This window comes from Heterocephalus glaber, unplaced genomic scaffold, assembly GCF_053883595.1.
Source record: "Heterocephalus glaber isolate CG9 unplaced genomic scaffold, H.glaber_assembly_v1.0 deba00001072, whole genome shotgun sequence".
In the NCBI taxonomy this organism is placed as follows: Eukaryota; Metazoa; Chordata; class Mammalia; order Rodentia; family Bathyergidae; genus Heterocephalus; species Heterocephalus glaber.
The window spans coordinates 2175079-2247167 of record NW_028258189.1 but is presented as its reverse complement, the minus strand read 5'-3'; the positions used below and the strand labels follow the sequence as shown (position 1 = coordinate 2247167).

Here is a 72089-nt window from a genome sequence, read left to right as displayed (position 1 = left end):
ATAGACATCATTAAGGCACAAGAAAGACATATTGAGTTGCTTTAGAAATTTTGCATCCACCTACACTGGAACCAGCAGAGAATTATAATGACTGCATAACCCATATGTATTTTAACTTGTACAGTGGACTTACTGAAAATTTTAGATTATACTTTTTAACCAACTTTGCCCCTTCAAGTTTGTGGTACAAGGACTGATAGTTTAAGTACTAAATTGATTTTCCCATTTCTAGAAGAAAATATAGTCTTGACTGGAAATTACCTCAAATAAGAGCTATGATTGCTCATGTATAATTGGTATACATGTATAACTATGGTTGCTCATGTATAATTGGTATAATTGGTGAAAATACCTGGTAAATCACACAAAATTTAAATGATAAATTTAGGTAGGGAGTTCTCAGTGAGTTATAGCTGTCAGTGCAGAACTGGGGAGTCTATGATTCCTGGTGATCTTTTAAATTGCCTTAGAATAGTTGAGATCACTCAAGGGGAGTGTTTGTGTAGAACAGGGCTAGAAGGAGATAAAATAAAACTTGGGTGGATTGCACCTATCCATTAAGAATTTGAACATGAAAATAAGTATTTGTCACATTCTCAAAAGGATAAAAATAGAAGTGAGATTTAAAATGAGGCAGGCTTAGAAAGGCTAAGGCTAAAAGTTGGATTGCTGTGAGACATTGGCAGGAAAATGCAGCCAAATACCAGCCATATTCACTCCAATGAAAACTTTGCAAACTCCATGCTGCAACACACCAACATTAAACCAATTATGCTTTAAAAACGTAGCGTCTGGGCTGGGGATTTAGCTCAGTGGTGCCACCACTTGCCTCGCAACTGTAAGGTCCTGAGTTCAATCCCTGGTACCAAAAAAAAAAAAGCATCTTTACCAATGAGAATAGAAAATGTTAAAAAATTAAAATGTCGATTGTTGGTAGGAATGAAAGCAACTTTTCCACATAACTGATGGGAATGTATGCTGAAAAAAAATGTTGGATATTATAGATTCGAACTGAAAACATGTCTAGTGTATAAGACAAATTCTATTCCCAGGTACATATCTCAGAGAATGTAATTCATATTCTCACAGAAAGACATAGACAAGAATTCTTATAGGAATTTGTTCACCATAGTCTTAACCTGAGAAGTACGCAAAAGGCTATCATTAAGTAATGGAATTGTTCTATATCTTTAAAATGGAAAGAGATGCCAATCCTAGCACTCAGCAGGCTGAGGCAGGTAGATCATGAGATTGCTGTCAACCAGGGCTATTTAATGTATTCAAGAAAAGCTTGAACTACATGGTGAGACCCTATTTTAAATTTAAAAAGAAAGATTCATAAGTAAAAAGTGAATGAACATTTTATGAAAGTGTATGGGTGCTTGTTACAGATACGATGTTGAGCAAAAGAATGTAGACATAAGAGTGCATGTTTTAGGATTCCATGAACATAAATTTCACCATATGAAGAATAGACAGTAGGAAATTGGATAGTGTTGAACTTTGAAGGAATGTGGCTTGGAAAGGAAAATGTGGTTGGTTAGAGAAAAGTTTTCTATCATGTGTGTGTGTGTGTGTGTGTGTGTGTGTGTGTGTGTGTGTGTGCGTGTGTTTACAGGGTGTTCCAGTTACTCCAGATCACCAATGTGACTGACTGGATTGAGATTCCTGGAGAAGTGACTGGATGGTGAGAGCGGTAGAGTAGTCTACATGGCTGGCCCAGCCACGAGTTTATACCTGAATGAGCTATTAGGAAGGGTGGCCAAGCTGGAGGAAGTGGGTCACGGGGCATCATGACCTTGGGGACTACAATATGACCTTGGGGTCATGAGCCTCAGGCTCCCTTAGTGCACTCTGCTTCATGGATGCCAGGAGTTGAGCAGGTTTCCTCTACTGTGTCTGTTCACCATGTTTCCTCCTTAGAGCCAGCTGACCATGGACTGAAACCTGTGAAACCATGAGCCAAAATCAAACTTGTCTTCCATTCAATTGTTGGCGTCAGGTGCTTTATCCAAGCATTGAGAAAGCTGACCAGTACACATAGGCAAATAAATATATCAAGTCAAGTCAAGCCACACTTTTACAGCTTTAATATAAACTGTCATACCAGTAAATGTTCTTTACTATATCTATTATTTTCAGTTGAGTGTTTTTTTACAAAAATATCATTTCTCTGTTTCCAAGTTGTGTATCTTACCATCACAACTTCTCACATTTTATTCATATATAAAGATGAAGAGTCAGAGTTAAAATATGTGGATTTTATATGAGAAAAGCAATCCTTTGGATATTTCACTTCCTTATTTGGTTTTCACTGACAAGTGTATGATTAAAAGTGGAGCAACATGTTTGCTTGCCTATGGCCCCATTATGTTTCCCAAATGCCAGCCAAGAGGTGGATAATAATGAAATTGCTGCTTAGTGTTTGTAAAGAGCCCTCCTTGTCCATTAACGACAGCGTGTCATGTTCTTCCATTTATGGGTGGTCTCCAGTGGGGTAGCTGAAAGGAACATGCTGAATCAGGGGCAGTTAGTTATAGGATTTCCCCAGAGTTTCTTTTTCCTAATGAACACACTTCTTCATTGTAATGAACTGACCTTTGAACACTAATGCAAATCTTATGGCTGGCTGTTTTATTAATTGCTAGAATCTTGCTCAGTGGGGTTGTTATTTCACCCTAAGCAAGGACCACCTGCAATTAATCTTTTTCTAATTCTTGACACTGTGGTTTACAATTATTGATTCCTTTTTTAGAAAACCAATTGGATATTTTAGTCCTTTTATAAACTGACACCCTTGAATGATTTCCATGTCAGAAGAAAGGATCCCTTAGCAAACTTTCAGTTTGGGTCTATCACGCTTAATTTCGTTAGCATACAAGAGTGGTATTATGTATTTCAGCCAAGAGTATCCTTCGCAAAGAAAATGTGAATCCAAAGATCACCTTTAGCCATCTCCTTGTGTACTCATTGTGTGGCTGACAAGGACAATTCAGATCTGCCTGGTACCTTATAAATTAGGACTGACAGGTACAGACTCAGCTAGACAACCCTACCACTGTCTCTTATCATACTGCTGTTCAGGACCAGGAACAGGAGGGGAAAATGCTCACCACCCTTTCTACAAGTGTTAGTGAAATTCTGGCACCACTTTCCAGAAAGAAATGTTATGTGCTTAGGGTACAAGCCAATTAAAATCGGAGACTTTGTTTCATGAGTGAGGGGTGCGTCTATTTTACTTTTCACATTTCTCCATTCACTTCTTTCTCATGTGAAATGAACTTTTTGAAACCTAGTAACTTCAAGTTGGTGAGAGTGGTAAAAGCTCGAGTGTTTTCCAGATCCATGCTGAAATACCTCATGAGCTATCAACTCCTGGCTGTCTCTGCTTTTCTTTCCATTTGTCTCTCAGCCCTCCCATGCACTCCATCTTGACTCCTGATGTACTGCTGTACTTCTCTGCCCCATGGCATGGCATCTGAGGAGACTGCTTGTCCCTTTTACCTGCAGTGGTGGTTCAATACTTCAAAGGTTTTGGAGCTCAAGTCTTCTGGCAGGCTGCCAAGCCCCTCCCATCAAGCAGGAATATTCATCAGAACTTTTTTTCTTGTTAGCATTACTGTCAGAGGACCGACTCCTGAAAAGTGGTAGACAAGTATTTTGTCTTTGAATATGCCTTTTCTGTGACCTGTCCTAGGTCGGGTCACATACCTCTGTTGTGCCGGCCTTTTTCCTGAGATTAGAAAGATATCCCAGTTATTCCAATGACTACTTCTTTGGGCTCCTAGAAAACATGGTGTGGCCAGATGGAAACTGTAGAGCATTAACATTTACATAACTGTAAAGAATACATATTTGCTTTTGAATCTGTTCTATTAGAATTGTTGTTGCCACCCTTCCAACAAAATTTCTCTGGTCTAAATCACCAATGACCTTCACATTCTTAAATGTAATTTCCAACTCTTAATCTCCACTTTGTCTGGTCTATTGATATTATTCGATGCTATGGGTGTCCCTTTTACCTGAGATAATCCTTCTTCCCTTATGTTCTGAGGAAACATCTTTTGCCCATTTTCTTTCTGCTGCTATGGTCGAGTTTTCCCATATGTCTTCTCTGCTTTCTTCTGTCTCCCCATTCTAAATCTTGGGCAGTCTGCAGATTGTTTTTTTTACAAAGTGGTAGTTTCTTCTACATTCACGGCCTTGATGAGTCTTAACTCACATCACATCTAAATGTTAAGTAGATGATGATGACTATTAAATTACACCTCCAGCTCTGATATCTATACCAGAAATACAACTTTCAGGTCAACACTTTCTTCGAACTCTCCAATAGGTCATTCTCAAGTGCAGGAAGCCTAGTGCACTTGTTTGTAAGATGTTCTAGAGGAGCTCATTCCTTTCCATTTTCATGTGAATTCACAATTGTCTTGATAATTCCTACAAAAAATAGCTCCCTGTGGTTTATGTTTGAATAACAGTGGCTGTATAGGTCATTTCGTGGTGAGTTAATGTCATAAAAATATTAGGTCTTAAAATCTATGAAAACAGTAGTGTCTCCATCGATTTATGTCTATGCTAATTTTGCTCAGCAATGTTTTGCCTTTTCAGTGTGGAAGTCTTGTTCAACTTTGGTTGACTTACACTGATTTTTTTGATTGATGACGATGCTATAAATGGCTTCGATTTTACAGTTTCATTTGCTGGTTGCTTGCTGCTGGTGTATATAAATAGGAAGGGTTTTTGTATGTTGACATTAAGTCCCAATATCTTGCTGAAATGAGTGTTGTGCTGTTACTTTTATAGATTCTTTAGGAGTCTTCATTGAAAAACATTATCTTCAAATACAGACCGTTTGATATTTGCCTTCTCATTCCTACACCTTTTATTTGTTTTTCTTGCCTTAGTTCCTCCAACATGATGTTGCTCAGAAGTGATGAGAGCTGATAGCTTTATTTTATTCATAGTCTTTGCAAAACACTATAATAATTTGTGATTAAATTATATTTTATAGATATTCAATTTTAGTCAAATGTTTCCATAGATGTTCTTTATCAGATTGAGAATTCTCCTTTCCTGGGTAGTTTTATAATGAATCATTTTTATGTGTACCATCACAGGGGTTTTAATATACATACCTGGGGACTTGGTTTAAAACAAGTGTGTGTTAGAAAATTGTTGTTAGCCCCATGTGTCCAACATTGTTATGGAAAAATAATACAAAGATACGTTTTACAGTAGGAATTTGTTCTTTTACCTGTTTTTTCCTTGAGACAGGAGCAATGCATGTAGCTGATTTTAATCTCATAAGACCAAAAAAAATTCTATGTTCTTTGTTTAAATATTGTTGTCTCTCCTGTTTCTGTGAGCTTCTGCAGATTAATGCATTCAGTATTCAATAAATGTCTAATAACAGCAAATAAAAATTCAAAATATATTTTCTATTGTCAGAGAGATGGAGGAAGGCATCTGATTCACAGCCTCTATGGCTTGCAGTCCATGATTCAAGGAAAATAACAAAATATCCTTTGTCTCATCCATAAAAGCCTGCAGAGTAGGTTGCAGATGTAGAAGAAATGTGGTTCCTTCAGCTTGCTTATGTCTCTCCAAACTGTGTCCATTCACAAGACAATGAAACGACTTCTCTCTTGTCCTTCTAATCATCGGGAATGGCAGTCAGTTTCTACTGCACTTGACCAACATGCAAGGTGAAGCATTCTAACCAAAGGAAAAAATGATTTCAAGAGGATTGTGAAAAATTAAAATGCTGCAAACGGTGCAAGATACATCCATGTTCTGTCTCATATCCCCAGATATACAAAGAGTGATCAAAATATATGGTGAATATATACATTTTTTTAAAATAAATTTTATAATAAAAGAGGCATTGCCACGAATCCCCCTCAAAGTCTTCCTCCTTGCTTTGAACAGACTAGCCTCCTATTCTTGCCACTTTCTGCAGCGGGTCTGTACATCCTCTTTCCTGAGTGTCTTTATGAGGTATAATAAAAGATGCGGTAAATGTTGCTGCCAAGTGGTATGGAATGAAATGCAGCCTCATAGAAAACATTACAGTGTGACCTCATTCACCTTGTTCATTGCATCTGGCACCATGAAATTTCTGATGTTTTCTCCAAGTCAAAGTGACCACAAAAGGCACAGGGATGTAGCTCAGCAACACAGTGCCTGCCTGTCAGGTCCGAGGCCCTGAGTTTGATTCCCAGTACAAGAAATAAAAAATGACCATGAAGCCAAGTGTGGTGGCATGCACTTGTAATCCTAGCACTCAGAAGGTTGCTGCAGGAGGATTGCTGTGAGTTTCAGGCCAGCCTGGGCTACACACTGGATGCACGGCCAACCTGAAGTACATAGTGAGAACCTGTTTCCAAAAAAAATGAAAGAAAGAAAGAGAGAAAGAGAGAAAGAAAGAAAGAAAGGAAGGAAGGAAGGAAGAAAGAAAGAAAGAAAGAAAGAAAGAAAGAAAGAAAGAAAGAAAGAAAGAAAGAAAGAGATCAAGAAATGTCAACTCTTTAAATTGATTCAGGACACTGAAGCAGCCAAGATAACTTAACTAAAGAGGCTCATGGTCGATGACTCCAGAGCTGCTTCAGAAAGTGGCCAGAATAATGGACATATTTGTTTGAAGCAAGGGCAGTATTTTGAAGGAGATTCATGGCAATTACTCCTTTACTGTAATGAATTTTTAAAATTCAGTCATTCACTGTAGTTTTTTTTTTTAATCACACTGCATATACTACCATTTCATGGCAAAATGAATATGGTATGCAGGTGAGGAGCAGAGTGTGCTTGTAGTGAAAACTTGACTCTGATTCACGCTAATCATTAACAAAGGGAGCCGGGAATTTAGTTCAGTGGTTCCGCCACCTCCCTTGCAAGCGCAAGGTCCCATGTTCGATCCCTGGGACCAAACACAAAACAAAACAAAACCAAAAAAAAGGGAATAAGAGCAAGTTAAATGTCCACATAATCTGAAATGCAATTTTATTCAATAGTCTTGGTCCCTTTCCATCTCAATACCTGCATATGTATCCTAATTAGGCAACTAGCTGTGCTCACTAGATTCCACTGGGCAGAATTCATTACTCCATCTATCTGACAAGCAGTCTTGTAGGTAATTCACAAAATGGACCTCAAAGAGACAGGCATCGGGATGCTGACTTGCACTATCCACTAATGGGTGTTTGTGGATAGACTGCACAAGGGTTTTCAATGAGGTTTAAGATATAGGCAAGAACAAGCTTGCAAAATTATCAGATGTGTCAGTCTGAAATGGGAAGAGGAAGAATGGAAGCACATTAGGTAATTAATCACACTTACATCCATTTGGTAATACAACTTCAGCTGAGAAAATTATTCATCTGGCACACAAAAAATTGTAAGACTTTTCTGCATAAGTTTACCAGCCTCCCAATCCCTTCCTCTATTTTTTCATTTCTCAACATGAAAACCAGACTCCAAGCTTTCTTTCATCATTTTATGCCTATTTCCTTGAATAAAATAGGGCTGCATTCAGGCAAAGCAATCTGGATCCAACTGCAGGTATGATTTGGCAGTCTAGGACTCTGTAGTGTCTCCGTGTGATTTCTTAGAATAGGTGTGTATCAGGCTAGTGCTGAAGGGCTCACAGCATTGGAAACACTTTAATTACCAGCGAAGCTACTCTCCTTTCATGTGGCCAGCTCTGTTGTTGTTTTTGGCTAATGCTATCCCATTGTCCCAACTGTCATGCTCTTGCTCCTATTATTTCCTTTCCTGGAACACATTTTGCCACTTCAAGGTGTTTGCTTATGTAGTTCCACTGTACGTGGTGCAGATTTCACCTTCTGAGAGCAGTCATTCCTGCCTCCACACTTCTAAGACACATGAGCCACTCTAAATTTGTGTTCCCACGGGGCTTAATTCACCATTTCTATAACAGCCATAAGCAGAAATTCATCCTCTGCTTCAATCATTTTGAATCTGCAGTGGTAGTGAAACACTGAAGAATACTCATGTGAAATGAGAAATTTTGAACTGGAAGCTCAGTGGGGTAGTCAGGGTAAAGGGACTCTCTCAAATTCATGTGCTGAACTAACAAAATTAAGATATCAAGTGCGAAAGGAAGTCATTATTTTTAAACTTTAAGGTATATGTAAATCAAGAAAAGTTAGTGGAAACATTGATTTCTAAGCATTAATATCTTCAGCACTTTGTTATCAAACAAGACTTTGGTCATGTCAAGGAATCTCATCAAAAAACCCCACAAAAGTAGTTATGACATAAGGTACTAAATACACACTTGTAGGATCACCAACATGAAAAAACAGCCCATTTTAAGTTGTTCCAACATTAGAGGAATATCTATAAGAATAATGTTCTATGTTAAAGTTTGTATCGTAGAGTTCTAAAGAGATGCTTGCAAAAACACAGAAAACACAATGTAATAAATTTGCTTTCCGTATCGCCAAGCTCTGGTTTGAATGGGATTTCACATTTTGATAACACTTTTTCCCTGCAGCCAAGAGTCTTACAGTAGCTATTAAATTCAGAACCTCGGTCAGCTCCCTCACTACTTAACTATTCCAAGAGAGCTGGGTGGCTTGTTCACTATTATAAAGGGATACATGGATCACACGTTGATTTCTCCTCTCTTCACTCAATGACAATAAAAATACAATGAGGATAAAGAGGATAGTCAAAGATATATTCGAATGAATACACATCAGACATTCTAAAGTCAGAAGCCATGTGAAGAGGAGGTAGTAGCTGGACCCTTGTTTTGAGTGTTTGTGGAGCATGGTAGAAATACTCCAACCCTGAGTAGCTTGTGATTCAACTAAACAAGGTACATGATACGGTGTGTGAGAGAGTGAAAACAGGAGGACACATTTTAAAAATGTGTACTGAATTATAGAGCCACATCCTCTTTTTCCTATCTGGGACAGTGTGCTCATTTAGGTCCTAGGAGAGACATGCAGAGGTTTTCTTTCCTAAAAATTATAAATGGAACTGCATCAAAATTAAAACCATCTCCAGTTAAAAAGAAATTAGCGCATAATCCAGTGAAGAACAAACCACAGACTGAGGATACATGTTTGGAACATTTATGAGTGACTAAAGGTTTGTACTTAGAATATATAAAGATTCTCTGTAAAGTTGATACAAAAACAAACAATCCAATTTAAAAGTGGCCAGAGGATACAGACAATTTTGTGGGAAAGTATGAGCCTGAATTTTACTTATGAAATTGTCATTTGAAATAATAATGCATAAAACGTCTGAAGCTAAGCAGAAAATAAAGGAAGAAGGGAGGGAGGCAGGAAGAAACTCCTGGGTAAATATGAGATTATTCCTAAGTCTTCAATCTTCATGCTGTATTGTTCTGCCTCTTCATACATAAGCCACTTGAAAGTAAAATAATATGTTTATTATGGTTATTTTTGATTTATGTAACAATTGGGTGTGTTTACCAGATACCCTGTCATTTGAATCTACCTTTGAATGCCAAATTTTAAATATAAATATAGCCCTGGAGATGACTATCTTCAAGCCTACTTGTACTATTTCCATAAAAGTTAACATTATCTATGTAGTGATAGAATAAGTTTCATGATATTCCAGGGGGCTTTCCTTTGGAAAAAGAACTATGTAATACGGATCACATTGCACCATGCAAAGTGTATAAATGAGCCAAGAAGTATTACTTTCAAATCTTGCTGCAATTCTTTTTGTCAGAGGTGTTAGTGTAAAATTTTTCATTGTCTGTGGGCCATGATTGTTTGGAAGAAGAGGCATGGGATGAGCTAAGTTATGTTTATCAACAAGCTACATGGACAGTTATTTGTTTTGCTTTGATTGTTTCTCGTATCCAGGCTAATGTTCTATACACAAAGAATTTCAGCCAAGCCCCACTGCACTGACCTAAGTGCCATATAGGGGATTTTAAACTTTGGGGGATGATAATTCCTAAAAAGAGAGAGAAGAAATGAAAACATGAAGTAGAGAAAGAAGGAAAGGGTAAGGAAAGAGGAAGGAGGAAAGAAGAAAGAATGGCATGAAGAAGGGAGGAAGAAGGAGGGAGGGAGGAGGGAAGGAAATGGTTTTAATGAACAGTTTGGAAAATATCCACCATTGTTAGCAAAAATATACTTGAAGTGACACAAAAAAGATTGTTCCCCAAATTATGGAGTCTTCTTTTAAATATCCAACCATACTGTGGTTCCTCTTTTATGAGCATTGTTCTTAATTATCCACCCAGGGAAACAAACCAATTTTCCCAAATAAGGGACAAAATAGTATTGTTTTAAGAAAAGCTGTTTAATCTATCTTAGAGGTAATGTAGACGAAGGAAATTCATTCGCCCCAACACCACCCAATGACTTCGTGTTTCACTTGGCTGACCATGGGCATTGTACTGCTGGAGAGCTACGGCTGGCAATGAAGTGATTACTTCAGAGTGTACCCCTGTGGAGTGCCCACACTGTGGCTACGACTTATGCTTATTTATGAGTCTGACTTGGAAAGGGATTTGAGAAGTCTGAGGCGGCATGGAGGGGCCCCTGTGCTGGTAATTAGGAGCATTCCTGAGTTCCAGGTTCACCAGCTGCGCTGTGCACTCTGGGTATAGGTTAGGTAGGCAGCAAATACATTCTAATCCACGTTAAATGGATCCTCAGCCCCCTTTTTGTGTGGCTAGGGAGTAAGTTCCGGGTCTTTACATTGAGCTACATCCACAGAACTTTTTGTTTTTTATTTCAAGACAGGTTAGTGCTATCAACAATGGGGATTGGGAGATACTTCCAGATAGGGAGAGGAAAGATATCATCTCCACTTTCTGGTTGGCTTGCTATTAGTGGCAAGGGTACCTGACCAAGGGTACCTGACGTGACAGCAAGGGTTGATTCCAGTGCTCGAGTTCTAAAGTTATATACGGAGAGATCTTCCTTGGGCTGGTTCGGTTTCCAGCCCCAAGATTTTTTTTTTTCTTAAATTCTTTTATTGGTACATTTTAGGTATATAATACATTTACATTTATCTTTGGGTGCTGGTACCTGTACATACATGATGTATCTTGGTTCTCATTTTTTCCCCATTACCTGTGCACCCTTCACCCCTAAACCTTTCCCTATTTACATACTTCATTTCCATTTTTTTCTTTTCTCATAATTTTTCCTTTCCATTCTTTCCTTTCCCCTTCCCCTCCCACCACCCCTACCCCTTTGGACCTCTCCTATTTGAAAGTATCAATTATTAGCTAATTATTATTAGTTAATTAATCAATTATTAATCCTTTTAGTCCTTATTTACACTCTCAGTTTCTCACACTAGAGAAACTATTCGGTATTTACACATGTGTGTCTTATTTATTTCACTTAAGAGTATGGCATCAATATGCGCCTGTTCAGCTATAAATGACTCTAGTTTCTTGTTCTTTATGGGTGAGTAGTACTCCATTTTGTAAAAAAACCACATCTTCTTTATCCAGTTTCCAGTTGATGGGCATTTGGGCTGTTTCCAAGCTTTAGCTATTATATTACAAACTGTACCTCAATAAACATGGGTACACATATATCTCTGTGGTATGATTCTTTTAATTCTTTTGGGAAAACACCCAGCAGGGGAACAGCTGGGTCAAATAGGACCTCAAGCCCTAGTTCTTTGAGGTATCTCCACACTGATTTCCATAGTGGTTGCACCAGTCTGCACTCCCACCAGCAGTGGAGTAGGGTTCCTTTCTCTCCACACCCCCAGCACCATTTATTATTGGTTGATTTCTTGATAGCAGCCATTCTTTGTGGGGTGAGGTGGAATCTCAGTGTTGTTTTCATCTGCATCTCTCGAATGACCAGTGATGTTGAACATTATTTCATACATTTATTTGCTGCTTTTATTCCTTTGTCTGAGAAATGTCTGTTCATTTCAGATGCCCATTTTTGAATTGGGTCTTTGAATTTGGGAGGTCTGATTTTTTTCAGTTCTTTATATATTCTAGATAGTAACCCTTTGTCTGAGATACAGCTGCTAAAATTTTTTTCCCACATTGTAGGTCGTCTCTTAGCTCTGTTGGTGGTTTCCCTTGCAGTGCAGAAGCTTTTTGGTAAGATGAAATCCCAGTTGTTGATTCTTTCTGCTAGTTCCCATGCTACTGAGGTTTTGTTCATAAAGTCTTTTCCTATGCCAATATCTTCAAGTGTTCTACCTAACTTACCTTCCAGCAAGTTTAGTGCTTCTGTCTTAATATTTAGATCTTTAATCCACTTAGATCTCAGTTGAGTGCATGGTGATAGATATGGGTCTAGTTTTAACCTCTGGCAGGTTGAAATCCAGTTCTTCCAAGACCACTTATTAAATAGGCTATCTTTCCTCCAATGAGGGTAGTTGGCTCCTTTGTCAAACATGAGGTGGCTGAGTATGTCTGAAGTTGTTTTTGCATCTTCTAATCTATTCCACTGATCCTGGAGTCTGTTTCTTTGCCAGTACCATGCTGTTTTTAATCACAGTAGCTTTGTAGTATAGCTTCAAGTTGGGTATTGTGATAGCCCCAGCCATGTCTCTGTTGCCCAGAATTGCTTTTGCTGTTCTAGATCTCTTCTGGTTCCAAATGAATTTTTGGATTGTTTTCTCTAGCTCTGTGAAGGATATTGTTGGAATTTCAACCGGCATTGCCTTAAATCTATATAGCAGTTTTGAAAGTATGACCATTTTCACTATATTGATTCTTCCTACCCAGGAACAAGGGATGTCTTTCCATTTTCTTATGTCCTCCTCGATCTCCTTTTTCAGGGTGCTGTAGTTTTCAGCATAGAGATCTTTTGCTTCCTTTGTTAGATTGATTCCTAGATATTTCATTTTTTTGGATGCTATCGTAAAAGGAATTGTTTCCCTAATTTCTCTCTCAATGAGTCTGCTATTTGTGTATAAGAAGGCTATTGTTTTTTGAGTGTTGACCTTATATCCAGCTACTCTAGTGAATCTGTCAGTTAAGTCCAGAAGTCTTTTGGTAGAGATTTTTGGGTCTTCTATGTAAAGTATCATATCATCAGCAAATAATGACAGCTTAACTTCTTCCTTTCCTATCTTTATTCCTTTTATGTCTTTCTCTTTTCTAATTGCTGTGGCTAATGTTTCTAGAACTATATTGAACAGGAGTGGTGATAGTGGGCATCCTTATCTTGTTCCTAATTCTAGCGTGAAAGTTTTCAGTTTTTGACCATTTAGTATGATGTTGGCTGTTGGTTTTTCATAGATAGCCTTAATCAGATTGAGATAAAGACCTTCTATTCCAATTTTCTGTAGGGTTTTTATCATGAATGAGTGTTGGATTTTGTCGAATGCTTTTTCTGCATCTACTGAGATGATCATATGGTTTTTGTCCTTGACTCTGTTAATATAGTGTATTACATTTATTAATTTACGGATGTTGAACCATCCTTGCATCCCTGGGATAAATCCGACTTGGTCAGGGTGTGTGATCTTCTTGATGACCCTCTGTATTCTGTTTGCCAGTATCTTGTTGAGGATTTTTGCAACTATGTTCATTAGGGAGATTGGTCTGTAGTTCTCTTTTTGGGTTGGGTCTTTCTCTGGTTTTTGAATCAAAGCCACACTTGCTTCCAGGAATGAGTTTGGAAGCCTTGCTTCCCTTTCAATTTCCTTGATGAGTTTAAAGAGTAATGGCATTAGTTCTTTAAATGTCTTGTAGAATTCAGCAGTGAAGCCATCAGGACCTGGGCTTTTCTTTGTTGGTAAATATTTTATTACATTTTCAATTTCACTCATTGTAATTGGGGTGTTAAGAATTTTATATCTTCTTCATTTAACTTTGGCAATTCATATGTATTGAGGAATCTGTCCATTTCATCTGTGTTTTCCATTTCATTAGAGTACAGGTTCTTGAAGTAGGTATTGATGATCCTCTGGATTTCTGCTGGTTCTGCTGTGACTTCCCCTTTTTCGTTCTTAATTGCATGGATTTGAGTCTTTTCTTTCCCTTTTTTGATAAGGTTGGCTAAAGGTTTCTTGATTTTATTTATTCTTTCAAAAAACCATCTCTTTGATTCACTAAGTTTTTGTGTCATTCTCTTAGTCTCCATTGCATTGATTTTTGCTCTGATCTTTATAATTTCCTCTCTTGTGCATCCAGCCCCAAGATTCTTGACAGCAGCCCATATTCTAGTCACCTGGACCACTCCATTCATGTCTTCCTGAACCTGCATCCTACAAAAGGGTTGCTGGGTTGTATACCATGATGTTGATGTTTTCTGCTGTGACTTTTCCATGTCACAAGACACAACCATAGGAAATTTTTCATAATACCAAGGCTAGTTTTGTATTGATGCCAGCACCAGGAACAGGGTATCTTTCTCTTGGAGATCCTCAGGACATGTAAAAGTGCTTGATGAATCATCGTAGGCAGTGCTAAACAATGATGGGTTACAATGCTGTGTTAATAATGTTAGCATTCCCCAGTAAAATGTTGGCTCAAGACTCCCATAGATAACACGTGCTTCAAATCCTTGCTCCATGCCATCTGTTTCTATCCTTAGTTAAAACATCTCAAGAAGACAGACCTTAAGGTGAGGCTTAGTTGTAGGCTTGTTGGCTAAAAACGAGGTTTACAATTGTCACTTTGGCCTCTTGCAGCTAAGCAGAGACAAAGTCTGGAGCTTGGTGCTCAGAAAGAGGACTGACAGTGTCCCCTACAGGCCTGTCACCAGGACTGCTGACATGTTTCTCTGGCTGAGAAACTTTTCAGAAAAATAAGGCAATGGCTTGAACTGTCCAATTACTAAGTTTGATGAAAACACTGCAATTTGCGCTTTCAGACAATTGCATGAGACATTTTATATATGGCTTGGAAGGTTTTGTTTTTAAATCAAAAGAGAACAGAAAAGAGTGAGTCCTTTGTTATTCAATATCTTCTTTCAAATTTTAAGAAATTCACTGCAGTAAAGACCTATATAATATGATATAATTGCCATCTTAATTGCTTTTAAGTGTGCATTGTTATTCAATGTTCGTAACTTTTTCACAATACAAAAAAATTCCGTATCCACAAGCAACTTTCTGTTACTCTCTCAGACCATTCTATTTTCTGCTTCTACAAATGTGAATAATATAGGTACCTCATAAGAAAATGGAATCATGCAGAATTTGTGGGTTTGTGCCTGATTTGTATCATGCATAATGTCCTCACGATTCATCCACTAGCGTGTGTTCTAATTCCCTTCCTTTTAAGGTGGGTAACATACCAGTGTATATATGTACCACATTTTTTTTGTGTATCCATCTGTCTGTTGATGGATATACTTGAAATGTTTCTGTTTCTTGGCTTTGGTGAATAATGCTGCTATGAACATAGAGTGGAAATATCTCTTCACAAATCGGCTTTGAATGACTTCACACAATAGAATTGCTGTATCATATAAAAATTCTCCTGATTATTATTGGACTCTCCATAATGTTTTTCACAGTGACTGGACCATTTTACATTCTTGTCAACTGTGGAGCAGAGTCTCATTTGTCAGTACTTGCTGTTTTGTTTTGTTGGTGGCCATCCTAACAGGTGGGAGGTTATGTCTCCTTGTTGTTTTAACTTGCATTTTCTCAAATGATCATTAGTGTTGAACATTTATTCTTATGCTCCATTGGCACTTGAAGTCATTTTTGAAGAAATGTCTATTTAGTGACTTGGTGTATTGTTGAACGAGTTATTTTTGCTGTGAGTGCTTAGTAGTAAAAGTTCTTTCTCTTACCTGAATATCACCTCTTATGAGATATATGACTTGCAATTATTTTTCCCACTTCATGGGTTGTCTTTCACTCTGCTGCTTTTATCCTGACATGGATAGATGTTTTTACTATTGGTGTTAGCCAGTTTATCTATGTTTACTTGTGTTGCCTGTGAGAAACTCTTTTTAGGAAAATAGAAAACATTTCAATATGCAGTCCTTAGGCCAAGTTGGGTAATGGCGCAAAGATGCGTCACCGATTTGATTCCATGAAGGGACATCTTTCTTCCCCCTACTGGGTTCGTATGGGAATACCCGATGGTCCGAAGTGGTCAAACTAAGTCACAAATCACCAATACATCCAGTTCTGTTATCTCAGCCAAATGCTAGCTTTGTGTGAGCTAGTTCCCTTCATGAAATTTCTATTGTGAAATCTGATTCAACACGTATAGGAAACAAAACCTTCAACTTTCGTACCCTCCCCTTTCATTCTCTCATCTATGAGTTCCATTTTGAAATCAAAGCAATTTAACCATGAGTGAAATTCATACAGTGAACAGGAAAACAAAATCAGCTCCCCCCTCAGACTCGATCCCAGCAGCAAGGATGATTAAGGTAATGATTTTTAGACTGAATATCACTCTATCACTGTATCTAACCATGCCCATGGATCCATTTGGAAGGGGCCCAGAAGAATTATGCAATAAAGCCAGAAATGATAATTTAAAGGACCTAAATGAGAATGCTCGAGTTTCATTTAAGCAAGTGGCTTTGGGTGCACAGTTGGAATACAAACGGCTGCCTCCAACATTCTACCTCAAGCCCAGGTTTGTTTCTACTGTGGCTGGCGTGGCCTTTGGAAAGCCCTGTGTCAGGATAGCTCTGATGGGTCCTCCGGACTAACTTCTAAAAGGGTGTGATGTGAGGCAGTGTGTTTACCCTCCTTTTCTCAGGGCACTGGAAATAATGAGCTGTTGTCAACAAAACCTTGACTTTCGGAGAGTTGTCTGTGACGTCTCCCTCTGCGGAGGGCTTGAAATTATGTGTTGTCACAGGAAGAGTCTATGGACATGGCAGAGCTGCCTCTCTCTCTGAGGCATGTTTGCTTCACATGGAGAACACTCATGTGTGCTCAGTCAGCCCGAGACTTCACATTGTCAGTGGCTCCTGGACAAAGACGACACCAAGCTCATGTGACAGGGGCTGAGAGTATTGTGATCAGTGGTGCTGTGTTTGTAATTACTCTTTCTCGCTAGATTCTATTTAAGCACACGACAGAAATTCTCAGTCATCGTGGAGCCACATGCCTGTAATACCAGCTCTGTGGGAGGCTGAGGCGAGGGGGTTTAAGAAGAGTTGAAGGCTAGCCTGGGAAACTTAGAGAGAACTTGTCTCAAAATAAAACAAAAGGAAGAAAGAAAAATAGAGAAAGGAAAGAAGGAAGGAAGGAAGAAAGAAAGACATGAAGGAAGGAAATGAGGGAGGGAAGGAGGGAGGGAAAGAGAGACAGAGTTGAAACAAAGGAGGAAAAGAAGGAAGGAAGAAAGAGAAGAAAGAAAGAGAGAAAGAAAGAAAAGAAAAGAAAAGAAAGAAAGAAAAAAGACAGGAAGACAGACAGGAAGGAAGGTGGGCCTCAGGTTGTAGCTGAGTGGTAGAGCATCCCAGGTACCACAAGAAAAATCTCCTTTGAGATACAAGTTAAACTTATTTCTATACTATTTATGCCTAAATAATACCCCAGCCTTTGCTAATATTTTATTCATGATATAAAATGGAAATAAATGGTTGCAATCATTCAAAGAAGGTGACCCTGAAGTGTACATGGGAATCTTCAAGTGCTGCTCCTTTGGATCTTTGCTTTTTCCTCTGGAGATCTTTGGGAATGACAGTATCCTGTCGCTTGCGGTCCAGGTTAGGCTGTCAGTCTGGGGAGGGAGCGAGGACTAGGTATAAGGTTAATCTCACCATAAGGGTTATAAAGAGTTTCCTGTGAGTGATTACAAGACGTATGACTGGAGGGCTGGGGGTTTAGCTCAGTGGTTCCGGTGTCTGCCTTGCAAGCACAAGGTCCCAAGTTCGATCCCCAGGACCAAAAAAAGAAAACAAAAATATTTGATTGGAAAGGTGTCTGTTCATGGATTTGCCACAGTTTTTTAATTGGTAAATCACAAGCAGCATGTGATTGCATAGTCTTATAAACAAAATGTCTACTCAAACCAGAGCAGTAAGTATTTAATAATTCATCTATTTATTGATGAGACATTCTTCAGTTGTTATCAAGAGGCTTTGAATTTATGCAAGACATTCCTTTAAAATTTCCCCTTCCACCAGTGTCCATTTTGTCTCTCCTCCCGACGGATGTGGTCAGGAATCCTGAAGAGCTGATTTCTCAAAGTTTACCACTCTTTTGAGAAACTGTGTTGCATAATGTCCAACCATCATACCTATTAATTTTTACTCAGTTTAGCACAATTAAAGCAACTTGCAGTTTGGAAGTGGGATTGGTTCCCAAGGCTAAGGGCCCTCTTCCAAATGAAACCATTCCTAGAAAAGATGAAGAGGGCTGAGTTTGCACACAAAGAAAATCACATTAGCCAGAACCAGCTAGAAGGCAAGAGTTTTGACTTTTTAAAAAGTAACTGAATTTAATCTGCAAGCATCCAGGGATTCTAATCCATGACTCCCTTGTTATTTATGTCCCTGTTCTTGGAAGCAGAATGTCTCCTATTCTTTCTGAAATAGCCCACACTATATCTTATGCAAGAGGGTCTATTTCATGCTTGGAAGAGACTTTAAAAGTGAGGTCATTTCGGAATTTCAGTGGATGGCTCAATCTTACTTAGATTTAGTAGTTTACCAGAGCTTCTTCATGTTGCTCAGGATCTATGATGGGCTCCTCTCCATGGGCGATTCCATATAAACAGCACTTTGGCTGAGACAAAATAAATCCACTGGGACTAATACCATGGAGCTAAGCGATGGACACCTGCAAAACTGCAGAGCAGCAGCGGTCGGGTACACAGTGGCCCGGTTATAAAGATTCTAAATCTAGACATACTGCTCTAATTGGAAGTCATTCATTTCTGGCCCATCATTTTTTAGCCTCTTTAAATGTTGGCACATTATTTTAGCTGGCTTAATGGAAATGTCTTGCCTGGATTTTTCGAGCCCTCGCTGGAAGTTATTTATGTGTGCGGTATGCATCTGGCACACCAGGTTAAGATTTCTGCCAATTGGGCTGTGGCTACCTGCTCTGTTTTATTGACTGATCCTTTCTCTCTTTGTCCTAAATTTGCCTCTTGCGAGACAGAGGGGAAATACTGCCATCATGGTAAACTGGGATTTGGCGAACAAGTCTGTGTTCATCCCAGTCATACCTTTTATGAGTTTTATAGACTTCAGTCATATCCCCTGTCAGCTTTGGTCCTTGCTGATGGAGTCAGACTAATCCTTTAAAGCTGCCTGTGTACATCTGCAGCCCTGGATCTTTAATCATTCTGACTTCCATTCTCCGAGCCTTTATTCTGCTGTCTTACATGGCTGTATTGAAATGCAGGGACCCAATCAAATGAAAAGAATGCAATAGCCTTATTGAAAATTTAAAATGTAAATGCACTTGTTTTATATAGATACATGCATATGTGTGCAGATATGCATTCATTTCCCATAAACTTTATGGGGACTTTTCTCAGAATGTTCAATATTTTCCCAGTGTTACTAAAGTCTGATGTACGTAAGTGCTCAAAAATCAACATGACCCCTTCAGACAAAATGTCTGTTATTAATTTACTGTGAATCAGGGACCTAAGATTCAGAAAAACCTGATGTATTTACAAAGATCTATACTTTACCAAGACTAGGTTTGGAACTCTACCTGTGTATTTTGCGAGCCAGACACTGTTACCCTCAATATATTCCACATAGAAGTAGAAGATATTTCAGAGTGAAGAGCCCTCCCGGTAGCTGAAGTCTTCTAGATTCCTCCTGTTGAACCAGGAATGTTCTCATAGCTAGAAATGCTCAGTTAGATTCAGTATGTCAGAGTACAGTGTCCAACAATGAGCAGTAATTCTAGTCTAGAAGGAAGTCGTCTTGTTTCGTTTCATTTTGTGTTTTCCTGTGGAAGTGGGGAATGAACTCAGGTTCTTTGCACTGAGCTACAACCCCAGTCCTTTGTAAAAACTTTAACAAGATTTTCTGAAACAGTTAAGTTGCCCAGCTGGGCTTCTTTTATTTTGTTTTTGGTACCAGGGATCCAACTCAAGACCTTGCGCTTTCGAGGCAGTCGACAGCACCACTGAGCTACATCCCCAGTCCCGAAGCTGGGCTTGAAGTTACAATCTTCCCACCTCAGCCCCAGAGGGCTGTGTTTACAGGCGTGCACCACCACACCAGGCTAGAAGCTGTCTTCTTGCTAGCAATCCAGGATGGCTGCATCCAGTTAGCAAACTCAAATGGAAAAGAGTTCTCCGAACCCAGCAATCTTTTAGGGATCCAACTTCCATGCTTGACATCCAAGGCTTTTCTAAGGTAGGGGGAATCCTTTCGGTCCTTGGCAACAGAAGGGGGAAGAGACAAAAAGGAAGCACATGGGAGAGAGTTTGATCCAGGCTTGGAGGCAGCACACATCACTTCCACTTATTGGCTAGAATAACAGCAAGCCTCGGCATCTAACCAAAGGGGAGGCTACGAAGCACCACCTAGCCACTTGCCAATAAAGAAGAGGAGGTTGATTTGGGGAACAAGTAGTGGAGAGGGAACTCAGAAACTCTAATGTGCGCTATCTTGAGATGCAAAGCTGTGTGAGAGGTGTAGGCAAAACTCTGTCCAAGAACAGCAGCTTGAGACCTTCCCTGGGGTTGTGGAGAAGAACGACTTTTCATATGTTGCGTAGTGTAAGGAAGGTCAGTAGCTGAGAGGCGTCATAGTTGCATTCTAGTGACAGGCTTTTATTTTTATGCTTTTATCAATGTAAGACATTTAATTTAGCTGTATGAAGGGAAAGGACAATATGGTTAGAAAATATAGTCACAAATTAAGATGGTGTTTAAAAATCAATAAATGGTAACATCAGTTGTATTTTATTTATTTTTTCTCTTTTTTATGTATCTTGGTTCTTACTTTTTCCCCATTCCCTGCCCTCCCTTCACCCCCTCCACCCTTCCCTATTTACAAAGACTTTGCTTCCATTTTTTCCTTTTCTCATAATTTTCCCTTTGCCCTCTTTCCTTTCCCCTTCCCGTCCCACTTCCCCTACCCTTTTGGACCTTGTCTTCCTATTTCAAATTATCAATTATTCATTTTAATGATTTCAATCCTTATTTACACTTTCAGTTTCTCACACCAGAGAAACTATTTGGTATTTACACACGTGTGTCCTATTTATTTCACTTAAGAGTATCGGCTCAATGTGCATCCATTTAGCTATAAATATCTCTAGTTTCTCATTCTTTATGGCTGAGTAGTACTCCATTTTATAAAAAAAAAAACAACCCACATCTTCTTTATCCAGTTTCCAGTTGATGGACAACTGGGTTGTTTCCAAGTTTTAGCTATTACAAACTGTGTCTCCGTGAACATGGGTGCACATATATCGCTGTGGTATGATTCTTTTAATTCTTTTTTTTGGTACCAGGGATCGAACTCAGGTCCTCAGCTTGCGAAGCAGGTGCCAGAACCACTGAGCTAAATCCCCGGCCCTCTTTTAATTCTTTTCAGAAGATCTCCAGCAGGGGAATAGGTGGGACAAGTGGGACTTCCAGTCCTAGTTCTTTGAGGTATCTCCATACTGATTTCCACAGTGGTTGCACCAGTCTGCACTCCCACCAGCAGTGGAGAAGGGTTCCTTTCTCCCCACACCCCCGCCAGCATTTGTTATTGGTTGATTTCTTGATAGCAGCCATTCTTTCTGGGGTGAGGTGGAATCTCAGGGTTGTTTTCCCTTGCATCTGTTGAATGACCAGTGATATTGAACATTTTTTCATATATTTATCTGCTCTTTTACTTCTTTGTCTGAGAAATGTCCATTTCAGATGCCCATTTTTAATTGGGTCTTTAAATTTGGGAGGTCTGATTTTTTTGAAGTTCTTTACATATTCTAGATGGTAGTCCTATGTCTGAGGTATAGCTGCTAAAATTTTTTTCCCACATTGTATGTTGGCTCTTAGCTCTGTTGGTGGTTTCTTTTGCAGTGCAGAAGCTTTTTAATAAGATGAGATCCCACTTGTTGGTTCTTTGTGCTAGTTCCCGTGCTACTGAGGTTTTGTTCATAAAGTCTTTTCCTATGCCAGTGTCTTTGAGAGTTCTACCTAACTTATCTTCCAGCAAGTTTAGTGTTTCTGTTTCAATATTTAGATCTTAAATCCATTTCGATCTTAGTTTAGTGCATGATGAAAGACATGGGTCTAGTTTTAATCTTTGACAGGTGAAATCCAGTTTTTCCAAGACCATTTATTAAAGAGGCTATCTTTCCTCCAATGAGTGTGGTTGGCTCCTTTGTCAAAGATGAGGTGGCTTAGTATGTCTGGAGTTGTTTCTTCTAATCTATTCCACTGATCGTTGGGTCTGTTTCTTTGCCAGTACCATGCTGTTTTTAATCACAGTGGCTTTGTAGTATAGTTTCAAGTTGGGTATTGTGATACCCCCTGCCATGTCTCTGTTGCCTAGAATTGCTTTTGCTATTCTAGGTCTCTTCTGGTTCCAAGGGAATTTTTGGATTGTTTTATGTAGTTCTGTGAAATAGACTGTTGGGATTTCAATTGGGATTGCACTGAATCTGTATAGCAGTTTTGAAGTATGGCCATTTTCACTATATTGGTTGTTCCTACCCAGGAACAAGGAATGTGTTTCCATTTTTGTTTTTTAATCTTATTACAAATTAAATGGTCTGTGAGTTCTTGGTGTAAAGTCCCTATTTTTATGTTCTCGTACCATGGTCCTCTGGTATCAAGTGCAGAAAGTTCCTTTGGATCCTTTGTGCAGAAAGATCTCAATGTACTTATGCTTGCTTAATTTTTAGTTTTTAATTTTTCATAATTTCACCTTGAAATCCCACTGGCATCTCATGATTTTCCTTCAGAACAAGCATAGACAGTAATAAAAAGAAAGGAATGGCATGATCTCAAATGCATTACTGAGAGTCATTCAGAATCTTAAGAACCCATATGATCAAAGAAATATTATTATCTATAGTTTACAGAAACAAAACTAAACTTTAGATGTTGTGGTTTAAATGTAAAACGTCCTGCCAGATTCCCATGAGCCCAAACAACCTTTTCCTACTTTGAGTTGTGTGTGTTGAGTATTTTTTCCCAGCAATGAGAAAGTGACTAAGGGATTCATTTTGACTCTTAAGAATATATAGGAAGTACAAAATAGTTTTATATCTTATTTTAAAGAAACAAAACCAAGGGTGAGAAGTTAGACAACTTTGCCTATGTCACTGTCAGAAAAAGAGGGAGACCCCAAACCCAAGTTTCCTGAATGAAAATAGTTCTAATTTATTTCAGTTGTGGAAAACACTACTCATCCATTTGTACCAGACCAGCCTGGAGGCTTTTTCCTAAATTACCTGAATTGATCATTCCTAACCCTCAGGATGGCTTGACTCTCAACAGCTGTGTATCTATTGCCTGTTTGTTACATTGTATCTTGCTATATGCATTAGCCAACGTGATGCTGGTTTGCTTTTGTTGACTTCACTTGTAACGATTCTCATAATTATAATCTCTTTTTTCCCATAGTGCTACCCGTGAAAAGCTGCTCATTTGTTAACACTCAACTCACACATTACCTCTTCTATATGCCTTCCTGGAGAGTTTCAGCCTCGGTGGCCTTGACAACGTCTAGGTCTAGAAAGCCTTCAATAGCACTATTTCTCCCTAGTAGATTTTAAATTTCTTACGGAAAAGGACCACACTTACTAATGGAGTGGTAGTCTCTTAAGTATAGTAGATGCTAAATAAGTGGGATTATGGGCTTGTGGGAAGGGAGTTGGGGGACCCAGTTTTTCTCTTTCTCTGCTCCAATACACATGTCCCCAGTGCTTCCATACATATTCCTGGCACAATGTGGTAACATCTGCTACCCTCACCAGAGGCCAAACCCATGGAGCCAGCTGGCCTTAGAATCAGAACTATAGGCTAAACAACTTTTCTCTCAATAAAGTTAGTTGCCTTAATTATTTTGTTGTAGTAGCACAAAGTTGACTAGTATAGTTCATAATGAAATTTTTTTTTCCCAGCAGGATATACCAGACATACCTAAGATTTTTCTTTGGAGCCATGTTTTGGGGTAGAACATTACTACCATTGGATTTATTTATCCTTGAAAGAGTTCCTATAATGAAATGTCTAAAGAATACTTCTCCAGTGTTCTTCACTCTTCATAATGAAGAGACAAAAATTACCTGTGGGGGATTTTTGATTCACTTACTTGACCCTAATACAGAGTGAGAACATAATCCCATGTTTGAGCTGTACTGACCTATTGTTATCAGTGAGAATCTGCGAATTTCTCAGAATGGTCTGTCTGAGGGAAATGATAGAAAAACAGGTTTAAAATAGACAAGCAACTGCTTAACCCTACATCACCAATCTAATTGTCCCAGTGAATAACATTTGATTTTCTGCTGACTGTAAAAATCAGTTCTTTCGTTCATTAGTGTTATGTTCTTATGTATGCCTGTTCTTTTTGGGGTTTTTTTGTTACATAATCACTCAAATTCTCCTTCCTTTCCTCTCCTGGGTTATATGAAAATTATACCAAAGAAATTATATTTGGATATTTAGTTCTAAAACAACATCACGTCACCACTGTAATTTTCCAGTGAGAAATTTACCACAGTTTTTAGCATTCTTTAATTTTGTTTTACATAGATTTTCATTGAAATGATGTGATTTTTTTTTCAGATAATGATTGTTGTCACTGTATTAGTTACAGTATGGTTTATATTTTATATAACATTATATGCTACAATGTATAAATGTAGCCCATAAATTTCTTCTCTTTCAAGGTTTACTTCTGACTCCTCTGTAATGCTTTATTATAATGATATCAAGTGTTCATGCCTTGGCCCACCCAAAACTTTCCTATATTACTGCTCACTGACATTTTGTTTAAATATGGAATTTTTCTGCATAATGCATTAATTTGCCTCATGTATCTGTTTGTTGAAGTGCTTGAATACTTTAAATAATTATGGATATTTGTTATGCCTTCAAAGACTTAGTATGGGAGAATATTTTTCCTCAGCTGGTTGTAGAATTTGTGAGTCACAATGGTACCTACCCTAATCTCCATTTCTTCTCACGGCTTATAGTTTGGAGAATTCTGGACCTACCTTGATATTTCCTTAGGAATCATCTAACTTCTTGCAGATGTAAGGGGCTGAAATCTTGAAAGGCATAAATGTTTTCTGAGAACATAGTTGGGCATGAGTTTTTTTTTAATTAATTCAGAGCACCCCCCTCCCTGACATCAAAATGACTATTCTCAGTATGTTGTTGTAGTCTCGCTCAACTACTGTGTCCAGTTTTATTGCTCTTTATGCCAACAGCTATGAAAATAATTAGATTTTGGAACTGAGAAGAGCAAGAGCTGAATCCATTTCTTGGGTTGCCCTAAAATGCCTACCATGTACCCAGAAATGAACCAACCCCTTATCTTTTGAAGTTGGCTTGAAAGAATTTTCTGTGACTCACACACAAAGTACACACTAACATAGTAACAGCCAAAGGAAATCCCAGCAAGAATTTGTCCTATGTCTGTCTGTGGAGCCAAGATAAAATACTGCCACTGTGGGTAGTGTTCTATCTTGGAGGACAGTGATGATGGAACTTCCCCGTTCTGCCCTTCAGACAAAGTTCAAAATTCTGACAGAAAATTATCAGTTGCAGCCTGTGTGTCCATCCACAGTTGAGCAGATGAAGAAATGTGGTATTGACACACAATGGAGTGCTGCTCTGCCATAAAGAAAGATAGACTCTCAAGTCATTTGCAGGAAAGAGGAAGCACCTTGAGACCATAAATTTAAGAGAAATAAATCAAGCACACAAGCTTAACTCTCATATGGTCTCTCTTATACAAGAAAGGGAAAATATAAATAAAGAGCAAGATAAGAGATAGATTACCTTTCTCAAGTGGGAAGGGGATAGAGATGGAGTAGGGGAGAAGAGGATGGAGAAAGGAATTAAAATGTGCTCTGCACACACACCACCTCCTTGCCAGGAATGTAAACATCACGCGCTGCAAACGTAGGCTAATAAAAATTTCAAAACAAAGTACTACTTTGAAATAATTTTTTAAAAAGTATTTTATGCTTTTAGGAATTGACCCACACTCTGGAAGGCGGAGCCGGGACGATCACAAGTTTGAGTCCACCTTGGGAAACGTAGAAGAGATCTTGACTCAAAGGGGAAAAAATGAAGAGCTGGAGATGTAGCTCAGTGCAAAGGCCATGCGTCCAATTTCCAGTACGGAAAATAAAAAAGAATTGACCCGTAAAGATATTTTATATCACATGTGATAAACTCTAGGCCATTCACTTTGAAGAGCTGTGTAGGTACAGGGTCCAGCTGTATTATCTGTGACTACAAAATTGCCAATGGGTCTCCTGGAGGTACATTTCCCTGAACACGAGACACACGTGATAAAAAACAATGACGCACGATTACATTTTAAAAATTATTACATGAAAAGACTAGCAAATAGTCCCTCCTCAAAACACACTCCTTTTTTTCAAACACTCTCATACCAATGTTCTTGCCACTTTCTGCAGCAGCTCTGGAAGTCGTCTTTTGTATTGTGTCTTTACTTGCGTCCTCCAGGCTCCTCGATGTCCTGAATGGATTCAAAACATTGACCTTCCATGGTCATTTTCACATTCAGGAAGAGTCACAAGCCACACAGTGTCAGATCCATTGAATAAGGTGGGTGAGGACACAGCGTCACATTTTTTTTTTTTTTTTTTTTTGGTACCAGGGATGGAGCTTAGGACCTTGGGCTTGCGAGCTACATGCACTGAGATATATCCACTGTGCTACATCCACTGAACTACATGCACTGAGCTACAGCCCCGGCCCCACAGCGCCCCATTTTTATGAGCCTGACTCTCCGTTGGATGCTGCTCAGCAGCAGCATGCAGTGTATTTTTGATCACACTCCCAAAACGAGACTTTCACACTGCTTCAGAAAGTGCCTAGGAAGATGGAATAAGTTATGTTTGGTACAAGGGGCAGTGTGTTGAGGGGAATTAATACAATGTGTCTTTTACTGTGATAAAATTTTAAAATTTAAATATTTATATTTTGCTGACACCTCATGTAACCTATGTGGAAAGACACATTTTGTTGTTTGTGATCACTGGAGTAGCCTTCATCCCAGGCCATTTAAGGGAGAAAATGTACCTTTGCAGGGAGCTTTATTAGGTGCTACAATTCATGTAGAATCCATGTTTCGATGGTTTGGTATTCGGCCTAGCAACAGAGACAAATCGATGCAGTGAGGAAAAAATGTCATAAAAATGCCAAAATAGGCATGGAAATAGTCTGAATTCATGTTACATTTCAGACATGCTGAAAACAAATTCAAGTAATGGTGTTGTGGCAACTGAAAAAGTTTAGGAAATATAACACAGCTGGATTTCTTAATTATAATTTACATCAAAATAAATTATACGTAATTTAAAAATGGGTAAATAAGAGAAACTGTTTGTTTTAACTTTTGTTGTTGTTGGGGAAGGCCTTTTTTAATCACTATGCTATTTCCAGAAGTCTGAAAGAAAATGTATTGTAAGTTCCTATCTTCCAAATAGTGAAATCACACACACACACACACACACACACACACGCACACACTTCATAAGCAATCCAAAAGCAAAGGAGACCTTAGAGGAAGGAGAATTTTCTTGCAACAATATATCCAGTAAAAGTGCTTCTCATTCTAAATTAAGAACAATTGAAAAAGATGACAACCAAAGACAAAAAGCTCAACGTGACGTTTTAGAAATATACAGTACCAGTGGCTGATGAGAAACTACAGTCAGACTTCGGAACTTTCTCCTAGCCCCACCTGGATGCCTCCTTATAAAATCCTGTTTTAGAAAGGAAGGAAGAAAGAAAGAGAGAGAAAGAAAGAAAGAGAGAAAGAAAGAAAGAAAGAAAGAAAGAAAGAAAGAAAGAAAGAAAGAAAGAAAGAAAGGAAGGAAGGAAGGAAGGAAGGAGGGAAGGAAGGAAGGAAGAAGGAAAACCGTGCTAGGTGACTTTAATGAGAACCCCTGAGCCTTTGTGTCCAATCACCTTAAAATCCCATCACTTTTTATACGATCCGGTTCCTCATCTGGCAGACTTCTAAGTTGATGTCTCTGGTTACCTTGGTCTGTCCTCAGCTAGAACCTGTGAGGTGTGTCCAGCCACGATTCTACTATCTATTATTGCCTCTTCTTTGGAATTTTCACTTCTATGTCTGTATTGAGAGTTCAGTCCAATCTCTTTGTCCCCACACTAATAGTGATGGTCCTAATAAAGTCTTCCTTACCGTGCTTCAGAGATGTCACTTCATACAGTTCTCTTGAACACAGATGTGCCTAAAAAATATTCAGTCCTACAGGATTTCCTTTCTACCTTAGAAAGGAAATAAAATGAAATGATTGGACATCTATGGATTGATGGTAGGGCAGATTAAACCGGGGCAGGGCAATTCTGCTTATGGAGACCGCATTTAGAGTCAGTATCCAAGTCATGTAGTAGCGGAGGACGTTAGGAATCCTTGAAGATCCAAGTACGAGTCTCAGTTTTTGTTCCTCCTCGACTGAATCACTTATGATGTAACACACGATGTCTGTCTGTAAGATCATTGTCAAAACTGAGTAATGGGAACTGCGATTTGTTTTTCAGCTTGCTAAAAATAATAGCTGCCAGCAAGGTGTTAAAATTAGTACAAGACACAACAGCTGCTCGACTTGTTTTTGAAAATTATGTTCATATATGGCTTGCACAGTGCCACTGTTCTGCAATAAACAAAATCCTGCAGGATGTACACGTTTAAGCTCTGTGACAGATGGCTGCTACTCCTTTCTTGATGCATTTCATAATGGAGATTTAACAGAGAAAACACTAATAATAATGCTATTAATATAGTGTCTTTCCCCCTAGCAGCTTCAAACACTTGACAAACACTACATAATTAATGCTTAAATATTACACCAACATCCACAAGAAGTGGGAAAGAAGGAAGGATTGGCAGCCTTGTTCTGTGAATGCAAATGTGCACGTGCACACACACACATACACATTCACACACGGAGGGGCTTGGAGGACAGAGAGAAGGTAGCTACCAGCTGATTAGGATGTGGCTCCCTACCCTTTTCCAGTGTAATTATTAGTACATAGCAATTGTACAAAGGAAAGGGTTTCATGGTTGCTTTCCATCCACGTATAGAGCGCATGCTTCTATCGTATCCACTTTCTCTATTCTCTTCTCTTACCCTCCGCCAGCCCACTCTCCCTTCCCCAGCAGTCCCCTTTCTAATTTTACATCACTCTCTTCTTACCCCTAGATTCAACATTAGAGGAAAAATATCCCATACGTGTCTTTCTGAGTCTGGCTTGTTTTATTTAACACAGTGATCTCTAATTCCATCCATTTTCCTGAAATGACAAGATTTCACGGTTCCTTGTGGCTGAATAATGCTCCATTGCATACATATAACTTTTTTATCCACTCATCTGCTGATGGCCTCCAGGTCGAGTTCCTGACTTGGGTGTTGTGATTCCATAACTTACAATCACAGGTTTCTCCACAGCACATTGATTTCGGCTCCTTTGGGTATATACCCAGGAGAGATCTAGCTGGATCATATGTTAGTTTGACTTTGAGTTTTTTGGAGGAACATCTGCAGTTTTCCATAATGACTGCTAATTTACATTCCTGCTAAATGGTGTCTAAGTATTTTTTCGAGAAAGGACAGCCTCTCCGACACATGGCGCTGGGAAAATGGCAAACAGACCTGCAGAGGACTGAAAGCATAGCTTTTTCTTTACCTTGCACAAAGGTCCTCAAAGTTGATAAAAATTCTTTTTTTGGTACCAGGGATTGAACTCGGGTCCTTGCGCTTCCGCAGCAGGGGGCAAAACCACTGAGCTAAATCCCCGGCCCTGATAAAATTCTTTCTGAACATTGGCATTATGTGAGGGAACATAGGAGGAAGAGTGAGGAAGAGGGAGGAGAAGGGGGAGAAGAGGATGGAGGGAAGAAAAGAGAGAAAGGAAGAAAGAGAGGGAGGAGAGAGAGAGAGAGCAGCATTCTGATTTCTCCTTACTATTGACACCCCTGATTTGGTCCCTAGGGATTGAGAGTCAGGGTGGATCATTTTCAACCACATTCACGTATTCTACTGGGTAGGACTTACCAATTCTGATGATCAGGTGCTCTACCATGATTTATAGGGCCAAACAAAGGTCTCAAGACACAATTTTTGGCTCCCTCAAGTAGCATATGTATTTCTTCTTAAGAAACTGAATGGCTTGGGAGAGGAAACATTTCCAGTCCTCTAAGTCAAAGTTCTGACAAGGGCTGGAATGTAGTTCAGTGGTAGCTCAGTGGTAGGGCCTAGCATACACAAGGTCCTGAATTATATCCCCAGAACTGGAAAAATGGTGACAAATTTCAGGGATGACTTGTCTTGCTACGGATGTGAGTTTAATAGTAGGTGTTAACTCAAACATGGCTTCCCATGGAGAATGTGAACCAAACTATCTCCTTGGCCAAAGCCAGGACCCATAATTGCATAGAATCAGGAAGAACCTAGGTTTCAGTGGGGCTTCAGAATACTGACAATTGGTTTTATGAGTGTCATTTTCTGTGAGATCTGATAGATAAATAAGAGGAAGTTTATTAAGTGGAAAATTCCTCCTTTGTTTGGCAAAACATAAACAGTTCTCAGGAGTGGTTGAGACTTGAATGAAGCTAAAATTTGCCCAGTAAATCAATATGTAATTGATGCTGACATGATTGTAGGAAATTAATGGGAAGAGCTGCAGGGAGCAGCTTTATTTCTAGTTCCTTCTGTTTGAAGGACAATCAATCTATGTCATTGAGTTATCAGACCTGGGAAACAGCTTGGAAGCCAAAACTTCCAGGGCCGAGCCGTTTCTGAACACGACTCCCCAAAGAGAGAGGCGTTGCTATTTCATTGCCAAAGGTAGTTTAAAAATGAAGGTTTTTGATTAGGTCCCAGCACTGGAACAGCAATTGGAAAAAAAGTGTTCATTGTATCTTGGGGATATTTTTCTGGGAGGCAGATTTGACTGGACAATGTTAAAAAGCGTGAAAGTGTCTGAAAAATCCAGGTGAAAATCTCCACGGGGTAAAATATTACTGTCCTTTGGTAGCCTAGTGATTCTACACGAATTAGTCTTTCCCTTAAAGAAAAGTTGAAATGATGGTCCTGTTTGATGGATTTGGAAGTGTGTTTGTAGAACTGCTATAAATTGCGTCAAGTGGTACTAAGAAAATTCATAGTCCGGATCCTTACTGATTTAGCAAAACTTGTCATGCTATTTTTGAGTTACATTCAGAGTTTTTTGTGGTCTCATCAAATGTTCTCAGGCATTCTATTGACATTTGGAGCTGGAGAACTCTACTGTGGACCACTCTCTGGTCACTGTGGGATATGTAGAAGACTCTGGTTTCTACACAAATGGACCCTAGTTGCGAAAATTTAAAAAATGAATGTATATATTGCTTACTGTCTGCCACAGAGCCGTGTGTGTGTGTTCATGCACAAAATCACTCCCGGTGACTCTATGCAAATCAACACAATTGATGCGATTCTTTAAATACAAACATGTCTATTCTGCAACTAAACAGCAATTCCCTTAGAATTATATATTACACTTTTCAGAGTTCTTCTCACCCATATGGCTCTATTCCTGCTATCTTGTCCTCGATTGTCATAAAACACTCTCCAGCATTCTTGCAATGAGTGGACAAAACCCTGTTGCCTGACATTCTTGTCTCCTCATCCCAACCGCTGTATCTAGTCTTTCTTTGCACTGTAAGGAGCAATATGCCTCTGATCCTTAGTTATCCCTGCACGCCCTTGGACATTAAAAATGTCATTTGTAGGAAAAGATTTTGGGGGAATTTCAAAAAATATATATATACTAACCGAAGTGCCTTTGGTGCCGATTCACTGGGGTGCTAAAATGAGATTCCGAAGGTGGATTTCATGTGAAGACAACTTGGTGTGACAGTGCTGCTGGCCACTGGCACGGCTTCGGTTACAATATGATTAGAGACCAAGCCATGTGGGCACGGCAAGCATGCTTGCTTGACTTCGCCCGACTGTGGAGGGTTCTGTGGTGTCAAAGGTAAGTTCCAGCGCTCTTCTGCACCTTGCATCAGCTCAACAGCACAAGGAAGGGAGAGGTATTCAGCATGCGGACTGACACAGAACGCGGGCCTCCCAAGTGACACCAGCTGAGCAGGCAGAGAGTCTCCATGAGAATTCCAGCCCCAATGGGAGGGAGCAGGGTGTGTATTCTGGCCTTAGCTTTCCCAGTGTGCACCTGACCTTGGGCCACATGAGCTCAACTCAACTCAGTTTTGCATCTGCAAGGTGCGTGACGAGATGCATTCTCTGTCACTTCAGCAGGGCAGAGAGTTCTGCAACGTGATTGTGTCCGGCACACAGCAGGGGCTTGGTGAGAGAGATGCATCTCCTTCTGTCCATCCAGGAGCAGGCCCACTGGAGAGAGATAGAGAGCAGAGCCTTTTACTGGGCACCTGGAAAACATCACTGGCATTTACTGTTTAGGGCAGGGAGTGCAGAGGTGATTCACTCCTGTTTTCTGGAAGGCGTGCTGATTGCTGGGGAAAAGGTGGGTCCAGAAGTCTATCCAAAGGCCTTGCACTTTCCCAACCTATGGGGGATGGTGTAGATGAAACCATGTAGGAAAGTAAATTAAGCATCCCTAAGGATGAGGTACTTCATTGCTTCTTGAGTAAGGGACATTTCCTTTTCTTTTTTTTTTTTTTTAATAGCATCACTGGGGCATAATTTGTGTGTTGTAGATCTCTTGTGTTTGGTGATTTTTAATAATTTATAGAGGTGCACAATAATCATCACAATCCAGTTGGAGTATGTTTTCATCAATGCAAAAAATTAATGAGGAGTCAGGCCCTTTTATCACCTCCAGCCCTAATCCCAGAAATCTGGAAATTCCATTTGACCCAGCTCATCCCCTCCTAGGTGTCTTCCCAAAAGAGTTAGAAACATCATACAACAATGATCCACCCACACTCATATTTAGAAGAGCACAACTCATAGTAGCTAAATCCTGGTAGCAGCCAGTATGTCCATCAATAGATGAATGCATAAAGAAAATGTGGTATTTGCGCACAGTGGAGTACTACTCTGCCATAAAGACGGATCAAGTTGAGTCCTGTGTAGGAAAATGGATGCCCTGTGAGACCATAATGCTAAGTGACATAAATCAGACACCCAAGCTTAAATATTGCACGGTTTCTGTTACACGAGAAACCCAAATTATAAATAAAGCATGACATAGAAGAAAGCTAATTGGAAGCAGGAAAACAGATCTTTCTCCAATGGAAGGGAATCAAGAGATGGAAGGGGAGGGAGGGAAGAGGATGCAAAGGAATGAGGATGTGTTGTGCACACGCCCCAGCTCCACACGAGGAATGGGAACATTATGTGCTAAAAACATAAATGAATAAAAGTTAAAACAAAATAAAAATCACTCATGACAAAACCAGCAACCACTACTCTGCTCTCTGTGTTTATAGATTTTCCTCCCCTTGGTTTTTAATGTAAGTGGAGTCATAAATATGTACACTGTTTTCATGTGGCATTTTTTTGCTTAATATAAATTTGTAATACAGAGGATTGAAGCTTGCTTGGCAGGCGTTCTTAACACTGAGCTACACCCTCAGCCCCATTCTTAAAAATCCTCTTTACTGTAAGATAGGCTCTCACTTGCCATGTAGCCCAGGCTGACCTAAAACTTGTGACCTTCTTGCCTTAGCTTGCCAAATAGCTGCAGTTACAAGCATTGCTACCGTGCCCTGTTTAGCTGATGGCTTTGAGGTTCACCCATATTTCAGGATATATTAGCATTTCAGTATTTTCTTTTTTTTCTTCTTTTTATTTTTTTTTTAGCATTTCAGTATTTTCACTGATGCGGTGATACTGGACCAAAACTACAAATTGGGCATCTGTACAAAGATAGCAATGGGACCAATCTCATATTATTTGGATATGTGTGAAAGGATATACAATTTCAGTTAGCTAAGAGGAGTATGTTCAAGAGATCTATGGTACAACATGGTGACTATTGTTAGTGATAACATCATATGCTTGGAAGTTGCTAAGAGCATAGATTTTAAGTATTCTCACTGCACACAAAGACCCATAAAACAGAAATGTGAGAAAAGGTGTATTATTTAGTTTGATGTGATTATCCACACATCATGTGAATATAGACTTGGAAACATCATGATGTACTTTAGATATACAATCAGCCCTCTATACCCATGGGTTGCATATAAAAGTATTTTTTAAAAGTTGCATTTGCAGTGGGCATGTAAAACCTTTTTCATAGTTAGTACTATCTGTACAAGTAGTGTGATACCTATTGTACATCACTTACCTATTGCACTAGGTATTAAAGTCATCCAGGGATTATTTAAAGTATATAGGAGAATGTGCCTACATGGTATGTGAACACTACACCCTTTTACCTGGGGGTTCAACATGTGCAGATTTTGGTACCTCCAGGGAATGCAGGGACCAATCCACAAAGCATACCAAGGGACGGCTGCCTATAATTTATATTTGCTGATGAGCAGCAGTTTGAAACTGAAATAACATGCCATGCAAAAAGTTATACCACGACCTCAGACACAAACCAAGAGATTATCTTGTGTTAGTTTTGCCACATGACCCACCTGGTCCTAATGAATTGTTCTTTTCCACACTAACCGCACAAACCTGTTCCGCAGGGTAGAATCACACTGGCACAATCTCCAGGCTGTCACTGCTTCTAGGAACGTGGATAAAATCTGTTTGGGCCAATTTTATAAAGTTGGCTTTATTCACTCCTGGGCCCTGAATTTGTTCCTAGAGTTAGAGGATGTGCAATAAATGCTTGTAGATAAATGAAGAAAAAAATAAAACAAATAAGTAATAATAATAATAATAAAGGAAGCAGGCATAAAGCTCTAGTGCATCGTGTTTCTATACCTCCTCCACCCCCCTCCCAGGGACTGAGGCAGGAACATGTCCAGTTTGTTAAGTGAATTAAGGAGGAGCTGAAATTTAAAAATATGGCCCATCGAGAGCCAGAGGTGCAACCACGTCCAGGCATGTGATCATATATTCCCAAGGCTATGACACAAAACACTACATTTCCATTAAATTTTTGTCTGGTTTATGAGACTGGGATTTGGGATAAATTCAGAAATTGTTAGAGTGATTAGAAAAACGACGAAGCACAGGCTTTTGGAGTTGATTGTTATCACTTTGGCAAGTGCAGATCTGTGATGTGTCCGGTAATGGCGCTAATGCTGTTCTCTGTGACACAGATTTGAGAAAGCCGTGCTAAGTGCTGGTACCTGCCACTTAGAGATTGGTGCGGGTCTTGGCAGGTTTTGTCTCTCATCACCCTTGGAAATCAGAGAGCATAATGAGAGGTTTTATTGACTCAAGGCTGCCATGTGGGGAATTGACAGAGAGGCTGTACACAAAGACAAAGACACTCAGCCGTAAAAAGCAACAAAGGACCTCTCTCTGGGGAACTGCAACCTGACAAATACGAGGGACTGGTTAGCAATCTTGGAAAGAAACGACAATGCAAAGATTCCATTTTGGATGTATAGGTGACATATTCACTAGCGAGGGGAGGAAAAAATGTTTTCCAAATGAACATTTCTCAAATGAGTTCTGTGTTGCTCTCGTAAGGGTGGCTATGATTTGGTGAGCCCTCAGGTGTGGGTTTAATTTTGTTTGCTGATGATGTACTATTGTGAGAAGGAGTTACTCCTGAAAAGCCATCAAAATATAATTAAAAAGTTGGCAGAAGTGATGTCTCATCGCCGGCTTTGTTTATTTTTTTAATAAAATGGAAACCCCAGTTGTGCTCAGCTTGGCGTACATTGACCATAAACCAAGAGAGAGAAATCTCAGACTTGGAAAAATCACACACTGGGGTTTGCTTGGAAAGAAAGGGGAGGTGAGATTTGCTTTAGGCAAGGGGGAGGGAGAGACAGAGAGACAGAGAGATGGATCTCAACTAAGATGTGTCTGTTCTTCTCGAATTCAGTATCATCTGAGCCTTGGACCCAAAAATGATGATTAAAATGGAATCATGCTAGCTACATACTAGGAAGAAAGGCCAATTTATAAACCATTATCGGTGAAAGGCTCTTTCACAAACGATTGTGCGTGTGCGTGTGTGTGTGTGTGCGCGCGTGCACGTGTGTTTACCATTCATTTGTGTCAATACCTCTAGACTTTCTATTCTGAAGTGGTTGCTCGGGCTTTATTTCATGCCCTACAAATTCTATGCTTGGTCGCTTAGGCTGAAAATGTCTCTGTGATTCTTGCTTCATGCCCAAATGGGATTCATATCACTAAGGGAACCATTGCAGGCTTCTGTCTTGCAGCAAATCAACAACCTAGGAATTGCTTGTAACTGAACCTGCCGTAAGGTATGAAGGGTTAAATCCAGGAAGGGGCTTTAATATTGTTTTTATGCTTTGCATTATGGGCTTGCTTGTCTTCCATATATTTTATAATGAAAAATCACTTTATAATAAATATTCAATAATACCTATAATTTATATTCTTTTGTGTATATATATTTGTAGACACACACACACATATACACACTAAACTAAAGAGCTCAAGTACTCTAAATTGTTTCTAGCATCATCAAATCCTAAATAAGTTTTAGAATCTCCTCAAAGAGCCCAGAGCTTATGAAAATGAGTTGTTCATATTCATGCTGAGCAGCTTGGCAAATAGGCTGCTTAAATTTTGCTCTCAATACACAACTGTTGAAGGCTTAAAGAGAAATCCTCATTCCCGGGTGAATTCAAACCTGGGTGAACGATTTGCCAAGAAGTTCCTTGGTGAGAAAGCACTAGAACTATGAAAATGCCTCATTTTTCCACACCTGGGGGAGTTTGGGGAGGACGAAGAATTAGGGTTAGGGGCTTCATAAATTGAAAAATAAATTCAGGCTTAGCCTCTTTTTATGAATGACATCCCACCTCTGAGAGCCTTAACAGGGAGCACTAACTACGTTAATGCTCTTCAGTTTTGAGGTTCCCAGGTGTTAGACCTCTTATCTAGTATAAGTGACTTGTCCAGTTCCAGCAGGGACCTACACACGAGGTAAATTCTGATGGCTCCCAAACTCTATCTTCAGCAGTGATCTCTCCTTTCAAATACAGATCCAAATCTCCAAATGCTTCTTCCGTGAAAATCTTAAATTGCAGGTCTAGTGTAAATTTGTTCATCATCCAGTGAATTGGACCAGAACTTTGGATGCTACTTTGACTACAGGCTTGACTATCTCACCAAGCTCTTGTGTCTTTGCTAGTGCAAGGAAGTTCACAATGAGACAAACTGGCCTTTGACTTTAGAAATGATGTCCTGACATGTTGCAGACCACAGGGCCACCAATATGTCAAACTCTGAAAACTTGATGTAGTTCATCTCTCGCCTGCTAGCATGCCAGTGTCTTATTAGGGCAAAATGGTCACTTGCCACGCCCTGGCCTGCTCACAGTAATGTGATGTCACAATTGCAATGGACTAGCGCAAAGCAAAGGAGAATGTCAAGATGCCCAACGTGCGGGACAGAGCAAAAGTCAACATGCGAAGGAGAAACTCACAAGAAGGAATAATTCTCAAACAGAAGTACAGTGAGTACCCTTCTCTAATCTTCCATTAAATAAGTCATTTCCTGGAGTACTATTCAGCCGTAAAGAATGAGAAACTAGAGACATTTATGGCTAAGTGGATGCACATTGAGGTGATACTCTTAAGTGAAATAAACAGGACACACGTGTGTAAATACCAAGTAGTTTCACTAGTGTGAGAAACTGAGAGTGTAAATAAGGATCAAAATGTATAACTGATAATGTGAAATAGGAAGAAAAGGTCTAAAGGAGTAGAAGAAGTGGGAGGGGCAGGGGAAAGGAAAGAAGGGAAAAGAAAAAATATGAGAAAAGAAAAAACATGGAAACACAGTCTTTGTAAATAGGGAAGGGTGGAGGGGGTGAAGGGAGGGCAGGGGAAGGGGAAAAAATATGAACCAAGATACATCCTGTACAGGTACAAGATCTGAATGATGAATGCACCTGTATTGTGCACCTAAAATGTACCAATAAACATAATAAAAATACATCATTTCTGCAGCACTGTCTCCAACTGGGGCCCTGTGTGATCCTGTACACAGTGATTAGCAATTATTTCCTAGGGCCCTATTGGTTCTGGGATAGATTAGACAATGGATTTGAACAAGGGTATACGGGCACCTACTCCTACATCAGTCCTGTCTTTCATACCAGATCTAGCCTTTGTCATTTCTCCAAGTAGTTGATCGTTACTAAGCCGAATTAGAGGACTCCTCTTGGTTTTTCTTATTACAATGCCACAAATCAGAGTGTGTGGGAGGATACTGCAAGTTCTAAATTGCTCATCCCAGTTGTATACTTGCAAACTTGAAGAACAATCTAAGGAAATATGTGGAATCACTGTGTCAAACCTAAAAAATAAATAGAGGCCAAAGTTTATATTTAAGACACCTTAAAGTTTCTGAGTATTCCATTCCCTCTGATTTTCAGGCAGTTGCCTACTAACAGCAGAGGAAAGTAGTAGAAATATTTGCCTGTCATATTCTTGTAGAGGGCTTGTAGGGTCTTTCCTCAGTGGGTCTTGGTTACTCTGGGTTGATGCTAATGTCAGTATTCAGGCCCACTTTTCTTCTTTTTAAAAAAATTTTTATTGGTACATTTTAGATGTGATTGGTACATTTGAGGTATACAATATGATGACATTCATCATTGGGAATTTGTATCTTTACATGATATATCTTGATTCTTATTTTTTTCTCCATTCCCCTGCCCACCCTTCCCTATTTAGAAAGACTTTGTTTCTGTTTTTTCCTTTTCTCATATTAATTCCATTCCCCTCCCCTCCCACTTCCCTTTCCCCTTTGCACCTTTTCTTCCTATTTTATATTATCTATTACACATTTTGATCTTTATTTACACTTTCAGTTTCTCACACCAGAGACACTATTTGGTATTTAGATGTGTGTGTCCTATTTATTTCACTTAAGAGTATGGCCTCAATGTGCATCCATTTAGCTATAAATGTCTCTAGTTTCTCGTTCGTTATGGCTGAGTAGTATTCCATTTTATAAGAAAAAACACATTTTCTTTATCCAGTCTCCAGCTGATGGGCACTTGGGCTGTTTCCATGTTTTAGCTGTCACAAACTGTGCTGCTATGAACATGGGTGCGCATATATCGCTGTGGTATGATTCTTTTAATTCTTTTGGGAAGACACCCAGCAGGGGAACAGCTGGGTCAAATGGGACAGTTCCTAGTATGGAAGCCAAGATGGCTGCCACTGTGGAGACCAGCTCCGAGGAGATGAGCCACTTTCAATGCTGGGCACATAGGTATCTGCTTCGAGGAGGGCAAGGAGGCAGATTCCCATCATGACAACAATACATGACTCATAGATGAGCTGTGTGCAAGTTAGTTCTGATATAAGTGAGAGGCAACCTGTTTCTACCTGTTTCTCAGAGTTTTATTCATGACAGTGCGCTGTAAACTTAATGCCTTCAGGATATTACTTGAGTCTCCCCCTTCCATATTTAACAACTGAAAACCTTTTTCTAGGAGAACTTTATGAATAATTCGTGTTAGAAGAATAGAAACTTTCAGTTAGGTAGCAGGAATAAGTTCAGGAGATATATCGTACATCACAGTGAATATCGTTAATAACAAGGTATTGTGTACTACTGAGAACGAAAAAGACAGTACATTTTTTATGGTACTAGGGATTGAACACATGTTCATTTCACTGAGCTATATCCTAGTCCTTCTTAATTCTTTTCCTTTTGAGACACAGTCTTGCTAGTTCACTAAGTTGCCCCGGTGGGACTCAAACTTGCAGTCTTTTTGCCTCTTCCTGCCAAAGTGCTGGCATTACAGGCATGTACCACCACACTCAGATGATGGTAAATTTTTAAGTGTTCACACCACAAAAAGTAATAACTATGTGTGGCAACGCATATGATAATTAGCTCAATTCTACCATGTGCATGTATATTAAAACATGTTCTACTATATATATAATTTTCATGAAATTTACAAGAACTCATATTAATAATATGCCAATCATTTAAAAAACAGTGTTAAAAAGCTCTGTTCTGGTGCTATGAAATTTTTCTCTTTTGGAGAGAGAAACATTAGTCAAGAAACATTAGCTCAGTAACTCTGCAATTTTATTACACTCTAATACACCCTAAAGCAATAGATTTAAAAAAAAATTTCCCAGTGGCCAATTAACTTTTAATTTTACGTTCTACATGTTTCCAAGTGCAGTCATTTTTCTTTCTCAAAGTCTTAATATTTGTCCCATCCCTTTTTCCTCTCCAAAGCATAGACTTTTCATGTCTTGGGTCTGGATCATGACCAAACATTGTTGAATGAACAATGAAGTGAAAGTACAGGTATATAAACAAATACAAGAGAACCTCTTTAGTGTGGGGAGCCATCAGGCATTTCCCTAGACAACACCTGAGTCCATTCTGACAGCACCTTGGAACTCAATGGTATTATTGTCCCTATTTCAAAAAGGAAAACATTCAGGCACACAGATAATATTCTTTCTTTCTAACTCTCATCTTTACAAGTCTGCTACATCTTACCTTCTCTGACTTTTACTTTTGAAATACTGGCTTTGTATCTACATGCTGTAATCAAATATTCACGCTGAGTTTGAATGTTCCTGAGCCTCACTATGTGAACCCCCAGTCTAGGAAATCATGCTATTCTCCTAGCACTATAGTCTTTTCTGTCATATCTATAATCACAGGTATCATCTTAGAGCTTGTCCTTCCTTCTTCCCTTTCTTTCCCTTCTCTCTCTACCTCCTTTTTCCCTTTTCTCTCTCTCTTCCTTTTTTTCCTCCCTCCCTCTCACTTTTCTCCCTCCCTTTTACACTCTTAGTTAATTTTCTCATCTCAGAGACACAATTCCTGACACTCACAAGTTAAAGGAGGAAAGCTGTATTTCAGCTCATGGTTTATAGAGGTTTCAGTCCATAGTCAGCTGACTCCAAGATAGGGAAGCATGGCAGAGGGGCCTCACAGAGGAGAAACAGTCCATGGCTCGGCAGGCAGAAGACAGCAAGCAGTAGAAAGCAGCAAGCCTCCCTTTCCCTTTTATCCTGTCTAGGCCACAAGCCTTTTGGGTGGTGCCCTCCACATCCAGGGTGGGGCTTCCCATTATCCATACTCAGAAATGTGCAGAATCAATTGGTCGACTAATCCAGTACCACACATCCTTAATACCAGCATCACATATCCTACTACCAGACACCTCCCAAAAGCCTCACCAGTGAGTGCATGAGGCTTTGAGGGGATATCTATATACCTGCCATAATGTTCTGTCCCTGGTCCCCAAATGACTCACGTTGATCCCTTTATGCAAAATGCATATAGTCCATATGTAAGAGTTGAACAAAGTTCTAACAGTTTCAGCATTGCTGAAAAGTTCAAGTTCAAATTCTTTTCTTCAGTTAAAGGCAAACTCTTAGCTGGAAGCACCTGTACAATGGAAAAGAAAGTTAAACACTTCCGACATACATATGGCAAAAGTTGAACATTTCCATTCCAACAGGTGCAAATAGGGAGATAGAAAAGAAGGAGACAAACACAGATACAAAATCCAGTGAGGCAAACATTAAGTTCTGTAGTTTCATCCTGGCCAACCTATGGCCAGATGTGAACTCCAGAGAGCTTGGGCAGATCCACTCCTACAGCACTGCCAGTGGTTGTGGCTCTTGTGGCACTCCTTGCAACTTTACTCAGATAATCCATATTTTTGGCTTCTGCAATATTTTGATGTCTCCACTGCACCACTCATTTCATACAGCTTCACACACCATCCTCTCAGGAACACACTGCCTGGTCTCCCAGGGCTTCTTCTAAAATCTGGATGGAAGGCTTTCAGACCGCATAACTCTTTCTGCATGAGCCTAAAACTAGCACCATGTGGATGATGCCAAGGTCTGCCGCATCAGCTGGATCAATAGTCAGGCTTCCTTCTCTCTTGCTGTAAAAATAGAGAACATGGATTGTTGAGCACTATGAACCCAATCCTGAGGAAAAAATTCTCTAGCTTGCTGCCATTCTGGAACAGAGTTCTCTAGGTTTCTCTTCTCAAAGCAAAGTCTTTGACCTTTGCAACTTTACAGCTGCAACAGGTGAAGTTTTACTGTTTCTTGTGATGCCCACAGGCCATCTTTCCTATTTCCAGTTCCAGAGTACTTAGCTTTTTAATGGCAACCATCTCAACATCTTCTGCTCCATCTTTGCAGTCTGCAATTTAACTGGAGTTTCCTTGCTGGCCAAGCTAAAAAAAATTTTAAATCATTCTGCTGGGCACTTTGATCTTGATTCTCAACATAAATCTAGCCCAAAGCAACCCAACAATAGCCATACTGCTAGCTCAACATTAGACTGCCTTGAAATTTCTTTCCCCAGATTAATCAGTCTGCTGTGCTTAATCTTGGTCTCCTGTGATATCTCCAGATAAGAGCAATATGTAGACAAATCTTGTGCCAGAGCATAACAATGTGACCTGGAGTCCAACAGCCAATGGAGTCCGTCTTCCTAACAGAAACCTCCTGAACCTGGTCTTTACCAGCAGCATTTCTATCAGCATTCTGGTATTCTGAGTTCTGTCTACAGTCTCCCATCAAATTTGGCTCAAAACATTCTAGGGGTGTTTCTTTAGCTAGTATCTCCAAATCTTTCCAAACTCTTCCCAAAAACCAGGTCCAAAACCTTCTGAAGCATATGGCCAGGTATTGTCCCAGCAGCAATTCGACTTCTCTGGTACTAAAATCTATCTTAGTTACCTTTCTCATATCTGACACCTACAAGTTAAAGGAAGAAAGATTTATTTAGGCTGGCTCCAAGGCAGGATAGCATGGCAGAGGCTCATCACAGAGGTCAAACAGTCTTTGGCAGGGCAGGCAGACAAGAAGACAGCAGCAGCAGCAGCAACCTGCCTTCTTTCTGCCCCTTTACACTCCATCCAGGCTAAAAGCCTATTGATTGTTGCCATTTACATGGACACTAGGTATTCCCTCTTCAGTAAATTCATTCAGCCACACCGATAATTATGCTAATCCAATTTATTTGGGTGCTTTTTATTCAAGTTGCCACAATCAATTATCCATCTCATCCTTCCTTCCTTCCTTTCCTTTCCTGTCTTTTTCAAAAGTTATTATCTGTCCATCTCATCCCTAAGCTTGAGAACAGAGACACAGTCTGCTTTGCTCTGAATCATGTCACTAAGCTCCATCTGCTGAGTGAAGGAAAACATCAGTGAAGGAAGTAGGAGGTACATGAACACATTGTACAGCAAGCCAATATTCACAATGGTAACAACTGTTTCCTTTTATGCATATATGCGATCTCATGCAGGATAAGTCACAGAACCTGCATGGTAATCCTTTTCATTGGCATATGTTTGAGATCATAATAATTACAATCTTCTTGAGGAATTGGTGCACATATATATTACACCTTAATCATTATTACTTTCCCTCCCCATCTTCTCCTTACCCCCACATTTTCCCCTTCCTATCTCCACAAAATCTACTTCCTCATTCCTGCTCATCTTCTTTTACTCTTTAAATTACTTATAGTTTGGATTTATCATTTAAGAGAATCAATCATAGAACTAGATATTAAAACAGAAACACTGAATTTCCTGGCAGAAAAAGACTTCAGAAGACATGTAGGCATAGGCAAGGACTTTCTGAACAGAACCACAGTATAACAAGAAATAATACCAGAACCAATGAAGGGGATTATATCAAATTAGAAAGCTTTGAAGAGCGAAGGAAAGAACCAACAGTGAAGAGACAGCCTACAGAATGGGAAAAATAGTTGCCAGCAAATCCTCAGAGGACTAATATCTAGAATATATAAAGAACTCAAATTATAAATAAAGAGCAAAATAAAAGATAGATACCAAGAAGTAGGAAGATAGATCTTTATTTTATTTTTATTATTCATTAAGTTTATTGGTACATTTTAGGTATACAATATGATGACATTCATCACTGGAAATTTGTAACTTTACATGATGTATCTTGGTTCTTATTTTTTCCCCTTTCCCCTGCCCTCCCTTCAACCCCTCTGGCCCTCCCTATTTATAAAGACTTTGTTTCCAGTTTTTCCTTTTCTCATATTTATTCCTTTCCCTTCTTTCTCCCCCCTCCCTCTCCCACTTCCCCTTCCCCTTCCCCTTTGGACCTTTTTTCCCTATTTCACATTGAGATGGCTCTTTCTTAAAGAGGAAGGGGATCAAGAGATAGAGGGAGGGCAGATGAAGGGGCAGGAAAGGGGAGAAGAAAATAATTAAGATGTGTCATATATATGTACTAACTCCACACAAAGAATACAATCATTATGTACTATAAACATGTACTAATAAAAAAGAGCTAAAAATATTAGACCTCCCCAAAATAAAAGACTTGAAAAAAATGGACAATCAAAATGAATACGCCAATTGGTATGTGAAAAAATGTTCAGCATCCTTGGCCTTCATAGTAATCTGATAGGAGTAGTATTTTTATTCACCTTTTACATGCCCACCATCCACTTTCATGGACCAGAGTGACTGTATTCTCCTCACTCTGCATTGCTGTGTGGCACGCTGATGAAATTACAGTGCTAACAAGAGATTCAGTGAAGACAGGACTCTGGGAGGGAGTATTCCTCTAACAGGTTTGCCTGTAGGCAGGCCAGGCTTATTTCTCTACAGCTGGCAAAGGTATAAAATCCAAGTGATTTTATTATCAAGGTTTTTGACTAGGATCCATACATGCAGGGTTCCTACTCTGCAGGTAAAGATGGATTTTGGCAGATTCACCAAAAAGCAAATTTTGGCAAAGGATAGATGATTGCCTAGGTTGCACATGTGTTGACAGAGTTTTCAGCGACGGTGGTGTATTTCATAAGTTGCCAAGGACTCAGTCATTTCTCCCTGATTTATTACATGTTCATTTATGTTTTGAGTGACGAAAGATGTTTGATTCTTCCAATTATTAAGGCTGGCTTAGCTTTTTCTTCAGCAAATCATCAAATCAATACTTTTTTAAGTTAGCAGTTATTTAAACAAGAGTACTGTAGGATATCCACTTATGAATACCATGGACTTTCATTTTATAATTTGTCAACTTAAAGGTCTTGGGAGTTAAGGGTGGTTTTATGGTGTTATATTAAAGCCTTGTATCTGATCACTTTAAATAATGGGTGGGTGTTGAGTGCCATGTTAGAAGCTTGTGTCTGATCATTTCAAATAATGCACGATTGCCCACTACTTACCCTCAATGCCTCACTAAGAGAGAAAGCTAACCCTTCCTCCATAGTTTATAATTCCAACATTTTATATCTAAATCATTTCCCCTGCATTGGTGTATAAGATATATAGATATGTCCAAAAATAATCATTAGACAAAGTTCACAGAAATAGTTTCCAAAGTAGGCAGGAGGATAGGTCTTGCCATTACTACTTTATTTAATTGATGCTATGATAGGCAATGTCCTGAGTGTTCAAAATCTTTTAATCATAAGACATTTTTCCTGAAAGTGTTCCTAAGTACCTGCCTTGCAGAAGTAGCTAATCTCATCTCCAGGTACAAAGAACTGGCTACAGAGATGGAAGTATGAATTGGCATATTAAAGATGGAACACAGTAATATAGAGAATCTTGCAAAAGTCATGTTCACAGCACTGAGCTGCATTAACCACAATCTCTTTTGACACCGGTAGCGAACTGCACGTGGAAGAACCTCTCTAAGCGACTGTGAGGCCGTGGAGCCCCCTCCTCAGTTTTCAATTAAAATGTCAAGGGCTCACCCTGGCAGGTAAAGCCCTTCTTTGTCCCCAAAGCAGCTCATCTCTTCAGGCCACTCAACTGGCTCCATTTGTAGCTTCAACCTATGACCCAAAGAGACATACCTCAGCCATACCAATGTCTCCTAGAGAGTCCTATCACCATTGTGCAGGCGTGGTTGTGTCTCTACTGCAAGGGCCTACCCACTATTTTGTGGCTACACAAATATTGACATTAATTCACAGCAGCAAAATCACAATAGTCTATAGTCCCTCTCTGTCATGTTTGAATTCTCATCAGCCCTACTCTCACACTCTGGGGCCGTGATGAAGTAAATAAGTGTTCCCTGAACGCATAAGTGAGATACCACCACGCTTGACCGTATCGCTGTGATAGTTGACCAGTGATGGATGGATGGATAGCAGCTATGGGTGGACACATTGGACAAAGGATAAGTCACATCCCAGGTGGGATGGACTGGAACCCTGTGAGCTTTTATCATGCCAAACAGTGCACAATGTAAAGCTTGTGAAGTACTCATTTGTGGGAGTTTCCATTTAATATATTGGGGCCATGGTTAATCACAGGTACCTGAAACGTAGAAGGAGAAACCATAGGTAAGAGGGGACTACTGTATCATATTTACCAGGAAGCCACCCTGAAACATTTCCTGTATCCAGGGAGAACCCAGACTCCTCCTGGTGCTGCATGCTCTATGAAGTGTTACTTATCTACATCCTTCTTGTTTCAACGGACCAAACTGAGCAAAGGAGAGAGGTGATAGAATGGTCCATTCATGAGAAGCAGATGTTTCCATCCAGGGCTGGGAGCACGAATCAGAATGGGGGCGGGCGGGGGGGGCTGTCTCTAGATACATCTAGCATGCCCATCACACGCCCATGGCATCTCTGGCTGCTTCCTACGCACACTCCATTCTAAGTTCAAGAAATGCTTTTGACCCATGGATTCATTCGATCTACTGATCCTGACCCCCTGCCACATCGCACTACAGCACAACATGCCACGGTAGTGCTGCATCCTTATCAAGTCCTATAGAGACAATTAAAGCCCTCCTCACAGCCCTCTGCTTTGGACTTTTCCAAAGATATCTCTCTTCCTCTACATAGTGTGATATCTCTGGGAGCACTGTATATCTAATCGCTGTTGATGAGGGGTGTAAGACACTACACACACACATACATGCTTTTCACCTCCACTTCAGACCACTGTTGAGGGCCATTGGAGCTTCAGGCCTCTGATAATGCCACGCTCTTCCACCATTCTCTCCTACTGCTTCCCTTCCTCCTGGCAGTTCTAAAGGGCCTACTTCTCCAACATATTGAATATGCTAAACTCTGCTCATGAGGAGCTTTTGAGGCACATCCCACTGGCAAATCCCAGGCTTCACTAAGGATGCAGAAAGTTCTGGCCAAGCATATAAAATGTTCGAGGCATGGCCAAGGGTGTATAGAAAAATGATGTTTCACCATAAAACCAACTCCTCAGGTCCCCTTTTCAACCATGCATCTGCTCCAATCTGAACTTATCAGCAGACCCAACTAAAACTCTGCGAGTACACAGACTGCCCCGGAAGGGGGCGATTTACTGGAGGTGGAACGCTGAGGGAGAAAGTGGAATTTGTCCCTCTTCTAATGCATTCTTCATGTTTTGATGACACAGGTTGCAGAGAGGGAAACATCTCAGAATGAAAGCAGACAGAGTGGCTGCAGTCAGTGAATCACGCTTGTTCGAAAAAAGCTGAGATCCATAGCTCAGGATCATCTCATCTACTGTCATAAGTCTTTGAACGTTGTTCCTTTATCCAAGTAGCAGAAGCTCTTCACAGTTCTGTCTTCCTTGAGCACATCTTATGGAAGGAATTTCGGTACAGGAAAATCTGTGATCCTTGCATTCTCCTTGTGCTCGTCTGTTTGAAAGGAGTGGATTTGCCCATGCCCTCAGGTCACATCTAAATGAGGAGCTTTACACTGAGTTTTCAAGACTGATGTGCCAGCCAAGGCATAGGTTACGGGGCATTCCTACAGAGAGGAGATCAAGCTTGCAAACTTTGGAGTAAGCAATAAATCATACCAAGGTGTTGAAGGAACATGAGTATGGAGATTGCACACAAAGTGGAAAATCACTTTTTAAGATGCTGCTCTCTTCCCTAGGCTGTGCTACCACTTCATGTGGGTGATGGATTCAGTGGGGTTATACTAGCAGGACTTTCAAGCATTCTCTAGCCTCTGTTATCTAAAAGACATCATTCAGTCACTTTCAGGGCTAAAACCATGGCTTTCAAAGAGTGAAGAGCTCACTTCACTTGCCTGCCGGACTGTTGGAACAATGGTACTAGATACAAGGGTTTGATCAAACTCAGTCCTGAAAATTTTAGAGTACCTCTGGAAAGGAGTGGCCCCAGGAAGGTAAAGTGCACATTTTTAAGGTGGTGAGGCTTAGAAATGAATGTGCTTTTCAAGGTTGGCCTTGTGGATCTGGGGGATATTTCATAAAAGATCTGCTCGATGTCATGCATGACAGTTGCCCACTAAGACACAGGTCCTTATGGGGTTAAGATTGTGAGTTTTAAAACCAAGGAAGTTTTGGAGCCTGGCAAATACACTACTGTCTACAAGAAAATGAAGAGTTACAAGCAAGTACAGTCATGTAATGTTTCATCAGGGAATAACATCTGAGAAATGCATTTGTTGGTGATTTTATCATTGTGCAAACATTATAGAGTGTACTTACACAAACTAAGAGGATTATAGTATCACTGGGACTATTAGTATGTGGTTCATCCTTGCCTAAAATGTTGTCAAGTGCAGGATACCAGGTTTACAGAAAAGTTTCCCAAGTCATCCTTAGACCACTAGCTGGAAAAGAGGACAGAATGAACACGGGAAAACTTCTAAGAGTTGGCCTAATACTCCTTGTATGTACCTGCCACTCTCTATAAAGTCTGACACCACCATTTACAGTTTTACTCCTTGCTGGGATGAGTTAATAGGCGAATGGTGCAGAGTCTGGGATGCGATGGGGTTTCTGAGATGGCAAAGCACTGGCCTGCTTTTGCTCTCTGCTTGGAAGACTGGTTCCAAGAGGCTGTTTGTTTACAGGTAGAGAATAAGGTCCAGTACCTTAGAAGGATCCTCAAGAAGTTGATGTGACTATTCATAATATGATAAGGAGCCGCTTGTCATGCTATAGCTGCTGCATCTATTGAAGGATGAAGTGGAAGTAGGTTATAAATTGTCTCTTTAGAATTAGGCATATGGCCCCACCTGTGGAGTAATATCCAAAACCTTAAGGCCCAAGACGGTGCCATGCCAGCTTCTCTTGAGAGTTGGGAACATCTGTGCTTCCTGTGTCTCTTTGTAATGAAGTCCTTGTCTCTTTCTCAGCTCTAAGGACTGGCTGACAGACTGGGTTGGGCTTACCTGTATTGCATTTCAGTAGAAAAAAGAAAGGATATTGGGTTTTACATTGACTTCTCTTAGGAGGAATCCCCAAATATTGCCCACGGTAAAACTGGATGTGACAAAAATTACTTACCTGCAAGATTCATACTATGGTCCCAAACCCGTCCCCCATTTAACAGGTGGGAGCCTGAGTTGGCCGATGGGTTTTCATCAGGAGATTTCTGCAGTTGAGACAAATGCTTCTTCTCTTGGTAGATCTGATCCCTACAGTGCAAGAGATGTAAACAACTAGAGATCCACAGCAGAGCTCCGTGTGACCTGCAAAAGTCTGGTTATGAGGGAGAAAAGGCGAACCAGTGAGTGGATGTGAACAAAAAAGAGTGCTGATGATAAGAAGGTCATAATGAAGACTTGCTGGCTCTCGTCTTTGGAGGTGTAGATGATGGAGGCCCAAATCCACCTCAGTTGTAACAGGGAAACACAGGCTGCTGCTTTTGCTAAAAATACTGACTGTTCCCTTGTGCTTGCAGATGTCTCCTTCACTACCTTGAGCTTCGGGAGAGATTCTGGTTCTACGCTGCACATAGATAGATTGATCATTTAAGAAATAGCTGTTTTAAAACTGGTAATACAATGTTGATGAGCTCCAAATTTACCTACTTTTATGGGCCCCCTTCAAGGCTGAAATGCCAAGGTAAGTATAATCCTAGGATTAGGGACTAGATGGGAGCTCCCCAATCGTATTTCACCTGCAACTGTGCATAAGATACTTAGGCCTACCTCAGCCCTCTCTTCCATCAAAGGGAGACAACAATAAACACCTTTGTGGCGCTTACCCTTAATTGTGTCAACTTGACTGGTTTTGTAAATACCTGGTATATTAGTAAAACACGGTTCTGGGTGTCTCAGTGTGTCATGGAGGCATGGTCTTGGATGTCTGTATCTGGTCCCTCATCCCTTTCTCTCTGACACTGTTTCCCATACTGTTTCTCAGCCACCATCAACTAAGCAACTTTGCTTCACCAGGCCCTTCCACCATACTTTTGTGCCTTGGAGCCAGGTGACCATGGACTGAATCCCCTGAAACCATGAGCCATGTTAAACTTCTCCTGCCTTCAGTTGTGAGTGGCTGGTATTGTGTTCCAAGGACAGGAAAACTAATACAGTCTTTCTCTTGGACCAGCTGGGAGAATGAAGCAGAACCCAGAACATAGAAATCCTACAAAGTGTTAGCTCTCACTTTAATGACATGGATGTTGTTAGACAAGGAATTAACAGAAACCCAGGGAACAAACAAGGAAAGTCCTGATTAAGAAATGCAGAAGCCCCATGTGCTGCACAAGGACTCCTCCTGGATTTTCTTCCAGGGCAGAGAAAGGTCACAACAATTTGCATTTTTTGGAATCATGTGTTGGAGACTAAAACAAAAGCTGTGGTTTGATTATTTCATGAGTTAGGTTTGTGAAACATCACTTCATAAGGATTCATTATTGTAATGAATTTTTAGGTGAGATATCTGACTCTGGGAGTCCCAAAAGATGACATTTGGTCACCCACTACCTCAATGGTCCAATCACAGGGACACAACTGGTGGTGTAGGAAGAAACTAATAGCCCTATTTTTTTTCCATTAAGTTTATTGGTACATTTTAGGTATACAATACAGTTACATTCATCATTGGGATCTTGTACCTGTACATGACGTATCTTGGTTCATATTTTTCCCCCTTCCCCTGCCCTCCCTTCACCTCCTCCACCCTTCACTATTTACAAAGACTTTGTTTCCATTTTTTCCTTTTCTCGTATTTTTTCTTTTCCCTTCTTTCCTTTCCCCTACCCCTCCCACTTCCCCTACTCCTTTAGACCTTTTCTTCCTATTTCACAATATCAATTATACATTTTGATCCTTATTTACACTTTTAGTTTTTCACACCAGAGAAACTATTCGGTATTTACACATGTGTGTCCTATTTATTTCACTTAAGAGTATTGCCTCAATGTGCATCCACTTAGCTATAAATGTCTCTAGTTTCTCATTCTTTATGGCTGAGTAGTACTATATTTATTAAAAAAAAACCAAACACATCTTTTTTATCCAGTCTCCAGTTGATGGGCACTTAGGCTGTTTCCAAGCTTTAGCTATTACAAACTGTGCTGCTATAAACATGGGTGCACATATATCATTGGGGTATAATTCTTTTAATTCTTTGAGGAAGATACCCAGCAGGGGAATAGCTGGGTCAAATGGGACTTCTAATCCTACTTTTTTGAAGTATCTTCATATTGATTTCCACAGTGGTTGCACCAGTCTGCACTCCCACCAGCAGTGGAGCAGGGTTCCTGTTTCCCCACAACCCCACCAGAATTTGTCATTGGTTGATTTGATAGCAGCCATTCTTTCTGGGGTGAGGTGGAATCTCAGTGTTGTTTTCATCTGCATCTCTCGAATGACCAGTGATGTTGAACATTTTTTCATGTTTATTTGCTGCTTTTACTTCTTTGTCTGAGAAATGTCTGTTCATTTAGGATGCCCATTTTTGAATTGGGTCTTTATATTTGGGGGTCTGATTATTTTTAGTTCTTTATATATTCCAGATAGTAGACCTTTGAGGAACAGCTGCTAAATTTTTTTTCCCACATTGTAGGTTGTCCCTTAGCTCTGTTGGTGGTTTCTCTTGCAGGGCAGAAGCATTTTAATAAAATGAGATCCCAGTTGTTGATTCTTTGTGCTAGTTCCTGTGGTACTGAGGTTTTGTTCATAAAGTCTTTTCCTATGCTAATGTCTTCAAGAGTTCTACCCTAACTTATCTTCCAGCAAGTTTAGTGTTTCTGTCTTAATATTTAGATCTTTAATCCACTTTGATTTTAGTTTAGTGCATCATGGAAGATAGGGATCTAGTTTTAATCTTTGGTAAGTTGAAATCCAGCTTTTCCAACATCATTTATTAAAGAGGCTATCTTTCCACCAGTGAGGATGGCTGGCTCCTTTGTCAAAGATGAGGTGGCTGAGTATGTCTGGAGTTGTTTCTGCATCTTCTAATCTGTTTCATTGATCCTCAGGTCTGTTTCTTTGCCAGTACCACACTGTTTTTATCACAGTGGCTTTGTAGTACTTTCAAGTTGGGGATTGTGATACCCCCTGCCATGTTTCTGTTGCCTAAAATTGCTTTTGCTATTCTAGGTCTCTTCTGGTTCTAAGTGAATATTTGGATTGTTTTATGTAGCTCTGTGAAATATACTGTTGGGATTTCAATTGGGATTGCATTGAATCTGTATAGCAGTTTTGGAAGTATGTCCATTTTCACTATGTTGTTTCTTCCTACCCAGGAACAGGAGATGTCTTTCCATTTTCTAATATCCTCTTTGATCTCATTTTTCAGAGTGCTGTAGTTTTCTGTGTAGAGGTCTTTTGCTTCCTTTGTGAGGTTGATTCCTAGATATTTCATTTTGGGGGGATGCTATTGTGAAAGGGATTGTTTCCCTAATTTCTCTCTCAGTGCACGTGTTATTTGTGTACAAAAAGGCTATTGTTTTTTGAGTGTTGACCTTGTATCCACCTACTCTACTGAATCTGTCGATTAAGTGTAGAAGTCTTTAGGTGCAATTTTTTGGGTCTTCTATGTAGAGTATCATGTCTTCAGGAAATAGTGACAGTTTAACTTCTTCCATACCATTATTATTTAGACTAGAGCCAAGGAAGCTTTCCATTTATGTTCTTCCAATATTAAGATCTAATTTTGCAGTTTTCTCTCCAATTCTGCTAAAACTGTGGTTTCGGGATCCGTCTATCCACTCAGAGTTCGCTTCCCACCAATTCATCATGACTCTCTACCCACTTCAATGGTTTTGTTCTGATCACAGAATCAAATTAATGTCCTCTGATGTCGCACAAGTAAAAATCCATTGAAGAGCTGAAACTTTTCATCTCATAAAGAATATTTTCTGCTTTAACCTAAGTGCATTTGTGCAGCCTTTGTGGCACAGGTTAAATATAGAGCTGTTCTTGCCTCAGATTCACCTGTTCTGGTCTGGAATCCTGCCCTGGATTGATTCTGCCCTCTGTTTTGTAAATGGGAAGCTCTGTACAGAGATACTGAAATAAGCCATCCAGCAGGGAGGGATCCAGTTTGCCCTTTTGGACTTTTTTTTCTTTGTCTCTCAAGAGTTTGTTCAACTTTTATCTCTTAGTTTCAGCCAAGGATCAAAAATAAAGTACTGCTTTGATTTTATTTTGGATCTCATTAGGAACAAAACAAGTCTATATCAAACATTTATTAAAATAATCAGTTATATGCATGAGCCTTTTCCCAGGAAGTTTCTGATAAGGTTATGTGAGATATGTAATTCTGCACATAAATTTTGAATATTAGGAAAATACTTAATTTAGTGAGAAAAGTTAGAAAGCTTGCCAAATTCATTCCACTTTCTGAAATTCTCCCTGTGGTATTTTCCTTAATGGTCAGAATGATGACATCAACTTTCAAATATGTTTCTACATCATTAGAGATATTGTAGTAATACGTATATTAGGGAGCCTAAACACACCCACAGACTCCCACATATCTGCATATGTGCTTTTAAGATATTAAATATGGGCAAGTGGAGGATGGTGGTATACCCCTGTAATTCTAGCACTCTAGGACCTTGCGGTGGGAGGATTACAAGTTTGACCCAAACCTGCCTGAGCAACTTAGTGACTAAGAGAAACCCTACCTCAAAATAAAAAATACAAAAGGGCCAGGGATGTAGCTCAGTGCATAGGCCCTAGGTTTAATCCCCAGTAGTGGGGGGAAAAAAGCATATGCATTTGGAAACATATAGCTATGAATAAATGAATACTATTTATAGTAGTGTAGCTTTTACATCCTTCCAAGGTAGAAGTAGTTAATTTAAAAGAACCATTTACATACCTCCATAAAAAGACACTGTACTTTTACCATTATACATGGTGTTCTATGGTAACCATTATATATAGCTGCCATTATATATGATGTCCTACCTTCTGATAAATAAATCCACATTTTGAAAAAGGCTTCTATATCATATGTGGCTTACTCAGCCTTTAGGAAATACTCCATTATTCAATTTAAATTTCAGTACATGTGTCACTCAAAGGTTGCTTTGTGGCCCTGTGTGCATGTATACATATTCATATTATAATACATACATGCTGCATGTAATATGCACAATATGTTTATCTCTTGTAATATTGTATACAATATAGTGTTAATGTGACAATATGCACATTTATAGAAAATATATATGATATATAACACAATAGGCAACATAGAACTAATGGATATCATTCATCTTGGGTGTTTAACTACATCAAAATATTAATATGCATCTCTTATAGAAAGTCTTTCAACCTAACCTTTCTACGGGGCTTTAAGGAAAACTGACAGTGGTGGAAGAGCAGAGCTGTCACAGCCGTCCTTCTGCGGGCAGCTGGAATGGCTACGTTTTCCTTTGTCTGGCAAAAAGCTTGCTTCCAGCTGCCCTATACAGCTGATCTGTATCATCGAAGAAAGCAGAAGATCCCCCCCAAAAAGCCAAGCGTTTGTTACACAGACAGCATTTGATAGATGATAAAAGGAAGTGCACTCAGGCTGGAGAACGGTGAAGCCAAAGAAGCGATCATGTGGGTAAAGTGTCTGTAGCACCATTAATCAACTCTCCTCAGGGGGAGAGGCTCGTGATGGGATGAAAAGGGTCATTCCCGACGAGGTCAGGGTGTCTGAAGTAGCTCACTTCATTAAGAGGTGAAATTCCTGTTGGTTCAGTATACAAAAGTCAACAAGTTAGCCCAGCAAGGGAAAGCACTCGCTCTTCACGGGATCCACGCAGAGAATACAAAGCCTCTTTTTCTCCTCCTCCTTTCTTTCTTACTCTTTCCTCCCCCTCCTCCTCCTCCTTTTCTTCCCCCTCCTTCTTCTCTTCCTCCTCTTTCGCTTCTTCTTCTTCTATTGGCAAGGAAATGAATATTTAAATTTTAGAATTCAAATGAAATGTTTTCTTTAAACCATGGAGAAAAAGAATTCTTTTTCAAATACATTTCAAGATAATTGCTGGATTCAGTTCGTTTCATAATATTATTTGGTAATATATATGTATATATACATACATATATATATACACATCTTGTCATTTCTATCGTTACCATCTAAATGTGCTCATTACACCATTTCCTTGTTTGATGCTCAACAAGAATATTGGCTTTTATATGATGATAAAATGCTGTGAATTTTGCCATCCACATTTTTCTCTGCCTTCCTTTTGCTCCTCCTTCCCTCCCTCCACCCTTCCTTCCCTCTTACCCTCTTTCTTTCCTCCTTTCCTGCCTTCTTAATCCTCTCTGCCTATGCACTGTCCGAGCAAAGGATTCCAGAGAAGAAAGGCCCACATCCCCTGCCTGCCGAGGAAAAGCTAGGCTATTCTTGCCATTTAGATTTCCATTCTGACTCTCTGACAATGTAGCTTGGAATTAATAAGATATCTTTAGGTTATTCTTTCCCCTCTAAGAGCAATGATTCTGTTTCAATATCTGAAACAGGTGCTAGTATTTCATGGACTAAAAACTTTTAAGCAACTTTGAACAGTAACTCTCCAAGGAATCATAATTCTAGCATTTTTACAAGCGTGTTGAATATGCTTTAATATCTCCAGTGTTAAAATTCAGCTCAACTTTTGGGAACACACCATGGCTACAATGCAATTGATTCCATTCTATTCTTTTCACCCAAGGAGAGATAGAATCCAGCCATTAAACCATATCCCCTTGGTGGAGTTTCCTTTTGGAATGATCAAAAGACAGCATGGCCAGGGGAGACATTGTCTGTCCAGTACCTCCTGGGTAGCACATAGCGCTTATGAATAGAAAGTCATTCCCAGAAGAGCAGGTAAGAGCTTGGCTTTGGTTTTTGGTTGTTTTTTTTGTTTGTTTGTTTGTTTTTTTGCTTCTTGCTTAATTGCAATGTTCATTGGACAACGTCTTTGTCTTCACATTCTTGTTGCACCGTTCTGGTAATAGCCTCACTTTGACTCAAAAAATACAGAAGAACCAACCAATGGCCCGGAGAGGTTGAGTACATTGCTCAAGGTCACAGAGCTACCAAGTAGCAAAGCCACGATCCAGCCTGAAGTGATGTGGCTCTACTCTCCCGACCCTAACTGCTAAACTAGTAGTTAGAGGACCGTAATATCTAGTTGGGAAGTGAACAGTGCATTTTCACCAAATAGATAAACACCCCAAAACATGGCATCCACAAAGTTAACCCTGACAGAGCTCCTACAACCAGAAGAGCTCACGAAAGGAGATGCTGCACTGCCGGTGAGGGACCAAATATCAACACTTGCTAATATGCAATCTACTTGTACATTTGAGATATATAAGTATGCATGTATAGGAAAAAAGAAAATGGAAAGTAGAGTAATGTCAGCAAGGAATCCTGGATCTAAATGTGTCCACGTTGCTTTCCAGTGCAACTGGAAACACCCTTTGCTGGAGATGGCCTTTGTAATGACTAATTTTCTTACTGCAAACCAAGTGCGGTAGCACAGGCCTCTAATCCCAGCACTCTGGGGAGGCTGAGGCAGGAGGATCAGAAGTGCTACTTCAGTCTTAGAGAATTTAGAGACTCAGTCTCAACGTAATAAAATAATTAAAAAGGGATGGGGATGTAGCTCAGTGCAAAGGACCTGAGTTCAATCCTCTGTACTACAATCAATCAATCAACCAATGAACCAATCAATTTATCAATTTGCCAACTATCTTGACCATTAAGTTAAGAGGTCTGCTCCCCATGAGCTACTGCTCTTCTGCCTTTCAATTTTTAGAAGTACATACACACAAACAGCTAGAGAGACATTTCACAATTAGTTCATTTGTAGATTTGAAAAACAAAGTTACAGGAAGCTAGTTTGGTCCAAAAAAAAAAAAAAACAGAGATTATCTAACTTACTTCTTTAAACCAGAAAACCCTAAGGGTATATTGGGGGGGGGGGTTGCAAATGGATAATTTGGAGAGCCCATGAACTAATTCTGTGGAGATTGAGATTCAGTCACTATAGTACTAACACACAGCGCTCGAATCAGATGTGGAGAAGGGAGCTGCTGAATTCCCCAGGACCCCAATTCTCTCCTCTCTCTCCACTGCTTCTGCACCAGGAGGACCTCATGATACCCTAATGTTTCACTAATCTGTGTTTTGGGGAAACAAACAGGGCATCTCTAAAGAAAAGATGAATAACTCAAATAATGCAAAACTCTGTTCAACCCTGTGTCCTACAATCTAATGTTGGTGATTTCTTCTTAGCATCCCACATGTCCTCTTCAGATTGGCATCCTGCCTGACTCCATGTGGCATGCCCCAGGAGGGGCTGCTCAGCATCTGGGCAGATTTCACTCTGGCTTGGGCACAATTACAGTAGAGCTGGCTCAGTCCCCATTTGGCGAGCAGGGGTTTGCTCCCACAAAGCAAGTGATGATTCTCTGCCATCGAAATATACGAAAGAAATACGGAATCATATTCTGCCAGCCTCAATTTCTTCCTTCCTGGAATCCATTCAGATTTTCAACAAATACCTGCATAGCAGCCTGAGGCTTAGGAAACGGAGGAGAAGGAATCTCTTGTAGGAGCCTTGAGCTTCAGTTAAGAACCAGCAAATTTCACCTACCCAACAGTCACCACCATTCCTTCATCTCATCTGAAATCATTTCTGACTGATTATCAGGCTTGACTTTATTTGTGTGTATATGCTGCAAGGTTATTACTGTTTTTAAAGAGGAGAGGGTATGTATGTCTGTATATGTGTCTGTGTGTATTTTTAAGGACCTTGTGTTATTGTAGAAGTGTTTTCACAGAAAAATTGAGTAGAAGCCACAGAGATTCTCCAAATACTCTCTACACCCCTAACACAGATACAATGCTCCAAATCATCAATATCCCCCAGCACAGTGGTACACTTTTTGGGTTTCTAAAGACTGGGTGAAACTCCACTGGCACATTATTACTGCCCAATTATTACAGTAGTTTACATTAAGGTTCACTTTTACTGACATGCATTCTAAGAGCTTGAGAAACATATAATAATAATATCCACCATTACAGTATCATAAATGATGGTTTCCATGCCTCAGAAATCCTCTATTCTCCACCAACCCGCCCCTCTCTAACCTCCGGTGACATTGGATTGTTTTTTACTTTCAATGTAATCTTTTCCAGAATGTCATAGTTTTGTAACTATCTTCTAGGAGTTTTACAGGTTTGCATTTTAATAGATTCATGTATTTTTTAGAAGTGTTTTAGGTTTACAGAAAAAAAAAAAGGTATAGAAAGTGCAGAGAATTCCCCCCATATTACCTGCCTAGGTTTCATTTTAATGATGATAGGATCTTTTATTGTCTTACAGAAAAAAATGGAAATGAAAGACTCAAATCCTATTTTCCAAAAAGATGAGAGTCATAACTTGTGTGCCTTCCAATGATGTTTGATATCTGGTAGGTTGGGGCTGGTTTATGCCCCCTTCAGGCAGGAACTTCACTCCCCAAAGAGCATTTTCTTTGTCCCAATTTACTGCTAGCTTGGACATTTTTATGATGATGGCTTCCCAAGAGTGTCTTTTCCTCCTTCTCAGCCTCCATTGTAGCAGATTTTAAGTTTACAGACCTTTTATCACCAATGGCAATTTCTTACAATAGATAGTGCCACCTATAATATCGAGTTATTGTCATTAAAACCAGTCTGTCTTCATGGGGAGAGCTATCACATTTTACAAAGAAGTGCTTCCCAGACACATAAGTCACAGCAGCCCTAATGAAAGACAAAGAGAAAAATAAAACTGCCTGGTGTCAAAAAGAGTTTTCCAGAAGCCCACATAATAAGGCTGAACCTTTTCAAACCTTAGTCTTCTCAGTCGAACCCACCAAGACTGGGAGAGCCATTGTGCCCCTTAACGCTCCAAACTCACTTCTTAGAATTCTGTTTTATTTGGTCCCATTAAGAGCCAGCTGGTCCACTGCAGTGAAGAATTCAACTTTGCAAGAGCCCTTTTGAGAAAGGTCTTGAAATGTTGCCAAGCCTGGTGTCATTAGCATGACACTTAAATTCCCTTTAGAATGAGAGCTACAGCTGAGAAAGGATGACAGTTTTTGTCCTACTCTGCAGATCTGGGGCAGCATGGGGAATTTTCATCCTAAAACCAGGACTTGTGGGCCCACGACTGTCAGGCACACAAGGAGAAAGAGAGAATGCTGCTCTCCATTTGGAAAGGACAATTTATAGCATCGGCTCCGGGAACTTACAATGTACGTCCCTGTCTTCCCAGGTTAGAGAATCAAAGATGTCTTTTCACCTCTAGCTGACATCCTAAATGCTCTTGATCGATGCCAGTCCACACGTTTTACTCCATGCATTTGAGTTATTCATAAAATCAGCACTGCATTGCACCAGGCTGGGCAGGAAAGCAGTTCTAGAAAAAGCCAGGATCAGTGAGTTGTTACAATGAGAACACCACAATGAAATGAAATGAGATCAAGTCAAATTGAGAGAATTCTAATTTTGTAGCCCAACAAAATACAAGATGGCTCTAGGGCAAATGGCTGTGTCACTTATTTAGTCTTCTTTTCTATTAGACCAAAAACAAACAAACAAGAAGGTGTGAGTGAATCAGCTGGGAAATTTATTGTGAACCAGGGGTTCCATGGGTGGTGTTTCCCGACTTTATGTCTTTAGTAATTATGTTTCTCTGTGGTTCTTTAAGCCTGCGATTCATCCATCCTCATTTGTAATGGAGTAATGGCTGTGGCATGCGGCAGTTCAAGCAGAGTGAGATGCTTTACCTGGTGGTGAATGAAAGCAACAGGGGAGATCTTGGCTCTGTATCAACAGATATGAGCAAAACCTTGACGGAAGGATAAACATCATATCTACAGGCCCCATCCAGATTCTAACCCAGAGTTCAGCAAACTTTCTTTTGTAAAGGGCCGGATTGTAAGTATTTCAGGTTATGTTGGCCAACAAGGTGCATCCGTGGCGTGTGTACTACAAATGCAGCATTGATTCTTCGTTGCCTGCCTGGCTGCCTTTTGATGATCCCTGTTCTAGACCCACAATTCAGACGAAATGTCTCTGCCCAGGCTATCTCTGAACATGCAGTTCACAGCTTCCATTAACTCTTTTGTAAAATAATTCCTTAGAATGGCCCTCCACACGTCTCTCTGTACATATGATTTCAGTCTATTTCCTTACAGCATTGTTCTTTGCTTCTCATTTTAATGCATTAAAGTATGCATACATCCATGTGGCTTTACATGTATTAACCCATTGCTTAATTTTAATAGAACGGTTTACACTTTATGCGTACACAGACAGTATATTATTGCAGTGGTTAAGGCTCTCTAGAGGACCAGAATCAATATAAAACAGAAGTATAATTATACAAAGGGGTTTATCAGGTAGGCTTGCAGGTCAAACCCAGAAGCGTCCCAGGGGCCACCTGTGGGACCAGAGTTGGAAGAATCCAAAATGGCGGTGTCTGTGCCCTGGAGAATGGAGAATCCAGTAGCAGTTGAAGGTAGAAGGCCTGGAAACTCACTCTGGAGCTGTCACTAGTGCGAGTCCATGCTGGAAGGCTGAGGGAACTGGTGACCAAGATACAGAGGCGATCATGTAGGACACACCTCCACCCTTTCCCTTTTTCACCTATGGATAATGAAATTCTATCTGTAGGGGTTGGTCCCTCCCCCCCACCCAGTGGGCTGGTTCACATGTCAGTCATCCACAAACGCGCCCAGAGTTTTACTGCTCTGCTGAGCAGTTCTTAGAGTCGAGTTGACATGTCATAATTAATGATCACAGTGTTCTTTCCCTGAATATTTCATTACACATATTTTGCTTCGTTAATAAAAATTCCTTAAAAGCCAAGAATTTAAAGTTTTCATCATTGTGTCCATTGGCTCGTTGGCTGTGACTTATTTGATCATGAACATAACTATTGCGATTTTGGCTGTTAACTTATTTTTACTCTCTTTGCCATAATGGTTTATTTAAAGTTAAGGTTTTTTTAAAAAACATGTGTTGATTTTGATGTTATTTTCAGTATGTAGGGGGAGAAATAGACAGCTGGTGGAATTTAAAAATGATAGAGGAGGGCAAAGACATTTCTCCAGGTATCTGAGGGCTGTGCCTTTGTTTACATTTTAAAAGGTGATAGGAGTGTTTGTTTGCTTTTATCTCCTAGGATGTGTTTTGCCTTCTTTGGGATGATCCTCTGTGTGTGCATTGTGATTGAAATTGAAGAGTATTTGTTCAAAACACAATGACAGTGGATTGTGCACTGCCAAGGGCATTTCAACTTGAAAAGAGATTGGAATAAACAGAAGAGAGCGAGAGAGCTCTGTGCTTCCCGAGGAGTGGATTAGTATCTTGTGCTGCTGTAAAGCAGTATGTATTCAAAAGATTTAAAAGATCCCTGATCAATGAAGACAAAGATTATTTACAATTGTGAGTAGCTTAGCTGCAAGGTTCCATGTGACATGTTCTACATGTTAATTAGGGTGCTGGAACAAAATAAACTTTCAGCCAAACCATCAGATCAAGAGCGTTTCCTAAGAGCTCCAGGGAAAGTCAGTGCATAACATCATGTATTTATTTATGGCATGCACTCATGTGTCTACACAATATGTTATCTATATAAGCTTAAGCATGTCAGATACTCACAATGAGAGTTTCTGCATTTGTGCTCATAAGCTATTTACATGAAATTTAATGCAATAATTTTGCTGTGCAAGGTTGTGAATTGTCCCTAAATGAATCTCAGGTATTTGGAAAACATGACGCCTCCCCACTCCTCAAAAAATGTGGAGGTTTGAAAACATGGAGGAGAGGAGAACATTTCTCACAATATGCATGTAAGAAAGGAATGTCACAACCCAAATTTTATCTATTGTTTTCTTCTCAGTCCCCAAGTGGGGTTGTATACCCCAAGGCTAAGCCATAGTCTTGGGAGTTGTGGCTGGAAATAAAAAGGAAATTATTTCAAGGTTTCTATTTTCCTTGTAGGAAAATGGATGCTCCTTGGGAACACAATGTTAAGTGAAATAAATCAAGCACACGGGTTTAAATGTTGCAGTTTCTCTTATACGAGAAATTCAAAATACAAGTAAATTAAGGAACAAAATAAACAGGGATAGAGATCTTTTGCGAAAGGGAAGGGAAACCAGAGATGGAAGGAGGGGAAAGGGAGGAGAGGGGGATTTTAAAGAAAAGTAAGATGTGTTACACATACGTACCAACTCTGCACAATGAGATGATCTCTATGTTCTGTAAACACACACTAGTAAAAATAAGAGTTAAAAAAGATTGTAAACTATGAGGAAGGTCCTAGAAGGTAAAATGTGCATGACAGGTGCATCTGAGAGAGGACACTGAAGAAGAACAGATAGCTTATTGTTTCAGATCTTCGTTTTCCTAGCCCTTTCAGCAAGGCTTCCCTGCAGTAGTTCCCTTGAAAAGCCAGATTTCAGGGGACGGAGTCCCACTTGCTTTGATTTGCTCAACTCTGAAATGCAATTGGTGACAAAGCCAACTTCACTTTATCAGGTGTTTGGCCCATCAGGTGAACTAACACAAATGCGGTGCTTAGAAAAAGTCCTTAGAAAAGAGGTAATCTATCATTTTATTCCATTTGTGGAGTTCCTGCTGGAATTGCATCATTGCTGTCTCAGCAATGAGGATGTAGAGGGGAAGACAGATGTTCACCAGTCTGTGAAACATACACCTACTTTTTAAGTTGAAGTTGTTTGATGCTGGCTGTGTAGTGATCACGTGCATGTTAGCACCATCTAAGCTGGTCGGGGGTGCTTGAAACTTCTGCAACATGGAGAAAATTTCGAATAAAATATACAGAGTACCTCAACATAGATTTGAGGCTGAAGGAAAGGTGTATGGATGTCTATTAGCTGGGGGGAAACTGGGTGCTTCAGAGGATCATGCTGAGAAGGAACACACAGCCGCTCTGCCTGATCCCAGGGGATGTGCAAGGCAGGGAGAGGAAACCAGAGGTGGGAGCCATGTTGCTTGGGTTCATCTTGTTGGTGCAATGGTGCAGGGCCATGGAGTGGATGCAGCCCTTGAACATGCTCAAACATGCTTGTCCATGCTCAGAACCCATGGGCTTCAATGAGGGGTTTCCTTCTTGGGCTGCACTGGAAGAGGCACATCCAAGAACATCTATTAGCGAGGTACGGTTTGGAGGGATTCCCGTTATTATTTGCTGAGGGCTGGAACAGAATCTTCCATATCTTGAGGAAATAAACTTTTATATGCAGCCCTTGTTTGGACCGAGCCCGTGCACCAGGACCCAGCAGATAAACCCACAATGGAGTTGCTCAAAATCACACTGAACCTTCCAAGAAATGTAAAAATCTCCAAACTGCAAAGAAAAATAGCAAGAAAAAAGTCAGGAGATTCACAGCAGTCAACTGGACGGGACATGAAGAGGACAACCTCCTTTCACTCTTGAAAGGAAAGTAGTCTGAAGTGAACTGAAGGTAAGCAATCCACTTTTTCTTTTCAACATGTAAAGCAATTTTTATTTAATACAGAAAGGTATTTAGAACTTATACATTGATAGAGTACCACGTGATGTGTCAAAATCACACATAGTGACATGTCCAAATCACAGTGAACTATCACTTCAAACCTTCATCATTTGTCTTTGGTGGAAACAATTCCATGTAGGTTTTTGAAATATGCAGTACGTGCTCATTACTTACCATCACCCTTCTAGTCCTTGAGAATGTCTCCTTCCTATCCAACTGCAACTCAGTGTCTACAGAGCAGTCTTTCCCTACCCTCGTTTCTGCACTATCCTCCCTCACCTCCAGTGATAACTATTCTATTTTTCTGAGAACCACTTTTTATTGTATGTAGGAATAAGACCATGTAGTACTTGCCTTTTTGTACATGATCTATTTCCTTTAACATAATGTCCTCTAGGTCCATCCCTATTGTCAGAAAGGACTGGATTTCTTCCATTTTCTATGGCTAGATAGAATTCCATTATATATGTACCATGTTTCTTAATCCATTCATCAGTTGATGGAGACTCCAGCACACTTTTAAAATTATTCTGCTTTCTTGTTCCTGTGACATGTATTACCCCCATCTTGAATTAATAACACACACACACACACACACACGCACACACACACACACACACCTCTATCCATGTCATCCATATTCCTAGATATGGAGTCCAAGGTACCATTCAGAGATCAGGCCATTGGAAATGTGAGAATATGAGAGACAGAATTTGTTCCCCCCCAACAAATTCCAAGCCAGATGGGGTGAGAGTATAATTACCCTTTGCTAAGAGATAGATGAATCCATACACACACATGAGCAGATGTGTATATGCATATGCATGTATGAGGTATGACCCAAAATATCCAGTGCATGTTTAATTGTTTTAAAAAATTGCCATTCATCCCTCTCAGAATACTGCCCCTCACTTTTGACACATGTATCCCATCATTCTTGCCACTTTCTGGTGCAGCTCTGGAAGTCCTCTTTTTTGGGTGTCTTTAGTTACACTGTGATGGCTTCTTCAGTCTCCTGAATCAACTCAAAATGTTGACTTTTTGTGGTCATTTTGACTGTGGGGGAGAACTAGAAGTCACCCAGTGTCAGATGTAATGAATAAGGTGTCTGAGGACACTCTGTGATATTTTAGAAGCCTGCCTTTCTATTGGATGGTGCTAGGCAGCAGCGTTCGCTGTATGTTTTATATCACATTTTGTAAAGACACCCAGGAAGGGGAACCTCCAGAACTGATTCAGAAATTGGCGGGATTGTTGTGCAGAAGTAAGGAGGAGTATTTTGACAGGGATGAATGGCAATGTGTCTTTTACCATATTATTTTTTTAAAAAATTTAAACATTCATGGGGTATTTTGATTACTCCTCCTATGTACATAGTTGTATAGCGATAACAAGCAGAGGACAGCGATTTTACCCAAAGCACCTGAGTCACGCAGAGTATGGCACTGTTTGGATTGGCCTGAGTATCTCCCACAGGTTCATGTGTTGGAAATTAATCCCCACCATGAAGTATTAGGAAGCTGAAACTGAATCCAACTATGAATATTTAGAAGTGGGTCTTCCAGGGTAGGATTAGATAAGATCTTCAAGACGGAGCTTTTGTGATTGAGCCCTGGTTCTGTCTTAAGAAGATAATCCAGTGGAGACAGGCATGCACATACCATCCCCCCTGCCTGGCCATGGGACACCTGGAATCACCTCGAGGCCTTTGGCAGAGGCAGCTCTTTGACCTTGGAGCAGACCTGTGAGCCAAAAGAAGCATGTTTTCTTTATAAAGTTTACCAGCCATGGGCATTTTGGTATAGTAATGAAAATGAATTCAGACAGAGTGTGCATGAACTTTTGAGGGAAAAGTATAGATCCAGTATAGCAGAGGCACATCTGAAGAGTAGGGCTTTTTCATCTTGATATCCTAAGTGCCCCGCCTAGAGTTGTTCTCCGACCACACCAACATCTCCCGGGAGGTCATTAGAAATTCAGAACCTCAGGATCCATCTCAGACAGCTGGAGTCCGAATCTGCATTCTCTCTGGACCAGCAGGGAGATGTGTGACCATTGATGTTTGAAAAGCCCTGCTGTAACTGATGATCAATATGCATCTGTACAAAGAATGACTACATGAAAGACTATATGAATGAAAATGGACAAAGAAGCAATTAAGGAATAGCATATGTAATGTCTTTCTTACTCTTCTGTATGATGCTTAAATACGGAAGCTGAGTTTCTGGCTCTCCCATTAGGCTTCTCTTAAAGAGAGACCCTTCCTGTTCTCTACCCCTCTTCTTAACAGATGCGACAATTTCCTGGACCTAGAGTTGAGGTGAAAGTTTAGTCAGCTCACCCTGTGCCCTGCATGCTGCCACTTTCACAGCATCTGCTCCCATGAATTTGAAGCACCCATACTTTTATCATCCCCTTCTTACATCTGCCTATATTTAGGGTTGCATCCCTGGCATTCCTGCCTATAATATCCCATGTCTTCAACTTTAGTTGGTGATTCCATAATAAGATGGTCCATGGCCTTGTTTTTCCGAAGATACTTTGCAAGATAATTGTTTAATGGTGTGCATTATTTTGATTTACAGAGAGCTTTCAAAGATCAATGGGTTTTGCCCTGATGAGATTGCCATAATCTCGAGCAATTAGTCTGATACTTCTCACAAAAGCCTCTGTTTACCAGAAGTAGTTTGGTGACCCCAATGGAATTGCACTCCAGGGTGCGTTCTAGGGTTGTCAAGATGAGGACTCCTTGCTGAGCTTCATGAAAAGAGAGCTGCTGCTGTATCATCCATTCAGTCACTGGTTTAATAGGCCAGTTTAATAAGTTTGTGTAGCCACCACTAGGCACTGAATGTGAAGAATATACAAATGAGGTAGAGCTTGCTCTGAGAGCTTTGAGGTTCGCGATGTGTGTGGCAAAGAAGGGCTGATAAATGATGGAACACAGTGCTGTGACTGATGGGCGTGGGAAGTGCCTTGGAAGTATACTGGTGAAAGCTGTGAATGCCACCTGGAGACACTGGAGAAGGGATCACTGGAAAGGTAGTACCATTTAGGACAGACCTTAAAAGATCAGCCCAAATTTACCTTAATCCTCTCTTTCCCTTCAGACCCAAGAGAAAATCCCTGATCAGCTTTCTGTCAGCCCACTGGCTCAAGGAGTGGTATTTGATCCACAGAGTGATTTAAAGGAGGATTTTGTTTTAGGTCATTTCACTACCCGTATCCTTCAGACAAGAGGAAAGCTGATTTTTAAAAACACGTAGGAGCACCCCTCCTGTTAGGAAAACACTACTTTGAATTCCTTATTAATTGGGCAAAGAGTTCTGTACCATTCTAACCAAATAAATACATTTCCCAAAGAGACTCTGTCCCGTCTCCTCCATCTCTACACCTTATATGTCACCAGGAATGTTTTTGCCCACATTTCAATAGACAAGAGAGACAGTGCTCTCAAAAGAAGGGGGCGCTGGAATTTCTCTGGCTAATGCTTTCCAACATTTTCCATGTGGGTTTGCTTTCCTGTCAGGCTGAGGAGTGCATGTACACATATTTATTTCTATGCCACAAAACAAAGTTCAAACATTACAAGACAAAACATGGCATAACAAGAGAAATGCCACCCAGCAAACCTACAGCAGGCTTGACAAATATCTTCAGATTGACTCCGAGAAGGCATTATGTTTTAAGGAAGGAAAATAAGCCAGCTAGTAGCAGAGAGCCGCGTCTTGGGGGAGGGAATGGCGGAGAAGTGTTCTCAGGAGCTTAGAGTTGATGTCTATCAAACTTGCGAAAGGTCAGTCCCGCCAGCGATAACGTGTTCCTTTATCCTTCTCCACAAGACAGACTTCGTCCTAAATGTTTGTTTTCCCCGCAGAGAAAAGAAATGCGTTACCGAGATGGTGGATAAGAGAGCAGTCAAATGAATCGGCTAAATAAAGAGATCATGACTGAGACAGAGCTGGGGAGATTGATCCAGACATTTAGCAGGAAAGAGCATCCGGTCCACAGGGTGTGGGGACGTCAGAGTCTACACAATCGTCATTTCGAAGTCTTAAAGAAACATGTTTTTACGGCTTTTGTGTAAAACCAATGGATCATTCAATCACAGACTAACCAAAAAAGCTACCTAGTTTCCAAACTGGTACTATCCGTATTTTGTAAAGAAGATGCCATCAGCAATTCTTTTACGTTTATCCCCTCACGTTCTTTGCTTTGCCCTAAAGCTGTAGAAACTCACATTCACAGATATTAATTACAGAGTTGTTACCATGGACGATATCTTAGAATACATTTTACCCAGGCTGCTCAAGTTTTTGCAGTTATAGTAAACACATTTCATAGAGGCAAATTTCATGTGTCTAAGGCAATGGACTTGAAGCGTATAATACGTGGATTTGGCCATACACACGTGTGTTGTAGCACGGATGGGTATAAGTCGTCTCTTCTCCTACAGACAGCATGTTATACATATGGTGTTTTTGTTTTGTTTTGTTTTTGGTACCAGGGATCAAACTGAGGACCCTGCACTTGCGGGGCAGGAGGCGGAACCACTGAGCTAAATCCCTGGCCCTACACATGGTGTCCTAGGGTGTGAATTAATGCCACAACTCATGTCCAAAAAGGAGCACTTTGGGGAGATGTTGGCTGCAACTGGAGGTACACATCTGGGGCTCTCAATGATGTTGCTTGGTGGTTCATCACTACAGAAAGGGTAGGTTACTCCCTGCTGAAATTCCTCCCAGTAGCACCTGACTGGCCAACTTGAGAGACAGAGAAACGAGTAGACATCCTTTCTCTTCTGCCCCTCCTATTCTTCCTCTCCTTTTTATTCTTCTACTTTCTCCTCCTCTTCATCTTCTTCTTCCATCTCCTTCTTCCTCCTCCTCCTTCTCTTTCTTCTCCTCCTTCTCCTGCTCTTCCTCCTCCTTCTTATGCTTCCTCTTCCTCTCTCTCCCTAACTCACTGCCAAACTTGTTTTTCTTCCTCCTTCATAAAAAGAAAAATCATCCCATAATCTCATTAAAAATGAAATCTTAGTGACTCTTGTATTACTCTTTCCAAGAGTCTTTTTAAACAGTACTTTGAGGGCTATTCTTAACAAAGATTCCATTCATTCCAGGCAAGTATTTACCGAGCATGGTTTTAGTTACCTGAGAAGCAGAGATAACCGAACACGATTTTCATTGTGTGCTCTGTGGGTAGGGAGATCATTTTAGAGCAAGTCAGTCTTTCTGAAGCACCTGACTCACCTAATCTCAGGGAAAAGTCTGAATAAAAATTAGGAATAAAAATCAGGACGAATTGTCTGCTCACGACAATGGTTCAGTACTTTAAGCTCAATGTAAAGTCATCCTTTAAATCCTATGGCTCACCAGGGCTCACACCTCTAACTCTAGCACTGAGGGAAAAGGACGCAGGAGAATCACAACTTGATATTTAAAAGATCTCATCTATAAATTTAAAAATAAAGACACACATTTAAAAGGGGTAGGAATGCAGCTCAGTGGAACAGTGCCCTGGGCACAATTCCCCTGTACCACAAAAAAAGAGAACATTGTAGGACACTCAATTACATTTCTCTTCAGATTGTTCTTTAGAGAACTACTGTATCTTCATCAATTTCTTGTACATCATCTCCCTAATGGCCCAGGAAAGCAATATGTATCTGTTGGACAGTGTTAGCCCTACTTTGGACTTGAATCTCCATTCTCTGATCGTGTAGTAGATCATATGTGTCTGTTTTGCTCACCTATGGAAGCACACAAGTTTTCTATGTTCAAATTAAAGAGTAGCATGATCTTTCAGTAGCAATGCATTTATTTATAACAGCAATTCACAAGTGGATGTGGTGGTGCCCACTGGAATCCCAGCACTCCGGAAGGCTGAGGCAAGAGGATCACAATTTCAAGCCCAGCCTGGGCAACTTAGGGACTTAGCAAGACCCTGTCTCAAAGTTAAAAATAAAAATAAAAAATGACCAGGGATGTAGCTGAGTGCCAAGGCCCTGGTTTCAAGCTCCTGTAGCGCACACACACAAGAACAGCTACACAATTGTTCAGTAATAATGCAGTTATGTCTAAAAAGCAGTCCTCTAACTGGTCCTGTGTAATTGGACACCGTGTAGTGCATTGAACACTGTGTGAGTGCAGATTTTATGTCTGCTTGTGCCTGTGATGGAAGACCTTTCCTTCTATAGAGTCTCCTACCGAGCCTCCTACTGAGCATCTCCCTGCAGAGTGCAGGCGCTGTGCGGTTCGGGGTGAAGTGCCAGCTCAGCAGCCACCTCTCCCAAAATAGTCCTGCGGGGCAGGTGTTTCCTTTCCAGTGGTGACATTTGTCATTGCAGATAGGATCCAACCACAGACAAGGGCCCCTGGTTCCCTCTTGCACAGAGCTTGGGACAGCATTGAAATGTTCTCTCTGTCTGTCACTTGCTCTCTCTCTCTCTCTCTCTCTCCCCCCGCCAGCCCACCCCCCTCTCCCAGAACCTTTTTTGGAACAATCTAAAGAAGGAGGCATTTTCAGGCACATCAGGGTTTTCACATGATAACAATGCAGAACCTAAACTGTGACAACTGCAATTTCCCCAGGTCAGGGGCACCAGAATTGGGATTAGGAAGAAGTAGAGCAGGCACAGCAGAAGTGCGTGTCCGGAGGCCTGCTCTTGGACAAGCCTGTTCTGTTGTGACACATTCAGAGCCTTGCAGGTGAGGGACAGGCTCCTCCTCAGAGCTGTTCGGCCCTTTGCCGCTCTCACAATGTGGAGGAGAGCACGTAGGAGCAGGAGGGAAGTAGCTGGTCAGAGCAACAGCACTGCAGCTAGCAGTCATGTCTTTGTTTTCACGAGTATTTGTACTTTTCTACAGCTTTGGATCCCTTTCGGTTATTTATACTCCAAATGTCCACGACAGTGCACCGGGGTGGGCAGGCCTATTCCACTCTTGATTTTCATGATGCTCTGTTTCGGTCCTACTCTGCCACACTTTGAAGAAAGAACAATCAAGCAAGCTGCACATTCAGCCAGGTGACTCTTGGGCTTGAGGAACGTTAGAAGAGAGCAGTAATTGGAGGCGAAGGTAGAGGTCCAGAACAAAGTTTCAAACAGGCTATTGAACTGCAAGATGTATAGATCCACCCATACCCTTGGAAGCCTCAGGGAATATTCCTCGACACTGGGGGATATGGTTGGAAGGGCCTTAAGGACGTGACTCCAGTCTTGGAAATTCCTTCCACTGGTGACTCACTAGAGTGAATTCACTCACTAGAGTACGGACTTCATAGGCACCTAAGTCTGAGTGTATAAGATGGTTCTGTCCCATATTATCCGGGTATAAAAATATCTACTTCACGTGGTTGTCAGAGGAATTAAAGGACTTATATTTGCCACAGAAATGTTGCATGTCATTGTTGTTGTACTTATTATTGTGATTATTCATTTCCCCTTTTGTTGACACTGCTTAGGTGGTGGGATCTGGAGTGAAAGTAGCAGTAAAGAAGTAAAAAGGTGAGCCTTAAAATATACCAGGCAGAGAAACAAACTAATAACAGGCTATGACCAGAACACTAGAATGGGGTGAAGTTTCAAGATGGCAACCAGGATGGTATATGAATTTGCGTTTTTTAGGGATTTTTTTGGTACCTGGGATTGAACTCAGGACCTTGTGCATGCAAGGCAGGCAGGGTGCCACTGAGCTAAATCCCAATGAATTTGGGTTTTGACATAGCAGTCTAAGTCATTTCATGTAGTTTAAATAATAAAGCTATACACCCACTTGGTCAATGTTTTAAAGTCTCTTTGCTCGTAAGTAGCAGACTTGACACATTAATAACTCTTTAAGTAGAGATGGCAAATAAAGTCTCTTTGCTCATAAGTAGCAGACTTGATATGTTAATAACTCTTTAAGTAGAGATGGCAAAGCACCACAAATAGTATGGAATAGAGGAATTTTTTGTTAGAGCTTTCATCACCGTGGATTTGGAAATTATATCTGGCCTCTGGAATTTTCTTCCCTGGTTCTTTTCTTGTCTCTCTGTGTCCTGGATATAATTAGCGAGCAACTTTTTTGGGCCATGCCCTTCCGCCATAATATTTCTGCTTTGGAACCAGCTGCCTATGGACTGAATCCTCTAACATGGTGAGCCAAAAGAAG

The 72089-nt window shown here is 40.2% G+C and overlaps 2 long non-coding RNA genes across 2 annotated transcripts; both read left to right on the top strand.

The window, feature by feature from the left end:
* The first annotated feature begins 36822 nt into the window (after positions 1–36822).
* Positions 36823–50043, top strand: LOC110346149 (uncharacterized). Its single transcript, XR_002389994.2, has 3 exons — positions 36823–37681; positions 49591–49768; positions 49866–50043. It is a non-coding gene; the product is annotated as an uncharacterized LOC110346149 (long non-coding RNA).
* Positions 50044–61580: 11537 nt separating this feature from the next.
* Positions 61581–69802, top strand: LOC147828447 (uncharacterized). Its single transcript, XR_015450780.1, has 3 exons — positions 61581–61837; positions 63664–63885; positions 67814–69802. It is a non-coding gene; the product is annotated as an uncharacterized LOC147828447 (long non-coding RNA).
* Positions 69803–72089: the final 2287 nt, after the last annotated feature.